The sequence below is a fragment of the Salmo salar genome, chromosome 07 (assembly GCF_965601325.2).
Source record: "Salmo salar chromosome 07, fSalSal1, whole genome shotgun sequence".
Taxonomy (NCBI): Eukaryota; Metazoa; Chordata; class Actinopteri; order Salmoniformes; family Salmonidae; genus Salmo; species Salmo salar.
Genome location: NC_138297.1, coordinates 23285946 through 23357578, shown reverse-complemented (window position 1 = coordinate 23357578; position 71633 = coordinate 23285946). Strand labels below are relative to the sequence as shown.

General features: G+C 42.3%; 4 protein-coding genes across 5 annotated transcripts; 3 read left to right on the top strand and 1 right to left on the bottom strand.

Annotated features, from left to right (window-relative positions):
* Positions 1-16461: 16461 nt before the first annotated feature.
* Positions 16462-21968, top strand: LOC106608796 (uncharacterized). Its single transcript, XM_014206944.3, has 19 exons — positions 16462-16600; positions 16686-16741; positions 16863-16952; positions 17206-17333; positions 17548-17691; positions 17792-17863; positions 17960-18136; positions 18369-18465; positions 18669-18892; positions 19072-19225; positions 19310-19521; positions 19711-19828; positions 20002-20207; positions 20300-20417; positions 20524-20693; positions 21218-21315; positions 21425-21540; positions 21623-21767; positions 21874-21968. Exons 1-19 carry the CDS (start codon positions 16578-16580, stop codon positions 21878-21880), a joined length of 2355 nt encoding a protein of 784 aa, XP_014062419.1. The 5' UTR covers positions 16462-16577; the 3' UTR covers positions 21881-21968.
* A 5867-nt stretch (positions 21969-27835) lies between these two features.
* On the top strand, positions 27836-33270 carry LOC106608698 (uncharacterized). Its single transcript, XM_082977470.1, has 19 exons — positions 27836-27981; positions 28069-28124; positions 28244-28333; positions 28574-28701; positions 28912-29052; positions 29153-29224; positions 29321-29497; positions 29726-29822; positions 30023-30246; positions 30424-30577; positions 30663-30874; positions 31064-31181; positions 31303-31508; positions 31607-31724; positions 31831-32000; positions 32512-32609; positions 32719-32834; positions 32917-33122; positions 33195-33270. The coding sequence occupies exons 1-18, from the start codon at positions 27956-27958 to the stop codon at positions 33090-33092; spliced, it is 2379 nt and encodes a 792-aa protein (XP_082833596.1). The 5' UTR covers positions 27836-27955; the 3' UTR covers positions 33093-33122; positions 33195-33270.
* A 9787-nt stretch (positions 33271-43057) lies between these two features.
* si:dkey-19b23.7 (uncharacterized) lies at positions 43058-48607 on the top strand. Its single transcript, XM_014206878.3, has 8 exons — positions 43058-43367; positions 43728-43799; positions 43918-43989; positions 46388-46602; positions 46736-46796; positions 46879-47044; positions 47170-47367; positions 47717-48607. Exons 1-8 carry the CDS (start codon positions 43353-43355, stop codon positions 47839-47841), a joined length of 924 nt encoding a protein of 307 aa, XP_014062353.1. The 5' UTR covers positions 43058-43352; the 3' UTR covers positions 47842-48607.
* A 324-nt stretch (positions 48608-48931) lies between these two features.
* On the bottom strand, positions 48932-55520 carry LOC106608758 (uncharacterized). Of its 2 annotated transcripts, none has more exons than XM_014206881.3 (3): positions 55137-55520; positions 52317-53063; positions 48932-52061 (listed from the first exon to the last, which is right to left on the bottom strand). In XM_014206881.3, exons 1-3 carry the CDS (start codon positions 55150-55152, stop codon positions 51976-51978), a joined length of 849 nt encoding a protein of 282 aa, XP_014062356.1. In that variant the 5' UTR covers positions 55153-55520; the 3' UTR covers positions 48932-51975. The 2 variants fall into 2 exon arrangements, with proteins under 2 accessions (XP_014062356.1, XP_014062355.1); XM_014206880.3 differs by lacking the exon at positions 55137-55520 and adding an exon at positions 53598-53800.
* Between the last annotated feature and the right edge of the window lie 16113 nt (positions 55521-71633).

The following is a 71633-nucleotide window of genomic DNA, read 5'->3' as shown; positions in this document are numbered from 1 at the left end:
TGACAATATTACATTTTAAAAATGTTTTCGAATAGTAATTTAGTAAATTGTAGCGCTGTTTCACCGGACGCTTATGAGGGAAAATAGTTAGTCAACGTCACGCGCCGATGTAAAATGCTGTTTTTATATATAAATATGAACTTTATCGAACAAAAGAATGCATGTATTGTGTAACATGATGTCCTAGGAGTGTCATCTGATGAAGATTGTCAAAGGTTAGTGCTGCATTTAGCTGTTTTTTGGTTATTTGTGATGCATGTGGTTGGTCGGAAAATGGCTATGTGGCTACTTTTACGATATACTTCTCTAACATAATCTAATGTTTTGCTTTTGCTGTAAAGCCTTTTTGAAATCGGACAACGTGGTTCGATTCAGGAGAGGTGTATCTATTAAACGATATAAAATAGTCCTATATTTGAAAAAATATATATATATTTTGTTATGCAAATGGCGATAGGATTTTTCGCTGGATGTCCGTCCCCCGTCCAGAGGTTAACCAAAGCCGTATGTCCAAGATTTTGTGTCCAACAGGTGAATTACAGGAGAAGGTGATTCACTCAATCCAACCAGGAGACTGGGTCTGGGTCCAATCACTAAAGAAAATGGACTGGAAGCACCCACGGTGGGAGGGACCATACCAAGTACTCCTGGTGACAGCCTTCGCCGTAAGAATAGCTGAAAGAGCTACCTGGGTTCATATCACACATTGCAGGAGGGTAAGACACACTGACACTGTCGAACAATCACAGAGTTAGGAGAAGAACCGAATACCAATAAGGTTTGGGGGTTACCTCTCTAACGAAGATTCCCTAACCCGCCCGATCCTCACTGTGTGCATTCATAGAAGTGAAAGTATGGGTTGACCTCTAGCCAATGATATGTTCTCCGGGAAGGGGTGGGGCTTTACAGGGGTACTGATCAGTCTGAGCTGTCTGATTGTGGGAGCCATATTCCTAATACACCATGAACCACTCGAAGCCAGAAGGTGTTAACTTGACCCATAAGGTAGAAGATGATGATTTTGTATTACTAAAGTACAAAAGGTCACTTAACCTCTATGGGACCGGCGGGACGAATTCGTCCCACCTACGTAACAGCCACTGCCAGCCTGTGGCGCGATTTTCAAAACCTTAAAAATCCTATTACTTCAATTTCTCAAACATATGACTATTTTACAGCCATTTAAAGATAAGACTCTCGTTAATCTAACCACACTGTCCGATTTCAAAAAGGCTTTACAACGAAAGCAAAACATTAGATTATGTCAGCAGAGTACCAAGCCAGAAATAATCAGACACCCATTTTTCAAGCCAGCATATAATGTCACCAAAACCCAGAAGACAGCTAAATGCAGCACTCACCTTTGATGATCTTCATCAGATGACAACCCTAGGACATTATGTTATACAATACATGCATGTTTTGTTCAATCAAGTTCATATTTATATCAAAAACCAGCTTTTTACATTAGCATGTGACGTTCAGAACTAGCATACCCCCAGCAAACTTCCGGGGAATTCGCTAACATTTTACTAAATTACTCACGATAAACGTTCACAAAAAGCATAACAATTATTTTAAGAATTATAGATACAGACCTCCTCTATGCACTCGATATGTCCGATTTTAAAATAGCTTTTTGGTGAAAGCACATTTTGCAATATTCTAAGTACATAGCCCAGGCATCACGGGCTCGCTATTTAGACACCCGGCAAGTTTAGCACTCACCATAATCATATTTACTATTATAAAAATGTCATTACCTTTTGTTGTCTTCGTCAGAATACACACCCAGGACAGCTACTTCAATAACAAATGTTGGTTTGGTCCAAAATAATCCATCGTTATATCCGAATAGCGGCGTTTTGTTCGTGCGTTCCAGACACTATCCGAAATAGTAAAGAAGTGTCGCGCGCTTGGCGCAATTCCTGACAATAAAATTCAAAGTATTCCATTACCGTACGTCGAAGCATGTCAACCGCTGTTTAAAATCAATTTTTACGTCATTTTTCTCGTAGAAAAGCGATAATATTCCGACAGGGAATCTCCTTTTCGGCAAACAGAGGAAAAAATCCCAAAGGCGGGGGCGGTCGGGGTCACGCGCATAAGCTAGTGTCTCTTGATGGGCCACTTGAGAAAGGCGATAATGTGTTTCAGCCTGGGGCTGGAATGACGACATTCTGTTTTTTCCCGGGCTCTGAGAGCCTATGGAAGACGTGGGAAGTGTCACGTTAGAGCAGAGATCCTTAGTAAATGATAGAGATGGAAAACAAGTTCAACAAATGGTCAGACAGGCCACTTCCTGTAAAGGAATCTCTCAGGTTTTGACCTGCCATTTGAGTTCTGTTATACTCACAGACACCATTCAAACAGTTTTAGAAAATTTAGGGTGTTTTCTATCCATATGTAATAAGTATATGCATATTCTAGTTACTGAGTAGGAGTGGTAACCAGATTAAATCGGGTATGTTTTTTATCCAGCCGTGTCAATGCTGCCCCCTAGCCCTAACAGGTTAATCTGGATAAAAAGGAAGTGAGAGTAGAGTTAGGAAAGGATGTGTCGGTTGAGTTCTATGTGGACCGAATAGGGTCCCTAACCTCATGGCAATCTAGGATTCTGACTTCATGGGGAAGATATCTATGTAGATCCCCATGTAACTCATGGAAGCAGGTCATAGCTCACACAGAGAGAGAGAGGGCTATGTCAATCCACACACTCAATATAGAAGCAGAGGGAGCATAGTAAAAATCAGGGTCTTTGACTGTAATCCGGAGCAAGGGAAGTATTGTTTAACCTCTATGGGCTAGATTTCAAAAAGGCTTTACAACGAAAGCAAAACATTAGATTATGTCAGCAGAGTACCAAGCCAGAAATAATCAGACACCCATTTTTCAAGCCAGCATATAATGTCACCAAAACCCAGAAGACAGCTAAATGCAGCACTCACCTTTGATGATCTTCATCAGATGACAACCCTAGGACATTATGTTATACAATACATGCATGTTTTGTTCAATCAAGTTCATATTTATATCAAAAACCAGCTTTTTACATTAGCATGTGACGTTCAGAACTAGCATACCCCCCGCAAACTTCCGGGGAATTCGCTAAAATTTTACTAAATTACTCACGATAAACGTTCACAAAAAGCATAACAATTATTTTAAGAATTATAGATACAGACCTCCTCTATGCACTCGATATGTCCGATTTTAAAATTGCTTTTTGGTGAAAGCACATTTTGCAATATTCTAAGTACATAGCCCAGGCATCACGGGCTCGCTATTTAGACACCCGGCAAGTTTAGCACTCACCATAATCATATTTACTATTATAAAAGTTTGATTACCTTTTGTTGTCTTCGTCAGAATACACACCCAGGACTGCTACTTCAATAACAAATGTTGGTTTGGTCCAAAATAATCCATCGTTATATCCGAATAGCGGCGTTTTGTTCGTGCGTTCCAGACACTATCCGAAATAGTAAAGAAGTGTCGCGCGCATGGCGCAATTCGTGACAATAAAATTCTAAGTATTCCATTACCGTACTTCGAAGCATGTCAACCGCTGTTTAACCTGTTAGGGCTAGGGGGCAGTATTGACACGGCTGGATAAAAAAACATACCCGATTTAATCTGGTTACCACTCCTACCCAGTAACTAGAATATGCATATACTTATTACATATGGATAGAAAACACCCTAAATTTTCTAAAACTGTTTGAATGGTGTCTGTGAATATAACAGAACTCATTTGGCAGGCAAAACCCTGAGACATTTTCTGACAGGAAGTGGATACCTGATGTGTTGTATTACCTTTAAACCTATCCCATTGAAAAACACGGGGGCTGAGGAATATTTTGGCACTTCCTATTGCTTCCACTAGATGTCACCAGCCTTTACAAAGTGTTTTGAGTCTTCTGGAGGGAGATCTGACCGAACAAGAGCCATGGAACGATGATGGCCCATTAGACACCTGGCGCGCGAGTTCATGTTGGGTACCCTCGTTCCAATACGTTATAAAAGAGTATGCATTCGTCCACCTTGAATATTATTCATGTTCTGGTTAAAAAAGGCCCTAATGATTTATGCTATACAACGTTTGACATGTTTGAACGAACGTAAATATATTTTTCGCCTCGTTCATGACGAGAAGTCCGGCTGGCTTAGATCATGTGCTAACAAGACGGAGATTTTTGGACATAAATGATGAGCTTTTTTGAACAAAACTACATTCGTTATGGACCTGTGATACCTGGAAGTGACATCTGATGAAGAGAATCAAAGGTAATGGATTATTTACATAGTATTTTCGATTTTAGATCTCCCCAACATGACGTCTAGTCTGTATCGCAACGCGTATTTTTCTGGGCGCAGTGCTCAGATTATTGCAAAGTGTGATTTCCCAGTAAGGTTATTTTTAAATCTGGCAAGTTGATTGCGTTCAAGAGATGTAAATCTGTAATTCTTTAAATGACAATATAATATTTTACCAATGTTTTCTAATTTTAATTATTTAATTTGTGACGCTGACTTGACTGCCGGTTATTGGAGGGAAACGATTTCCTCAACATCAATGCCATAGTAAAACGCTGTTTTTGGATATAAATATGAACTTGATAGAACTAAAAATGCATGCATTGTCTAACATAATGTCCTAGGAGTGTCATCTGATGGAGATTGTAAAAGGTTAGTGCATCATTTTAGCTGGTTTTATGGTTTTGGTGACCCTGTCTTTGAATTGACAAAACATTACACACAACTCTTGTAAATGTACTGTCCTAACATACTCTAAATTTATGCTTTCGCCGTAAAACCTTTTTGAAATCGTAAAACGTGGTTAGATTAACCTCTTGGGGCTAGGTGGGACGCTAGCGTGCCACCTGTGGTGCACTCCATCAACAGCAGGTGCATTTCAAGAGCGGCAAATTTGAATCCAAATAAATGTCAAAATTCAAATTTTTCAAAAATACAACTATGTTACACCATTTGAAAGATAAACATCTCCTTAATCTAACCACGTTTTACGATTTCAAAAAGGTTTTACGGCGAAAGCATAAATTTAGAGTATGTTAGGACAGTACATTTACAAGAGTTGTGTGTAATGTTTTGTCAAGTCAAAGACAGGGTCACCAAAACCATAAAACCAGCTAAAATGATACACTAACCTTTTACAATCTCCATCAGATGACACTCCTAGGACATTATGTTAGACAATGCATGCATTTTTAGTTCTATCAAGTTCATATTTATATACAAAAACAGCGTTTTACTATGGCATTGATGTTGAGGAAATCGTTTCCCTCCAATAACCGGCAGTCAAGTCAGCGTCACAAATTAAATAATTAAAATTAGAAAACATTGGTAAAATATTATATTGTCATTTAAAGAATTATAGATTTACATCTTTTGAACGCAATCAACTTGCCAGATTTAAAAATAACCTTACTGGGAAATCACACTTTGCAATAATCTGAGCACTGTGCCCAGAAAAATACGCGTTGCGATACAGACTAGACGTCATGTTGGGGAGATCTAAAATCGAAAATACTATGTAAATAATCCATTACCTTTGATTCTCTTCATCAGATGTCACTTCCAGGTATCACAGGTCCATAACGAATGTAGTTTTGTTCAAAAAAGCTCATCATTTATGTCCAAAAATCTCCGTCTCGTTAGCACATGATGTAAGCCAGCCGGACTTCTCGTCATGAACGAGGGGAAAAAATATATTTCCGTTCGTTCAAACATGTCAAACGTTGTATAGCATAAATCATTAGGGCCTTTTTTAACCAGAACATGAATAATATTCAAGGTGGACGAATGCATAGCCTTTTATAACGTATTGGAACGAGGGTACCCAACATGAAGTAGCGCGCCAGGTGTCTAATGGGACATCACCGTTCCATGGCTCTTGTTCGGTCAGATCTCCCTCCAGAAGACTCAAAACACTTTGTAAAGGCTGGTGACATCTAGTGGAAGCAATAGGAAGTGCCAAAATATTCCTAAACCCCTGTGTTTTTCAATGGGATAGGTTTAAAGTCAATACAACACATCAGGTATCCACTTCCTGTCAGAAAATGTCTCAGGGTTTTGCCTGCCAAATGAGTTCTGTTATACTCACAGACACCATTCAAACAGTTTTGGAAACTTTAGAGTGTTTTCTATCCATATATAATAAGTATATGCATATTCTAGTTACTGGGTAGGATTAGTAACCAGATTAAATCGGGTACATTTTTTTTATCCAGACGTGCAAATGCTGCCCCCTAGACCCAACAGGTTAAGGAGATGTTTATCTTTCAAAGGGTGTAAAATAGTTGTATGTTTGAAAAATTTGAATTTTGACATTTATTCGGATTCAAATTTGCCGCTCTTGAAATGCACCTGCTTTTGATGGAGTGCACCACGGGTGGCACGCTAGCGTCCCACCTAGCCCATAGAGGTTAAAAACCATTTTTACGACATTTTTCTCGTAGAAAAGCGATAATATTCCGACAGGGAATCTCCTTTTCGGCAAACAGAGGAAAAAATCCCAAAGGCGGGGGCGGTCGGGGTCACGCGCATAAGCCAGTGTCCCTTGATCGGCCACTTGAGAAAGGCGATAATGTGTTTCAGCCTGGGGCTGGAATGACGACATTCTGTTTTTTCCCGGGCTCTGAGCGCCTATGGACGACGTGGGAAGTGTCACGTTAGAGCAGAGATCCTTAGTAAATGATAGAGATGGAAAAGAAGTTCAACAAATGGTCAGACAGGCCACTTCCTGTAAAGGAATCTCTCAGGTTTTGACCTGCCATTTGAGTTCTGTTATACTCACAGACACCATTCAAACAGTTTTAGAAAATTTAGGGTGTTTTCTATCCATATGTAATAAGTATATGCATATTCTAGTTACTGGGTAGGAGTGGTAACCAGATTAAATCGGGTATGTTTTTTATCCAGCCGTGTCAATACTGCCCCCTAGCCCTAACAGGTTAGACAAGACTCTCGTTAATCTAACCACACTGTCCGATTTCAAAAAGGCTTTACAACGAAAGCAAAACATTAGATTATGTCAGCAGAGTACCAAGCCAGAAATAATCAGACACCCATTTTTCAAGCCAGCATATAATGTCACCAAAACCCAGAAGACAGCTAAATGCAGCACTCACCTTTGATGATCTTCATCAGATGACAACCCTAGGACATTATGTTATACAATGCATGTTTTGTTCAATCAAGTTCATATTTATATCAAAAACCAGCTTTTTACATTAGCATGTGACGTTCAGAACTAGCATACCCCCCGCAAACTTCTGGGGAATTCGCTAAAATTTTACTAAATTACTCACGATAAACGTTCACAAAAAGCATAACAATTATTTTAAGAATTATAGATACAGACCTCCTCTATGCACTCGATATGTCCGATTTTAAAATAGCTTTTTGGTGAAAGCACATTTTGCAATATTCTAAGTACATAGCCCAGGCATCACGGGCTCGCTATTTAGACACCCGGCAAGTTTAGCACTCACCATAATCATATTTACTATTATAAAAGTTTGATTACCTTTTGTTGTCTTCGTCAGAATGCACACCCAGGACTGCTACTTCAATAACAAATGTTGGTTTGGTCCAAAATAATCCATCGTTATATCCGAATAGCGCCGTTTTGTTCGTGCGTTCCAGACACTCTCCGAAATAGTAAAGAAGTGTCGCGCGCATGGCGCAATTCGTGACAATAAAATTCTAAATATTCCATTACCGTACTTCGAAGCATGTCAACCGCTGTTTAAAATCAATTTTTACGCCATTTTTCTCGTAGAAAAGCGATAATATTCCGACAGGGAATCTCCTTTTCGGCAAACAGAGGAAAAAATCCCAAAGGCGGGGGCGGTCGGGTCAGGCGCATAAGCCCAGTGTCCCTTGATCGGCCACTTGAGAAAGGCGATAATGTGTTTCAGCCTGGGGCTGGAATGACGACATTCTGTTTTTTCCCGGGCTCTGAGCGCCTATGGACGACGTGGGAAGTGTCACGTTAGAGCAGAGATCCTTAGTAAATGATAGAGATGGAAAAGAAGTTCAAGAAATGGTCAGACAGGCCACTTCCTGTAAAGGAATCTCTCAGGTTTTGACCTGCCATTTGAGTTCTGTTATACTCACAGACACCATTCAAACAGTTTTAGAAAATTTAGGGTGTTTTCTATCCATATGTAATAAGTATATGCATATTCTAGTTACTGGGTAGGAGTGGTAACCAGATTAAATCGGGTATGTTTTTTATCCAGCCGTGTCAATACTGCCCCCTAGCCCTAACAGGTTAAAGGTACGAATTACCATTAAAGGCGTAAAGCAAGAGGATTTTGGGTTATGGTATGTGGGATTTGACCAGCCCTTGGATGACACTATGGTACCATTCAGGGTAGCAGAGGTCAAAATAGGAGATGGTTCTACGACTAGCCAGGATACAAGCAATACCCCTGATAAAATGGACATCCCACGGGGAGTCATTCAGAGTCAAGGACCGGTGAGGATAGTTCAAACTACAGATCTTAACGAAGTTATAGAGGTAGAAACAGGGTTCGCGGATATAAATGTATGGATGGAGTGGATCCAATATACAGCAAGGTCTATGGCTAAGGAAGAAGGTTATGCCTGTGGAACAGCCAAACCCCAATTAACGACTACACCATTCCCACTTGAGGGAACTAATTCACCTAGAGGGGTAACGTGTATGGAAAAGCTTTTCCTGAAAGCAGGAAAGCCTGACAATGATAGGGATACAGATAATGTAGATCAGTACAGCTATGTGCCTATAAGATCTAGGCTTCCCCCCTTCGTAGTGGCAGGAGGAGACTATTACTCTTTGGCCGGTACAATAATCATGGGAGAGACGTGGGGGAGGTGGCAAGATGTAACAGGACTGAAAATGTTACTACTGATGAGACTGAGGGATCTGACAGGATGGTTGAGATCCGAGGACTTCAGTAAGATTGAGAAGCCAATCTTGTGTGGGGGAGTGAAACTGTGGCCGAATTTACCTGTGAATTGGACAGGTATTGGTGCATTAGTACAGTTAGGCATGCCTTTCACCCTTATTCAACACAAAGACCTAGAGCAAGGTAGAAGAGAGAGGAGTGCTCCGTCAGGGTCCTTCGACGATAGAGTATACATTGATATTATTGGGGTTCCACGAGGGGTGCCAGGTGAATTTAAAGCAAGAAACCAAATATTAGCAGGGTTAGAATCAAGTGTTTTCTGGTGGTCCACCTTAAATAAGAATGTGGATTGGATAAATGATATCTATTATAATCAACAGCGCTTCATCAACTATACTAGAGATGCGATAAAAGGATTAGCAGAACAGATGGAGGTCACTAGTTTGATGGCTTGGCAGAATAGAATAGCATTGGATATGTTACTGGCTGAGAAGGGAGGTGTGTGTGTGTGTGTTGTCGTGGACGAATCAGAATTAGTTGGGTAACATAGATAATTAAGATGTTTTATTAGTATAATATGCTTATTTGAGGTACTTGTCATTAGAAAGTGTCCATTGGACTCTGGTGTCTTTTCAGTTGCATGTCTACCTTAGCCGGGGCTCAGACACTTGGGGCCCAGAGAGGGGAGAGGTCAGATTTGTCGTCATGGGAATGTGTCTTTACTTATTCTTAAACCATGTGAAGGGATGGCGTGATTAATGGGGAACCAATGACTTGTCTCCACAATGTCTGTGAGCAAGTCACTCCCTCCTTTTCTTTATTGTGGGGAGGATTATGGCAGTGTCTGGACCCTTGTATGTCCTCTGTTAGATCTCGCACTTATCCTGGGATATTATATGGCCTAGAGGCTCACTCCCTCCAGTGAGCCTGTCCAGGAGTAGGGTCAAGAGGGGGTTTGCTTGAGATGGGAGTATCTAGATTTGACAATTGATATATGCCATTGGATGAAATAGTTCTGTTCAATACAGTACCAGGGAGGTACGGTTCTAAGGAGACCAGATACTGGGCTATACCATTAATCCTGTTGACATAGCAGTTACTGTCTGTTGTGTTTTATGGATATCTGTCATACAAAACCTAACCTTTGTGAACTGTTACTAAGTATCTGTGGTTTGTCAATGTACGTTGAAGGGGGTGTATCGTTGCTATAAAAGATCCCTGTAGCCATTGTGTAATCACCTTGTTCAATGGTTTATTCGAGAGAGTGCATTATTGAAGGTCAAGTACGTTTGCAAAAGTATCTTAACCTGTTAGGGCTAGGTGGGACGCTAGCGTGCCACCCGTGGTGCACTCCATCAACAGCAGGTGCATTTCAAGAGCGGCAAATTTGAATCCGAATAAATGTCAAAATTCTAATTTTTCAAACATACAACTATTTTACACCCTTTGAAAGATAAACATCTCCTTAATCTAACCACGTTTTACGATTTCAAAAAGGTTTTACGGCGAAAGCATAAATTTAGAGTATGTTAGGACAGTACATTTACAAGAGTTGTGTGTAATGTTTTGTCAATTCAAAGACAGGGTCACCAAAACCATAAAACCAGCTAAAATGATGCACTAACCTTTTACAATCTCCATCAGATGACACTCCTAGGACATTATGTTAGACAATGCATGCATTTTTAGTTCTATCAAGTTCATATTTATATCCAAAAACAGCGTTTTACTATGGCATTGATGTTGAGGAAATCGTTTCCCTCCAATAACCGGCAGTCAAGTCAGCGTCACAAATTAAATAATTAAAATTAGAAAACATTGGTAAAATATTATATTGTCATTTAAAGAATTATAGATTTACATCTCTTGAACGCAATCAACTTGCCAGATTTAAAAATAACCTTACTGGGAAATCACACTTTGCAATAATCTGAGCACTGCGCCCAGAAAAATACGCGTTGCGATACAGACTAGACGTCATGTTGGGGAGATCTAAAATCGAAAATACTATGTAAATAATCCATTACCTTTGATTCTCTTCATCAGATGTCACTTCCAGGTATCACAGGTCCATAACGAATGTAGTTTTGTTCAAAAAAGCTCATCATTTATGTCCAAAAATCTCTGTCTTGTTAGCACATGATCTAAGCCAGCCGGACTTCTCGTCATGAACGAGGGGAAAAAATATATTTCCGTTCGTTCAAACATGTCAAACGTTGTATAGCATAAATCATTAGGGCCTTTTTTAACCAGAACATGAATAATATTCAAGGTGGACGAATGCATACTCTTTTATAACGTATTGGAACGAGGGTACCCAACATGAACTCGCGCGCCAGGTGTCTAATGGGCCATCATCGTTCCATGGCTCTTGTTCGGTCAGATCTCCCTCCAGAAGACTCAAAACACTTTGTAAAGGCTGGTGACATCTAGTGGAAGCAATAGGAAGTGCCAAAATATTCCTCAGCCCCTGTGTTTTTCAATGGGATAGGTTTAAAGGTAATACAACACATCAGGTATCCACTTCCTGTCAGAAAATGTCTCAGGGTTTTGCCTGCCAAATGAGTTCTGTTATACTCACAGACACCATTCAAACAGTTTTAGAAAATGTAGCGTGTTTTCTATCCATATGTAATAAGTATATGCATATTCTAGTTACTGGGTAGGAGTGGTAACCAGATTAAATCGGGTATGTTTTTTTATCCAGCCGTGTCAATACTGCCCCCTAGCCCTAACAGGTTAACTTCTTGGGGCTATGTGGGACGCTAGCGTGCCACCCGTGGTGCACTCCATCAACAGCAGGTGCATTTCAAGAGCGGCAAATTTGAATCCAAATAAATGTCAAAATTCTAATTTTTCAAACATACAACTATCTTACACCCTTTGAAAGATAAACATCTCCTTAATCTAACCACGTTGTCCGATTTCAAAAAGGTTTTACGGCGAAAGCATAAAGTTAGATTATGTTGGGAGAGTACATTGACAATAGCTGTGTGTAATGTTTTGTCAATTCAAAGACAGGGTCACCAAAACCATAAAACCAGCTAAAATGATGCACTAACCTTTTACAATCTCCATCAGATGACACTCCTAGGACATTATGTTAGACAATGCATGCATTTTTAGTTCTATCAAGTTCATATTTATATCCAAAAACAGCGTTTTACTATGGCATTGATGTTGAGGAAATCGTTTCCCTCCAATAACCGGCAGTCAAGTCAGCACCACAAATTAAATAATTAAAATTAGAAAACATTGGTAAAATATTATATTGTCATTTAAAGAATTATAGATTTACATCTCTTGAACGCAATCAACTTGCCAGATTTAAAAATAACCTTACTGGGAAATCACACTTTGCAATAATCTGAGCACTGCGCCCAGAAAAATATGCTTTGCTATACAGACAAACGGCCATGTTGGAGAGATCTAAAATCGAAAATACTATGTAAATAATCCATTACCTTTGATTCTCTTCATCAGATGTCACTTCCCGAAATCCCAGGTCCATAACGAATGTAGTTTTGTTCAAAAAAGCTCATCATTTATATCCAAAAAGATCCGTGTTGTTAGCACATGATCTAAGCCAGCCGGACTTCTCGTCATGAACGAGGGGAAAAAATATATTTACGTTCGTTCAAACATGTCAAACGTTGTATAGCATAAATCATTAGTGCCTTTTTTAACCAGAACATGAATAATATTCAAGGTGGACGAATGCATTCTCTTTTATAACGTATTGGAACGAGGGTACCCAACATGAACTCGCGCGCCAGAGTCTAATCGGCCATCACCGTTCCATGGCTCTTGTTCGGTCAGATCTCACAGTAAAAGACTCAAAACACTTTGTAAAGGCTGGTGACATCTAGTGGAAGCAATAGGAAGTGCCAAAACATTAATCAACCCCTGTGTGTTTCAATGGCATAGGCTTAAAGGTAATTCAACACATCAGGTATCCACTTCCTGTCAGAAAATGTCTCAGGGTTCTGCCTGCCAAATGAGTTCTGTTATACTCACAGACACCATTCAAACAGTTTTAGAAACTTTAGGGTGTTTTCTATCCATATATAATAAGTATATGCATATTCTAGTTACTGGGTAGGATTAGTAACCAGATTAAATCGGGTACGTTTTTTTATCCAGCCGTGAAAATACTGCCCCCTAGCCCCAACAGGTTAAGTATTAAAGATGTAGTTAACTCGGACTGGTGTGTTTAACTATCCTCATTTGGTAATGCAGAAATTAGCTACCACAGTGTGTGTGTGTGTGTGTGTGATATTCGGGTCAATGTGCTGTACTTTCATCCCAAAAAACAAAGCTCCAGATGGATCAGTGACCAAGGCCCTGGCTGGTTTAACCACATTGGCAAATAAGTTAGCAGAGAACTCTGGGGTGGAGACTTCCCTGACAGGGTGGTTCGATAGTATGTTTGGGAAATGGAGAAATGTTGGAATCACTGTGTTATGGGCTGTTTTCACCTGTATGAGTGTTATTGGTGAGTGGTTGTTTTCTGATTCCCTGTGTGAGTGGTTCGATTAATAGGACTCTGGAGAGATCAATGACGCAACAGATGGTGCGATACGGACCGATCCCAAGGTCAGACCAGTGGGACGACAAATGCATGCAGCCGACCCTGGTGGAGGATTCATTCAATTACGAGGAGCCAATCTTCAATGTTTAGATTGATTGTTCCTTTCATGACAATTATGATAAAAATCCTAACCGGAAGAGTTAGAATTGGATGTAGGCCTGGGACAATCATTGATGTGTATCGAATGTAAATACATGTATTGGTTTTGTTTAGTCTTATGTAACATTTGTTTCCATATAGAGGTCGATGTATCAGAGTGTATTATTTAGTCATTAGGGGTGGATTGTAAAGGGATTTATGTTTGAATGTAATGATTAAATAATTCTACCCTGAGACTTAACTATTAGGGATATGGTCTATGTAGCATGTAGAATGAGTAACTAAAGGGTTAAGCCTAACGAGGTTGGACTAGGATAAGAGAAGAATGTGTCTGTGTGTTTAGTAAACACTAAGAACTGTTAAACTGTGGTTGACCTGCCCTAGCTTGAACTCTGAGGGTTTAAGATATGAGAGGGAGTCCCCCTCAAGGTTTCCCTAATCTCAGAGGAATGAAACTGTCGGCTGGGTAATGATCTACAGTGTTAAGAGATCTGGGCCTTAATGTTTGAGTGTATGTGTGTGCGTAAATACGGAGCCTGGTATATAATGATGTCTCTGTACCATGGACTTCAGAGCGCCCTCGTGAATAAACACTTCTGATTCTTGTAAGCTGGGCCTCCGTCTGTGTTATTCAACCAGAATCTTACACATTCTGGGTGGCAGACTGAGTATTTTACTTGAAGTTAACATTGAGAACATAATTCTCATAACATGTGGTAAACACCTTGATGCTATTGGATGAATCCCAGAACATATTCCAGTCTGTACTAGAAAAACAGTCTTGTAGCCTTGTGTCTGCTTCAACGGACAACTTCTGTATTGAGCTTTGCTCTGAGTGAAGTGGTACTTCCTGGTACTGGTACTTCCTGTTTTTGAGATTTTGTTTGTTAACAGGATGCAGGTAGATAGTCATGGTCTGATTTGCCAAAGGGAGGGTGAGGGAGGGCCTCATCCACACTATCCCTACAGGTAACACACATGCATGCACGCACACACACTATTTACACACTAACATTAAAATGTTCAGTTCTCTTAACAATTGTGTTTTGTTTCAGGCTGACCATTCAGTGTCCCTACCCTGCCAATGACACCGTCACTGTCTCTATTGAGCACCCTGTCAACTCAACCTTTGCCCTCTAACCTCTGCTGCCTATTTAATACACTAGTCTCCAACATAGGTCAGGGCAGTGGGCAGTATGTGGGTGTGGCGATAGTTGGGATGGGAGCTTTGATTTCTGCTACAGGGAAGATGCTCTGTTGAATGCCCAATAAAATATGTTTGCAAATTTGTGAAGTTGGTTAAAATCCCAACTGAATGTATTTCATAAAATGAGCCCATTGCCAAGTGAAAATATAACTTGGGTCACTAAACTTACCAAAAAGGCTGCGTTTACACAGGCAGCCCAATTTTGATATTTTTGAGACAAATCAGATCAGCTCTGAAGAAGATCTGATGTGAAAATATCTGTGATCGGTCAAAAGACCAATTAGTGGAAAAAAGATCAGAATTGGGCTGCCTGTGTAAACGCAGCCATAGTGAAGGATTAATCTGTACCGTGAATATGAAATGACACGTATAAATATATCATAGACTATGTATACTGAACAAAAATATAAATGCAACAAAGATTTTACTGAGTTACAGGAAATCAGTCAATTAAAATAAATCAATTATGACCTAATCTATGGGTTTCACATGACTGGGAATACAGATATGGATCAGTTGGTCACAGATACCTTAAAAAAGTAGGGGGTGGATCAGAAAACCAGTCAGTATCTTGTGTGACCACCATTTGCCTGATGCAGCGCAACACAATTCCTTCACATAGAGTTGATCAGGCTGTTGTCCCACCCCTCTTCAATGGCTGTGCGAAGCTGCTGGATATTGGCGGGAACTGGAACACAGAGCATCCCACACATGCTCAATGGGTGACATGTCTGGTGAGTATGCAGGCCATGGAAGAACTGGGACATTTTCAGCTTCAAGGAATTGTGCACAGATCCTTGCGACATGGGGCTGTGCATTATTATGTTGAAACAGGAGGTGACGGCGGTGGATAAATGGCACTACAACGGATCTCGTCACGGTGTCTCTGTGCATTCAAATTGCCATCGATAAAATGCAATTGTGTTTGTTGTCTGTAGCTTATGCCGCCAATACCATAACCCCACCGCCACCATGGGCACTCAGTTCACAACGTTAACATCAGCAAACCAATTGCCCACACAACGTCGTACACGTGGTCTGTGGTTGTGAGGCCGGATGGATGTGGCTTATGGTAGAGAAATGAACATTCAATTCTCTGGCAACAGCTCTGGTGGACATTCTTGCAGTCAGCATGCCAATTGCACTCCTTCAAAACTTGAGATATCTGTGGCATTGTGTTTTGTGACACATTTTAGAGTGGCCTTTTATTGCCCCCAGCACAAGGTGCACCTGTGTAATAATCATACTGTTTAATCAGCTTCTTGATATGCCACAGCTGTCAAGTGGATGGATTATCTTGGCAAAGGAGAAATGCTCACTAACAGGGATGTAAACAAATTTGTACACAAAGTTTGATAGAAATAAGCCTTTTGTGCGAATGGAAAATGTCTGGGATCTTTTATTTCTCATGAAACATGGAACCAACACTTTACATGATCTGTTTATATTGTTGTTCAGTGGAGATGGAAAACACATCCTAAGAAAGGGGGAAGGAGAGAAGATGAGGAGAGGAATCCAGTTCAGACTATTTTGCTGCGAGCCCTAGGCTCTGGCAAGCTGGCCAACCATGTGACCCAATTAGCTAATTATTTACCTCAATCACAGCACCACCCCCATATAAAAGTGCCAGAGAGAAAACATGCTACTCATCAACTGTTGTTTTGTCTAGGATACTGTCAGCACGTGGTAGTTGATGTTGTGTTAACTAGCAGGTGTAGTTTACTAGCTGTTCCTGGCTAGGGTTAGACACTTCTACGGAGCAATGGCTTTTGGGTTTTGGTTGGGGTAAGTTTGGTGGTGGGCTTAAATGTTTTGATTAAGTGTTTTGATGCTGGCACACTATGTTGACCTGTGCTTATGCTTTTCTTAGAGTATTTATACTCCTGTCTGTATGGCCTAGTGTAAGATGTTCTGACCTTCCAAAAGGTAAGAAACTTAAATTGGGTCAGATTAGCCTTTTATACAAGTTATAGAACACTGGTATTACTCGTTGGCCAGAATCAAATAGCTTCCACCCTTCAGATTCTCACCTTGTGTGTCTATATAGGGGCCATTGAGACTGCATGTCGGGATCGATACCTGTTAGTGACAACGCAACTCTCATTTGCTGGGAACGAACCTCGCTTTGAAGCGGTTGGTAAGTAGCCTTTTAACCTTATCTGATGCCAAATGGGCCTGAAATCAGGTTTGGTCAGCTCATGAACTTGGCATCTCAACATGTCTTGGCCAGTGTTTGGTAGCTGGTGCTGACAGGAAGTCTCTCCCTGCAGTATATTTCAGTCTCTTGCTGTGCCTGTCTGACCACTTAAGAAGAAATTGATATTTATTTAGATTTCTACTTGAGCATATTCAAATCATTTGATTTGACCCAGTCCTTTACCCCCAACTAGATGCTGATGGTGTTCACCCCATCACTAAGCAGTATGGGTCAGAGTGTGGCTACATGTTCAGTATCCTCCCTCTGCCTGGCCATGCTGAGCTCAGAGCCTCCTACTTCTCCTGCCACACTGACAACCAGGTCCATATATTTTCTGTGCATTGTAGTCTTGTCAAAGCCTCAACCCATGGGCTCACTGGATAAATCAACATTTCCATTTCAATGAAATGACAATGAACCAATGTGGAGTAGACATTGAATTGCTATCTGTGCCCATGGGAAGGGCTTTTGAAAGATATTTTCTAGTTAAATTGCTACCAGGTATCTGTTGAAGGTCTTGCTTTTTGTGTCTTAGGATGATGAGCTGTTCACTTTACGCTTTAACTTGATCATAACTGCTGCGAGTGGAGTGGAAACGACCTACACTGTGAATGCAACCTGCTCCCTCCCTCTACCCTGGTCACCCAGAGAAGTCAGCTGTGAGGAGAACTATATGGAGGTACTGATACATGGATCTAGAATGTGTATCCAGGGCTCTTTAAGGTTGAGGTGGGCTTGTGTATTCTTATAGGAGAGTGATCTGTTATGTTACCCTGTAGGTGTCAATGAGGAGTGATGTGTCCTGTCTATATGGTACAACAACGGATGCCTGGACTGCTGCCCTTGCTACAGTAAGCTTAAGGCTATTTGGCAAATTCTCAATTAGATGAGCTGCACCAGTTTGTCCCCATACCACCATGCCTGCTCTGTCTCTTGTTCCCCATCAGGCCCACAGCTCTGCCACGTCTACCTGGCAGGTGATGTTCCAGCAGGAGGGGCAGGAGCTGATTCCCATGTCCTTCTCAGAGGCTCGGGAGCTGGGCTACGTGTTCCACCTCACCCAGGGCAGGCTGGTGTTCCGCTCACCCTACACACCACGGTCTGTCATGGGGTCTGTCTCCATGGTGAGGATTTAAATGTCCTGTTCAATGGCTTCCTTTGTCTTGGGTGTGTCTTCAGGCTTGCTTAATTTGACATTAACTACCTAGAGTGGCGGCTCTATTCCGAGAGGGTCTTATATTGCTTAACGTTTCAAACCTGGTTATGCAGGATGGGAAGGAAGCCACTTATTTGGGCTACTGAAATGCCCCCTTTCGTACTGTTGGCAAGGACACTTCATCCATTCTTTAATTCCAGGTGAATGGCTCATTGGTGGAGGTGGTCCATCCCATACTGTTCTCCAGGCAGAGATGGGTGGTAATGATGGTGGACTGGATTGTTGCGTGCAGCACTAGTAAGTTCCAGGGAAATATCATCCCCCACATAATCAAGGCTCAGATCTGAAGGGACTGGATAGTCTTAAGCAATAGTGATGGCTCAATTCAGCAAATACTACTTTCACCTATGAAGTTATTTCAGATCAGTGAGATGTTTTGATCACACAGTTGGTAAGGAAGAGTTGCTCATTGGGTCCTAACACTTGTAATCTCTATCCAGATGAAGGGATGTATGATGGGGTGCAGCTGGTCTGGCAGACCCCCACTCTGCTGTCCCCGCTGGTCTCTGGCCTCTCTGGGTTGGAGAGCAGCAAGATCACAATGGGGGTGGATGGGCAGCTCCTGGATGAGCCCATCACAGCAGAGCGAGGCTACAGCCTGGACATCAGTGACACCACCGTCCAGATCAGCATCCCCTTCAACGCTGCCGGAGGATACAGAAAAGTCATTAGCATACTAGGCCCACATCTGACCATTAACATGCAGAAGTTTACCTTGTATTCTGATGTAGGGAAGCTGCAAATGGCTTCAGTTACTCATGTCCTCTGTACACATTTTCAATATTCTTCTTTGTAGCATATAACCTAATGGCAGATGCTTCATAACGGTTTCAACTCTTCCAGAGCTTTGTGATGGACAACATGTACCATGAGTTCTATGTGGTCCGTCTCTACTATGAACAAATCTTTCTTGATGACTGTGGTGTGGAGACCAGACTCCGCCTCCACAGGCCCATGAACACCCCCCTTCTGATCCAGAACCTCTCCATCATTAACCGTAAGAGTTCTACTAGCCAATCCAAAGTGGCTCTTCAGCTCCATGGTCATGGTTGCTAAAGACCCTGTCCTTCGCCCACCACAGAAACAGTCCTTGAGGATCGTGTGTTTACTGTGTACCTGGGGAACCTCTCCTACGATGTTGACCTGGTGGCTGTGAAGCTCAATGGTCAGAACTTCACCATACTAGAGGCGAAAAAAAGTGGCCTCGTCATAACCATGGTCCCCCAGCCTGACAGTACCCTACATGCCTACATTCTCAGGGTGCCATTTGAGGATGCTGTTGTTCACAAGCTGGTAAAGAACAATTTATATTTACTCTTTAATGAACTACTGTGGTTTCTCAGCATTTCCTCATGACTTCTCATTGGAGGAGATCCACGGTTCCTCCCCTCAAACTTTGTGCAATGGGTTTTGGGGACCTGAGATTCACTCCTAGTATGTTGATGTAAGAATTTGTTTCTCAATGAGTGTTCATATCCATAGTACTCTACCGAGGGGCTTCTTCAGTTCTCATTGGACATCAACTACACTTTGGTCATCCTGCCTCAAGAGGAGCCCTACTACTACTTGGCCTCAGTTGTGGCTCAGTTCAATGATGTCTGTAAGTTGAATTGAACTTTATTAAGAGACCTGGGCTGGAAGTGACATTCCTCACGATGGTCTTCCTAGCCTTCTGGTTCTGACCACTGCCTAATGTGGATGCAGCCCAGGGATCTACCACTGTTTACCCCTGATGTTATCTTGGCACTATTGGGCCGTTCTTCTCTTCACCAGTTCCTCCCTTCTTCAATGGTGTCTGCAATGAGGAAAGCATCACTTTCCTTATGGGCCATAAGCCATTTGATTACCTGTGGGAGGTGGGTGTTGGCCCTTACCTTCTGACCCCAAATCTGGCAGCCAAGCGGGGCTACATCATGCAGAATGACAGCAAGAGTCTGACCCTGGAAGTGCCCCTCTTCTCTGTTGGCTACACTTATAAGGTGAGATGCTCATTGGGCAAGTGCTTAAACTGACTTGTCGTTGGGTAAAGTAGGCGTTATATTGATTTAAAATGTACCTTTTTTTTCTCCAGGACATCAATTTGAAGCAGTTCTACGGCTCTTTTGAAATTCACTCAAGACTTCCCAAGACCTTGGAGGTGACGAGTTCCTTGGCCAAGGCTTGTCTCTTCCAGACTACTGAGGTCATAGGTAACTACTAGTGCCTCAACTTTGCCTGCAGCTTAATTTATTGCCTGACTGTTTATGGTGTTGCTCATTCCCTTTGTTCTAGCCCAGCTCTAACAACTTTCTCTAGTGTGTTCCACTGAAGGGGTGCTGACAGTGGTTACTGATGTGGCTCTGGCCATCCCTGGAGCTGAACCCAACGCAACCTTCCTCCTGGACTCTACCTGCAGGCCTCAAGAGACAGATGACACCAGGGTTCTCTTTAGCTTTGGACTCCATACCTGTGGTACCAGGGTCCAGGTATAACTGTCTAACCCATAACATTTTAATCATTAAAAGGATCAAGTGACTGGCCCTACCAGTGACTACTTCAAATAAAAGTTCCAGTCAGCATCTTATCTGGTAACCCAGAACTGAACTTGCTTTCTGGGTACATACGTCTTAGACATTGCCACTTCTAGTGTGACGTCTCAGCTAAAGTCCCCCTAATTTCACATGTTTACCATCAATCGTTCAAGCACCGCTTTCGCCCCTATCCTGATGCGGCCAAACAATCTGCAAGAAAAACAAACACCGGAACTACTGCTGTTATCAATGCATTCCATCCCGTCATTGGTTCATGCGCAGAATCGGTCCATGAGATTAGCAAGCCTCCATCTCAATCCGTCAGCATAAAGGCTGAATTTTTAAATATTCAGACTTTCACCGATGTCTGTTTCTCATGAGGCCTGACAAGGGAACAACATTAGTTTTTAGACATGGCTTGCAACAGTTTAATTGTCATTGAATTACATTCAGGCTTGTGACGTCCTGTTGTCTTCCAGGTTGACCATCAGCACGTCACCTACGAAAATGAGATCAACGTTGAGCACACGATCCAATCTGCGACAGAACCAGTCAAAACCAGGGATACTGCCTCTGTGTACGTGACTTCACTAATCTATTGCCTCATTGGTTGACATAAATATTCACCTTAGTTATTAACTCTCACTACAGGCACTTGCGGCTTTAATGTTCAGTTCTCTTTTTAGGGTGACAGTGCGGTGTGTCTATCCACTGAGTGACCTATACAAGCTGTTTGCATATTGGCGGTTTGACGCAGACTCTCCAGGAGTTGGCACCATCTTGACTAGAGTTCCTGTAAAAAGTAAGTGCTCTATTGTCGTGCAGCTAAAGAGGGTGGTAAAACTGCTACAGCTTTTTACACCTGACTCTCTGTCCAATCAAAGTATTTCAGCCCACCTTTCCACCCACTACCTTAACCACCACCAGAAGACCATTGACGTCCACAGCTACTTCCAACACAGGCCTGAGTCCTGGGAGGGAAATGCCTGGCATCCACCCTAGGGCTAAATATGTCAAAGTCTTCAACCGGTAAATTAACCACTTAGGCCCAGACCCCAGTCACCTTCCATACAATGGTATGATATGGAGAAGTCTGTTCTAGATGAGGCCTAACTTTATTTTATTCTCTCCACAGGAACTAATGAAACCACTGACTGAATTGGGAGGGATTGCGGTGTTATTTTTGAATATAAATAAGTCTGGTATTTAATAAATATTTTCTTACAATCATTACCTTGTCCTGATTGGTATGGGATGTGGCTCCATCCAGTTTCAGGTATTGTATCACAAGTGAGGACTTTATTTGCATACACTAAGTTGGCTAGGTAAATGCTGTGTGTGACATGTTTGAATAACTAATCTCAATCTCTTTCAATGCATGTTGGCCTTTAAGGGGTGATGAGCAGTTCTAACCATGTCCACCCTGCCACTTTTAGTCAACTGCTACAGGATGGGGCTTGACTAATTTAAGCACTCGGATTCATAGACTGCATTTTGGCAGCAAGGCATGACCGTGAGATCAAAATAATTAACCATGTTGAGGCTAGTGTTACTAGAAATTCAGTAAAGAAAGCTCAAGGCATTAAGTTATATTCTAAAAATGAATGGCTCAACTACAGATTCCCCCTTAATCATTCTATAACGTATAAAGCCTCTGTAGACATTATTTTTTTTCTAGTATTTAACTTGAAATGGCACATGGCCTGCATAGCTGAGCATATTTGCTATAGAGAACCATGAAAGGCTATTGCTGCTTCTCTTCATGTTATTTCAATGTCTTCAGTGAGAATTCATAAGGTGGTTGCTAGAATGTGTAGAATTTCACTTGTCATGAGTGTCTAACCAATTGGTTATGCCTAGAATTTATGGCTCATACACTGTCAAGTTATATACATTGTACCTGGATGCTATAAGGCTGTTAATAACAGGTACCCCAATTCTGACCTTATACAATGCATTAGCCAGTGTGAAGTTGCATGTGACTGAAATGCTAAATTGTAACTGGTCCCATCAGACAGTGGCATAGGTCTACATTGCACTACTACAGGTGGCACAAGTCATATCCTGGTAGAAGTGCATCAGCCAATTTAAAATCTTTGAAGTTGGCGTTGTTCCAGCTTGTTCATTGATGGAATTGTCATCAACAGGCTACTTGAGTCACGGCATAGTTGCTTTGATAATCAGAATATCACATTTGACTGGTCAAATTGCTCCAGACAGCTAGACACCAATACTCATCCAACAATGGTAGGCCTGTAGTTTACTTTTGGTTAAAAGCATTTGATTTTGCAATGTCATAGGCATACATTATTTTTGGATTTGTGCACATGAGAACTCTTCTCAAAGTGAGACAAATGTGACCGTAGGCATTTTCAGAGATCCAGGAATTGTAAGTTCAATTTTCTAATGCAATCAAATGCTTAATTACATAATGTAAGGAAAGGTAGTGTTCGGTCGCATAATCGGGGACGAGTCCAGGCATTCAACTCCTTACTTATGGACAGCTCATGAACTAGGGTGTCAACGTTTTGATTGAACTCATATTATATTGAATGTAGGCTACCTGTTTGGCATGTGTTTGTGTAAAATTGCCTCTGCTGAGAGGGCAGGCAGTTTACCCACTTTTTCAGACATTGTGGGTATAGGGACTGTAACTGAACAATAAAAATAACATGTGAAGTGTTGGTTTCATGAGCTGAAATAAAAGATCTCTGAAACTTTCCATGCACATAAAGCTTATTTCTCTGGTTTTGTGCACATGTGTTTACATGTTAGTGAGCATTTCTCCTTTGAGAGAATCCATCCACCGGACAGCTGTGGTATGTCTAAGCTGATTAAACCCCTGGGGATAATAAAAGGCCACTCTAAAATGTGTAGTTTTGTCACAACACAATGCCACAGATGTCTCAAGTTATGAGGGAGTGTGCAACTTGCATGGTGACTGCAGGAATGTCTACCAGAGCTGTTGCCAGAACGTTCTCATTTCTCTACCACAAGCCGCGTCCAACGTTGTTTTACAGAATTTGGCAGTTCGTCCAACCGGCCTCACAACCGCAGACCACGTGTAAACACGCCAGCCCAGGACCTCCGGCTTCTTCACCTGCGGGATCATCTGAGACCAGCTACCCAGACGACTGATGGAACTGTGGGTTTAGACAACTGAAGAATTTCTGCACAAACTGTCAGTCTCAGGGAAGTTCATCTGTATGCTTGTAGTCCTCACCAGGGTCTTGACCTGGCTGCAGTTTGGCGTTGTAACCGACTGCAATTGCTCACCTTCAACGGTCACTGGCATGCTGGAGATGTGTGCTTCACACGGATTAATCCAGGTTTCAAATGAACTGGGCAGATGGTAGACATCTTGTGAGTGGTTTGTTGATGTCAACGTTGTGAACAGAGTGGCTGTGGGGTTATGGTATGGGCAGGCATAAGTTACGGACAACAAACAAATGTATTATATGAATGGTAATTTGAATGCGCAGATACTGTGACGAGCTCCTGAGGCCCATTGTCATGCTATTCATCAGCCGCCATCACCTCATGTTTCAGCATGGTAATGCACGGCCCAATGTCGCAAGGATCTGTGGACAATTCATGGAAGCTGAAAATGTCCCATTTCTTCCTTGGCCTGCATACTCACCAGATATGTCACCCGTTGAGCATGTTTGGGATGCTCTGGATTGACGTGTACGACAGCGCGTTTCAGTTCCCTCCAATATCCAGAAACTTCGCACAGCTATTGTAGAGGAGTGGGACAACATTCCACAGGCCACAATCAACATCCAGATCAACTCTATGAGATGTGTCACACTGCATGAGGCATATGGTGGTCACACCAGATACTGATGGGTTTGCTGATTCACGCTCCTACTTTTTTAAAAGGTATCTGTGAACAACAGATGCATATCTGCATTCCCATTCATGTGAAATCAATAGATTAGGGCTTAATGAATTTATTTCAATGGACTGATTTCCGTATATGAACTAACTCAGTAAAATCTTTGAAATTGTATGTTGCGTTTATATTTTGGTCCAGTATGATCAGTACCTCCGTGATGCGCTCATAGCTAACTTCTCTGGAGACTAGGGCAGAGGAGAGCAGGTTTTAGATATGGTGTAGCTTGTCTCCACTGTCATTAGTCATGAACAAGTTGAAGTTAAAGGTGAACACCTTCTCCTAAGAGGGTAGAAAAGCAGTGAGCCAACTTGCACCAAAGAAAATAAACAAAGATTTAAAAAATATATATAGTTAAAAAAATGGTGTGGTTGGAAACCCATGGGCTTATAGAAAACCACACCACAAAAAAAACTACACAATATATACACTACCATTCAAAAGTTTGGGGTCACATAAATGTCCTTGTTTTTGAAAGAAAAGCCAATTTTTTTTGTCCATTAAAATAACATCAAATTGATCAGAAATACAGTGTAGACGTTTTAAATGACTATTGTAGCTGGAAATGGCTGATTTTTAATGGAATATCTACATAGGCGTACAGAGGCCCATTATCAGCAACCAGCACTCCTGTGTTCCAATGGCATGTTGTGTTAGCTAATCCAGGTTTATCATTTTAAAAGGCTAATTGATCATTAGAAAACCCTTTTGCAATTATGGTAGCACAGCTGAAAACTGTTCTGATTAAAGAAGCAATAAAACTGGACTTCTTTAGACTAGTTGAGTATCTGGAGCATCAGCATTTTTGGGTTCGATTACAGGCTCAAAATGGTCACAAACAAAGAACTTTCTTCTGAAACTCGTCAGTCTATTCTTGTTCTGAGAAATGAAGGCTATTCCATGTGAGAAATTGCCAAGAAACTGAAGATCTGGTGCAATGTGTGGGAGTTGATGTAAAGAAGCTAGACGCAGCTGCTATGCTGAAGAAACATAATTGAATAGCAGGAAATAGCAAGGACAATGAGTACATTGTCGGGATAGAGAGCTAGGGGGCTACTAGGGGCAGCTGATATGCTGAGCCACTAATGTAAACAATGAGTACATTGGCCGGATAGAGAGGTGGGGACATGCAATACAATTGCCATCTCTGAGTAGGATGTCATGCCAAAGATTGCATTAGCTGAGAACATAGATACATTTGTGCCTTCTGACGTACCAATGTGAAAACGGATTTTTATATCTTAATGATAATAATCAACAATCAATAAGCCTTGACTAATCCCCAAGGTTTGTAAGACAATGGGTTAAATAATTAGGCAAGGACTCAGCTTTCTGCAAAAGGTTCATTCGGCTTTATTCATGAGAACGTTCTGCCCAACATACACAAAACATCTATTATATACCATTTACAGACACACATTACACACTAAGGAGAGTTCATTGTTCTTCCTCAGAACTCTCAACACCGTAAATTCTTACCCAGCTGACAGTTTTTAGTACTCTGAGATTAGGGAAACCTGGAGGGTTCAAGCTAGGTCAGGTCAACCACAGTTTAACAGTTCTTTATGTTTACTTAAACACACAGACCTCCATTTCTCTCTTATCCTCGTCAATCTCATGAGACTTATACTTAACACTTTAGTTACTCTTGCTACAGGCTATATATATCCATGCTACATAACTTCTAATTAATAATGGATTATTAATTCATTGACCTTTTATTAGATAATTCTCTTATCACAATGTCAGGAGGAAGCAGGAGGAAGGATGGTGGCAAATTGACCAACATGTGAAGCATATGCAATAAATGTATTATTTGTTGTATGTGATAGGGGGTTCTGCCACCATTGTAATCCAAACCGGAACAGATGTGTGCGTCATCAGGCGTAAACAAGCAAGAATCTCGGGTTGGAAGACAATGGTAGCGGAAGGGTTAAGGGAATGTACCCATATGCTGTATGTGCATAAAAGCAGAGCCGATGCTCAGGGAAGTTAGATGTTCTGCGGAACACCTCGGCTTTTGCTACTTTGTATTACAGCCTATATTGAATTCATAAATTCTTGTAAGAGTATTATATTCTTAAGACAATTTTCCACGACAAACGCTGTGCACTACTCCCTTCACACAACAGCGCAAACTGGCTCTAACCAGAATAGAAAGAGGAGTGGGAGGCCCCGGTGCACAACTGAGCAAGAGGACAAGTACATTAGAGTGTCTAGCTTGAGAAACAGACGCCTCACAAGTCCTCAACTGGCAGCTTCATTAAATAGTACCCGCAAAACACCAGTCTCAACGTCAACAGTGAAGAGGCAACTCCGGGATGCTGGCTTTCTAGACAAAGTTCCTCTGTCCAGTGTCTGTGTTCTTTTGCCCATCTTAATCTTTTATTTTTATTGGCTAGTCTGAGATATGGCTTTTCCTTTGAAACTCTGCCTAGAAGGCCAGCTTCCTGGAGTGGGGTCAATTGCATTGATAAAATGCAATTGTGTTTGTTGTCCGTAGCTTATGCCGCCCATACCATAACCCCACCGCCACCATGGGCACTCGGTTCACAACATTAACATCAGCAAATTACACGACACCTTACACGTGGTCTGTGGTTGTGAGGCTGGATGGATGCGGCTTATGGTAGAGAAATGGACATTCAATTATCTGGCAACAGCTCTGGTGGACATTCTTGCAGTCAGCATGCCAATTGCACACTCCTTCAAAACTTGAGATATCTGTGGCATTGTGTTGTGTGACACATTTTAGAGTGGCCTTTTATTACCCCCAGCACAAGGTGCACCTGTGTAATGATCATGCTGTTTAATCAGCTTCTTGATATGCCACAGCTGTCAAGAGGATGGATTATCTTGGCAAAGGAGAAATGCTCAATAACAGGGATCTAAACAAATTTGTGTACAAAGTTTGATAGAAATAAGCTTTTTTTGCATATGGAAAATGACTGGGATCTTTTATTTCTGCTCATGAAACATGAAGCCAACACTTTCCATGATCTGTTTATATTGTTGTTCAGTGGAGATGGAAAACACATCCTAAGAAAGGGGGAAGGAGAGGAGATGAGGAGAGGAATCCACTTCAGACTATTTAGCTGCGCCTGAGGCTCTGGCAAGCTGGCCAACCATGTGACCCAATTAGCCAATTAATTACCTCAATCACAGCACCACCCCCATATAAAAGTGCCAGAAAGAGAACATGCTTCTCATCAACTGGTGTTTTGTCTAGGATACTGTCAGCACGTGGTAGTTGATGTTGTGTTAACTAGCAGGGGTAGTTTACTAGCTGTTCCTGGTTAGGGTTAGACACTTCTACTGCTCAATGGCTTTTTTTTTTTTTTCTTTGGGGTGAGTTTGGTGGTGGGCTTAAATGTTTTGATTAAGTGTTTTGATGCTGGCACACTATGTTGACCTGTGCTTATGTTTTACTTACAGGGTATTTGTACTCCTGTCTATATGGCCTCGTGTAAGATGTTCTGACTATCCAAAAGGTAAGAAACTTAAATTGGGTCAGATTAGCCTTTTATACAAGCTATAGAACACTGGTATTACTTGTTGGTCAGAATCAAATAGCTTCCACCCTTCAGATTCTCACCTTGTGTCTATATAGGGGCCATTGAGACTGCATGTCGGGATCGATACCTGTTGGTAACAACCCAACTCTCATTCGCTGGGAACGAACCTCGCTTTGAAGCGGTTGGTAAGTAGCCTTTTAACCTTATCTGATGCCAAATGGGCCTGAAATCAGGTTTGGTCAGCTCATGAACATGGCATCTTAACATGTGTTTGGTAGCTGGTGCTGACAGGAAGTCTCTCCATGCAGTATATTTCAGTCTCTCACTGTGCCTGTTGGATGACTTGAGCAGAAATTGATATTTATTTAGAATTGTACTTGAGCATAGTCATCATTTGATTTGACCCAGTCCTTTACCCCAACTAGATGCTGATGGTGTTCACCCCATCACTAAGCAGTATGGGTCAGAGTGTGGCTACATGTTCAGTATCCTCCCTCTGTCTGGCCATGCTGAGCTCAGAGCTTCCTACTTCTCCTGCCACACTGACAACCAGGTTCATATATTTTCTGTGCATTGTAGTCTTGTCAAAGCCTCACCCCATGGGCTCACTGGATAAATCAACATTTCAATTAAGTGACATAGAACCAGTGTGGTGTAGACATTGAATTGATATCTGTGCCCATGGGAAGGGTTTTTAAATTATATTTTCTAGGTTAATTGCTACCAGGTATCTCGGTTGATGGTCTTGCGTTTTGTGCCTTAGGACGATGAGGTGTTCACTTTTATCTTTAACTTGATCACTGCTGCGAGTGGAGTGGAAACCACCTACACTGTGACTGCAACCTGCTCCCTCCCTCTACCCTGGTCACCCAGAGAAGTCAGCTGTGAGGAGAACTATATGGAGGTACTGATACATGGATCTAGAATGTGTATCCAGGGCTCTTTAAGGTTGAGGTGGGCTTGTGTATTCTTATAGGAGAGTGATCTGTTATGTTACCCTGTAGGTGTCAATGAGGAGTGACGTGTCCTGTCTATATGGTACAACAACGGATGCCTGGACTGCTGCCCTTGCTACAGTAAGCTTAAGGCTATTTGGCAAATTCTCAATTAGATGAGCTCCACCAGTTTGTCCCCATACCACCATGCCTGCCCTGTCTCTTGTTCCCCATCAGGCCCACAGCTCTGCCACGTCTACCTGGCAGGTGATGTTCCAGCAGGAGGGGCAGCAGCTGATTCCCATGTCCTTCTCAGAGGCTCGGGAGCTGGGCTACGTGTTCCACCTCACCCAGGGCAGGCTGGTGTTCCGCTCACCCTACACACCACGGTCTGTCATGGGGTCTGTCTCCATGGTGAGGATTTAAATGTCCTGTTCAATGGCTTCCTTTATCTTGAGTGTCTTCAGGCTTGCTCAATTTGACATTAAATACCTAGACTGGTGGCTGTATTCCGCGGGTCTTATATTGCGTCAAGTTTCAAACAGGGTTATGCTGGATGGGAAGCAAGCCACTTATTTAGACTACTGAAATGCCCCCTCTCATACTGTTGGCAAGGATACTTCATCCATTCTTCAATTCCAGGTGAATGGTTCATTGGTGGAGGTGGTCCATCCCATACTGTTCTCCAGGCAGAGATGGGTGGTTATGATGGTGGACTGGATTGTTGCGTGCAGCACTAGTAAGTTCCAGGAAATATCATCCCCCACATAATCAAGGCTCAGACCTGAAGGGACTGGATAGTCTTAAGCAATAGTGATTGCTCAATTAAGCAAATACTACTTTCACCTATGAAGTTACTTCAGATCAGTGATGTTTTGATCACTCAGTTGGAGTGGCAGAGTTGCTCATTGGGTCCGAACAATTGTAATCTCTATCCAGATGAAGGGTTGTATGATGGGGTGCAGCTGGTCTGGCAGACTCCCACTCTTCTGTCCCCACTGGTCTCTGGCCTCTCTGGGATGGAGAGCAGCAAGATCACAATGGGGGTGGATGGTCAGCTCCTCGATGACTCCATTACAGAAGAGCGAGGCTACAGCCTGGACATCAGTGACACCACCGTCCAGATCAGCATCCCCTTCAACGCTGCCGGAGGATACAGAAAAGTCAGTAGCATACTAGGCCCGCATCTGACCAGTAACATGCAGAAGTTTACGTTGTATTCTGATGCAGGGAAGCTGCAAATGGCTTAAGTCACTCATGTCCTCTGTACACCTTGAATATTCTACATTGTACCATATAACCTAATGGCAGATGCTTCATAACGGTTTCAATTCTTCCAGAGCTTTGTGATGGACAACATGTACCATGAGTTCTATGTGGTCCGTCTCTACTATGAACAAATCTTTCTTGATGACTGTGGTGTGGAGACCAGACTCTGCCTCCACAGGCCCATGAACACATCACTTCTGATCCAGCACCTCTCCATCATTAACCGTAAGGAGTTCTACTAGCCAATCCGAAGTGGCTCTTCAGCTCCATGGGCATGGTTGCTAAACACCCTGTCCTTCTCCCACCACAGAAACAGTCCTTGAGGATCGTGTGTTTACGGTGTACCTGGGAAACCTCTCCTATGATGTTGACCTGGTGGCTGTGAAGCTCAATGGCCACAACTTCACCATACTAGAGGCGAATAAAAGTGGCCTCGTCATAACCATGGTCCCCCAGCCTGATAATACCCTACATGCCTACATTCTCAGGGTGCCATTTGAGGATGCTGTTGTTCACAAGCTGGTAAAGAACAATTTATATTTACTCTTTAATGAACTACTGTGGTTTCTCAGCATTTCCTCATGACTTCTCATTGGAGGAGATCCAAGGTTCCTCCCCTCAAACTTTGTCTAATGGGTTTTGGGGACCTGAGATTCACTCCTAGTATGTTGATGTAAGAATTTGTTTCTCAATGAGTGTTCATATCCATAGTACTCTACCGAGGGGCTTCTTCAGTTCTCATTGGACATCAACTACACTTTGGTCATCCTGCCTCAAGAGGAGCCCTACTACTACCTGGCCTCAGTTGTGGCTCAGTTCAATGACGTCTGTAAGTTGAATTGAACTTTATTAAGAGACCTGGGCTGGAAGTGACATTCCTCACGATGGTATTCCTAGCCTTCTGGGTAGTGTTTACCCTCGATGTCATCTTGGGCTGTTCTCTTCACCAGTTCCTCCGGTCTTCAATGGTGTCTGCAATGAGAAAAGCATCAGTTTCCAGATGGACCATAAGCCATTTGATTACCTGTGGGAGGTGGGTGTTGGCCGTTACCTTCTGACCCCAAATCTGGCAGCCAAGTGGGGCTACATCATGCAGAATGACAGCAAGAGTCTGACCCTGGAAGTGCCCCTCTTCTCTGTTGGCTACACTTATAAGGTGAGATGCTCATTGGTCAATTGCTTAAACTGACTGGTCATTGGGTAAAGTAGGAATTAAAATTATTTAAAATGTACCTGCTCTTTTTTTCCCCCCAGGACATCAATTTGAAGCAGTTCTACGGCTCTTTTGAAATTCACTCAAGACTTCCCAAGACCTTTGAGGTGACGAGTTCCTTGGCCAAAGCTTGTCTCTTCCAGACTACTGAGGTCATAGGTAACTGCTAGTGCCTCAATTAAGCTGCAGGCGAAGTTTATTGCCTCACTGTTCATGGTGTCGATCATTTACTTTGTTCTAGCCCAGCTCTAACAACTTTTTCTAGTGTGTTCCACTGAAGGGGTGGTGACAGTGGTTACTGATGTGGCTCTGGCCATCCCTGGAGCTGAACCCAACAGAACCTTCCTCCTGGACTCCACCTGCAGGCCTCAAGAGACAGATGACACCAGGGTTCTCTTTAGCTTTGGACTCCACACCTGTGGTACCAGGGTCCAGGTATAACTGTCTAACCATAACATTTTAATCATTAAAAGGATCAAGTGACTGGCCCTACCAGTGACTACTTCAAATAAAAGCTCCAGTCAGCGTCTTATCTCGTAACCAGAACTAAACTTGCTTCATTTGGTCAGCTGCTTAACTTAGTTCTGGGTACATATGTCTTAGAAATTGCCACTTCTAGTGTGATGTCTCAGCTAAAGTCCCCTTAATTTCACATGTTTACCATCAATCGTTCAAGCACCGCCTTCGCCCCAATCCTGATGCGGCCAAACAATCAGCAAGAAAAACAAACACGGGAACTACTGCTGTTATCAATGCATTCCATCCCGTCATTGGTTCATGCGCAGAATCGGTCGATGAGATTAGCAAGCCTCCATCTCAATCCGTCAGCATAAAGGCTGAATTTTTAAATATTCAGACTTTCACCGATGTCTATTTCTCGTGAGGCCTGACAAGGGAACAACCATTAGTTTTTAGACATGGCTTGTGACGTCCTCTTGTCTTCCAGGTTGACCATCAGCATGTTACCTACGAAAATGAGATCAATGTTGAGCACACGATCCAATCTGCGACAGAACCATTCAAAACCAGGGATACTGCCTCTGTGTACGTGACTTCACTAATCTACTGCCTCAATGGTTGAAATAAATATTCACCTTAGTTATTAACTCTCACTACAGACACTTGCGGCTTTAATGTTCAGTTCTCTTTTTAGGGTGACAGTGCGGTGTGTCTATCCACTGAGTGACTTATACAAGCTGTTTGCATATTGGAGGTTTGACGCAGACTCTCCAGGAGTTGGCACCATCTTGACTAGAGTTCCTGTAAAAAGTAAGTGCTCTATTGTCGTGCAGCTAAAGAGGGTGGTAAAACTCCTACAGCTTTTTACACCTGACTCTCTTTCCAATCAAAGTATTTCAGCCCACCTTTCCACCCACTACCCTAACCACCACCAGAAGACCATTGACGTCCACAACTACTTCCAACACAGGCCTGAGTCCTGGGAGGGAAATGCCTGGCATCCACCCTAGGGCTAAATATGTCAAAGTCTTCAGCTGGCAAATGAACCAACCTAAAGGAACCACTTAGGCCCAGACCCCAGTCACCTTCCATACAATGGTATGAGATGGAGAAGTCTGTTCTGTGTCATATTTCTAGATGAGGTCTAACTTTATTTTATTCTCTCCACAGGAACTAATGAAACCACTGACTGGATTGCGGTGTTGAACATAAATCTGGTTCTTAATAAATACATTCTCACAATCTGTACCTTGTCCTGATTGGGTTTATATCACAAGTGAGGACTTTCTTTGGTAACAGTAAGTGGGCTAGTATAATTTGTTTGATGTGTTGGAATAACTTTCATCTCAAAGATCCTAACTTGACTCATGTTGGTAACTTATGAGGCATGTTGTCCTTTAAGGGGTGATCAGCAGTTCTAACCGTAGCCACCCTGCCACTTTTAGTCAAATGCTGCAGGATGGGGCTCGACTATGTTTTGGCAGCAAGGTGTGACCGTGAGATCAAAATAATTACCCATGTTGAGGCAAGTGTTACAAATGACTGAGTAAAGCAAGCTTCAGGTATTAAGTTATTTCATAACATTCATTTTTGGATTTATTTTTCAAATACAGATTCCCCCTTAATCATTCTGTAACTTACTAAGCCTTTGTAGGCATGACTTTCTAGTATTTAACTTGAAATGGCACATGGCCTGCATAGCTGAGCATATTTGCTATAGAGAACCATGAAAGGCTATTGCTGCTTCTCTTCAGTGAGAATTCATAAGGTTGTTGCTAGAATGTGTCAAAGTTTACTTGTCATGATTCTGACCAGAATTTATGGCTCATACACTGTCAAGTTATATACATTGTACCTGGATGCTATAAGGCTGTTAATAACAGGTACCCCAATTCTGACCTTATACAATGCATTAGCCAGTGTGAAGTTGCATGTGACTGAAATGCTAAATTGTAACTGGTCCCATCAGATGGTGGCATAGGTCTAGATTGCACTGCAACAGGTGGCACAAATCATATCCTGGTTGAAGTGCATCAGCCAATTTAAAATCTTTGAAGTTGGCAGTGTTCCAACACTTGTTCATTGATGGACGTGTCATAAGGCTACTTGAGTCACAGCGTAGTTGCTTTGATAATCAGAATATCACATTTGACTGGTCAAATTGCTCCAGACAGCTAGACACTAATACTCATCCAACTATGGTAGGCCTGTAGTTTACTTTTGGTTAGAAGCATTTGATTTTGCTATGTCATAGGCATACATTATTTTTGGATTTGTGTGCACATGAGAACTCGTCTCAAAGTGAGACAAATGTGACCGTAGGCATTTTCAGAGATCCAGGAATTGTAAGTTCAATTTTCGAATGCAATCAAATGCTTAATTACATAATGGAAGGAAAGGTAGTGTTCGGTCGCATAATCGGGGACGAGTCCAAGCATTCAGCTCATGAACTAGGGTGTCAACGTTTTGATTGAACTCATATATTTAATGTAGGCTACCTGTTTGGCATGTGTTTGTGTAAAATTGCCTCTGCTGAGAGGGTAGGCAGTTTACCCACTTTTTCAGACATTGTGGGTATAGGGACTGTAACTGAACAATAAAAATAACATGTAAAGTGTTGGTTTCATGAGCTGAAATAAAAGATCTCTGAAACTTTCCATGCACATAGCTTATTTCTCTGGTTTTGTGCACATGTGTTTACATGTTAGTGAGCATTTCTCCTTTGAGAGAATCCATCCACCTGACAGGTGTGGTATGTCTAAGCTGATTAAACCCCTGGGGATAATAAAAGGACACTCTAAAATGTGTAGTTTTGTCACAACACAATGCCACAGATGTCTCAAGTTATGAGGGAGTGTGCAACTTGCATGGCGACTGCAGGAATGTCTACCAGAGCTGTTGCCAGATAACGTTCTCATTTCTCTACCATAAGCTGCGTCCAACGTTGTTTACAGAATTTGGCTGTTCGTCCAAGCGGCCTACAACCGCAGACCACGTGTAAACACGCCAGCCCAGGACCTCCAGCTTCTTCACCTGCGGGATCATCTGAGACCAGCTACCCGGACGGCTGATGGAACTGTGGGTTTAGACAACTGAAGAATTTCTGCACAAACTGTCAGTCTCAGGGAAGTTCATCTGTATGCTTGTAGTCCTCACCAGGGTCTTGACCTGGCTGCAGTTTGGCGTTGTAACCGACTGCAATTGCTCACCTTCAACGGTCACTGGCATGCTGGAGATGTGTGCTTCACACGGATTAATCCAGGTTTCAAATGAACCGGGCAGATGGTAGACATCTTGTGAGTGGTTTGTTGATGTCAACGTTGTGAACAGAGTGTCTGTGGGGTTATGGTATGGGCAGGCATAAGTTACGGACAACAAACAAATGTATTATATCAATGGTAATTTGAATGCGCAGAGATACTGTGACGAGCTCCTGAGGCCCATTGTCAAGGTAAGCTTTTGGTATTACTAATTTATTGCCATCGGGGCCCACCGGTGTAACTGCTTACTGACTGTACACTAACGTTACTCCATGATTGTAGCGGGTTTACTAACTCGTTAGTTCTATTAGCTATGCTGACTATGACGTTACTTTAGCTAATATGATGACAATGATGTAGGCTGTGTGTAGCGGTTTGGTTTGGAAAGGCTTTTTTGCCTGGTCACATACAGCTGATGTGTTGTGCATTGAAGTCAACAAGGGAAGGGACAAATTGAGAGGAGAGCGCATGGAAGGAATTCAACGTGGCTGCTATGAAAGTGAAATGTGTTTACACGTGATCAGGGGTGTATTCATTCTACCGATTCTGTTGAAAACGTTTCCCGGAAGCAAACGGAACAAAACAGGGATAAACATACCTAAATTTGTCTAATAGAAACTCTTGTTTGCAACTGTTGGACTAATGATTACACCCTAGATCAGCTAGATGCAGGCAAGAGTGTGCAAGGTGGTATTGAATGTCACTGTCTGTCCAAGTGTCACTGTCTGCCGCCTCAAATTTGTCTCTCGACCTGTGTGCACTTTCGTTGTAAACTTTAATTCATAGGCTAGGTTGTAGCAACCTCATGATGGGTATAGGGAAAATTTGAGTATCATGTTTAACTTCAACGCTCCTGGTTGTTGCTGAAATTGACCCATCTATAATTGACCCATCTCACTGAGTCTACCTTTAAACCTAACCTTTGACCTGTCCCATCACCTTATGCATTAGCGCCCCACAGTGGAAAGAAGTGACATCCCAAAAAACACAACTGTCTCCTAGCCTCCTACGCATACGCTTCTTTCCGTACCTAACACTGAAACTGAATAATATAAAAATGAATTTTAAATGTTTTATAAAACTTAAACTAAATAAAAACGAGTAAAGCGGATCTGAAAGCTAACTGAACTAAATCGAATGTAAAAAATAATCTTAAAACGACTATAAATAAAAACGAATATAAAAACACACAACTATAATAACCTTATAGCGCACACTCAGGTTGCTGTGGTACCACAGTAATCCAGGGAGAAGTTGAATAGGGCCCTGACGCTGGCCATCTCTTCGGGGACACAGCTGAGGTCAAATATGGTGGTGCAGTTTGGTTGGGTGGGCGGGATCGTACCTGTCAGTCATTATCACCATCCTGGTAAGCACACTGGAAGTCAAGAGTTCAAGGATCGGTTTTAACAGTGTTTGAATGAGGTCACTTCGGTCATTATTTTCAGTAGTATACCACACGTGTGTGTGTGTGTGTGTGTGTGTGTGTGTGTGTGTACGCAGTAGCTCCCTGACAGGGAAGGTGCAGAGCTGGATAAAGCTGTCCTCCACTCTGAGTGTGTAAGTTCACCACACTAACCTCCACCTTGCATACTCAGTTCCTACAAGGGGATGCAGCGAGAGAGAAAGGGGAGGTTTTCATAATGAAAGCATCCCCTGCATTGACTTAGATGTAAAGAAAAATCATATACATGTTTTAAATATATTTATCAAATAACTTTTCCCTAATGGTATGTTTAAGCTCTCATAATACTCAACAAATGCTTATATACTCTCTGATTCACAAATTAATTCTTAATTCATCCAACAGAGTGTACCAAGATCTCTGGGGCTTTAATGAGATTGAGATTAGGAATCACTTGAATTAATTACAGATTAAAAGACCCACAATAAGGCTGGTTAAGACAAGTTTCCAAAGCCTACATATCGCATGCAATCCAACAGTTGGATGCCCCCTCAAACGCGTAGTGAGGGTATTGTAGGTGAGTTTCATAGCTACAGCCAATAGGTGGCGCCACATCACCATTTTCCTTGCTTTCATATTAACATTTGACAAAATATGAAACTCACAAAGTGTGTGTGTGCACGCACGCGTGCACCTTAACGTGTGTTCCTTCGGCTCCAAACGGAACGCTGACCTCAATCATCATGCCCCCTCTCATTGATCACACACTCACTCAGGGCAAGCATCTCCACCCCTATCCTCATGCCCATGTCCCTGAACCGCCCATGGACCAGGGGGTAGAGGACATGGGGGACAGGCCAGAGCAGGTGGGACCCATCCACTGTCGCCTCATCTGGTGGAGTTGAGAGAGGGCGGGATAGATGGAGGAGGAGGAGAGGAGGAAAGAGAGGTAGGGATAAGGAGATTTTCAAAAGAAGGCATGGAAGATAGGAACCCAGTCAAAACTAGCACTTAGACAGAAAACATGGACTGACTAATAGAACAGGCCATTGAGGCATCAATGGCAAGGACCTTCCCTTGATGTGGGTACAAGAATGTGGCATTGACCACCTCCAGCTCCACCCCTTTGTCCTGTTTGTGCATAGATCCTGCCAAGAGGCAAAAAAACAGAGTTACTCCATCTCTAACCGTATACATTAAAGCACACACAAAGTGAGCACCATAAACCCCCTGCCTACATAGAAATAACCTCTGACCTTGATGGTGTAGGAGAGGGATGAGGAGTAGGGGCAGCGGAGGATGATCCTGGAGCCTGAATCAGAGATGTGGTAACCCAGGGCACTGGCCTCCGTCATGTGCCTGGGTCTATACTCCTCCTGCGGTTGGCCTGGCCTGTGAACATCATGTTCCTATCTCCCACCTCCTCCTTCGTCAGCTCAGATTCTAACACAGCTGGGACTGGTCGCTTTATGGACACCTTGGAGACATATTAAAGGAGAGACATACGGTGTAGGTGAAATTAAAACATTGCTGATATGAAACATGAACGTTTGACATGGAAGTTTGGCGAAGTTCCATACTCAGATGGACAGTAAAGCTCTCGGGGCGGCAAGTAGCCTAGTGGTTAGAGCGTTGGACTTGTAATCGAAAGGTTACAAGAACAAATCCCTGAGATGACAAGATAAAAATGTGTCGTTCTGCCCCTGAACAAGGCAGTTAACCCACTGTTCCTAGGCTGTCATTGAAAATAAGAACATGTTCTTAACTGACTTGCCTAGTTAAATAAATGTAAATAAAAAATTATATTATATTATGGTCTGATGGTCCTGTAAGTCACCTCTGTGTAGTTCTCCTCAGACGAGCTCCCGGCTACCCTAGGGGCACTGGGGAGAGCAGTGGCACAGGACGGGGTACCGCTACGTCACTCCCATCTACCTGCCGGGTCATCAGCCACCACCTTGGACTGAAATCCGAGTCCCCCTGTGGTAACAGACGCACAAAGAGATATTATTAAATAAATCAAATGTTATTGGTCAAATACACATATTTGGCAGGTGCAGTGAAATGCTTATGCTCCCTGCTCCAACAGTGCAGTAATACCTAACAATACAAAACACTCAAACCCAAAGAATAAAAAGAAAGAAATTAAGAAATATCAGAACGAGCAATGTCAGAGTTCGGAATATGAATATATATGTATATGATGGTGTGTATAGACATTATGTATATGAATAGAAAAGGTGTGTACAGCAGTAGTTATACAGGATGAGCCTTGATTAGAATACAGTATATAAATATGAAGTGGGTAAAACAGTATGTAAACATTATTCAAGTGACCGGTGTTCAATGACTATGTACATAGGGCAGCAGTCTCTAGGGTGCATGGTTGAGTACCGGGTGGTAGCCGGCTAGTAACAGTGACTAAGTTTCAGGGCAGGGTACTGGGCGGAGGCCGGCTAGTGGTGACTATTTAACAGTCTAATAGCCTGGAGATAGAAGCTGATTTTCAGTCTGTTGATCCCAGCTTTGATGCAGGTGTACGGTCTCTGCCTTCTAGATGGTTGCAGGGTGAACAGCCCATGGCTCGGATGGTGAGGTCCTTTATGATCTTCCTGTGACACCGGGTGCTGTAGATGTCTTGGAGGGCAGGCAGTGTGCCCCTGGTGATGCGTTACGCTGACTAAACCACCCTCTGGAGGGCAGTGGCGGTTCTAGACCATTTCAACTGGGGGGGCCAAGCTGGGGCCAGTTATACTGTTAGAGGGGCCAGTTACATTAGACGTTATTGTTGTTCTTCACTGCATTAGCAGGCAAAAGACCATGTTCATAATCATCATCGTTGCCACTGTCTAATAACGGATGTAAAAAAGAACGATAGCAAAAATGTGTTATGTAAATATTATTTCATACTCCACATTTAGGGGGGCCACAAGGGGGTCCAAAATTGTTGTCACAGGGGCACTGGCCCCCCCTGCCCCCCCCCCCCCCCCAGAACTGCTAGTGCTGGAGAGCCCTGCGATTGCAGAAGTTGCAATTGCCGTACAAGGCAATTGGTGCATGGTGCATCTGTAGAAGCTTGTGAGGGTCTTAGGGCCAAGTCGAATTTCTGTAATTGACTGCCGAATACAGTCAATTACACACACAAAAATTTACCAAAATAAATATATTTAGTGGATTCATTGTTGAGTGCAACATCAGTGGATGAGGTGAGTTTTCCACCCCAACCTAGTGTAAAGCAATTGGAAAAGGACTTTATCAATCCAAAGCGATTTTATTATCACAAATAAGGAAATTCCAATATGGGTCAATCAAGTCAACCTGGTCGCCGACGTGGCAGGTTGACCAGACAGGAAGTGGACTCCATGGTGGTCTGATGACATCAGAGGTTTACAGGAAGTGAGCGTCAATATTCACAGTGCACCTAGCTTACTCTAAGGGGACAAAAAAAGTGTTATTTAATTGAATGATGTCTGAACTCATCACTATTTTCAACCAATAACATTACACTTTCACCTTCAACGTCGAATCGGATCATTGGGCAGAGGGAGCCAGACACTCAGACTGGAATGTTCCTTTAACACAGGACAGATGGAATCATTACCATAAACTCATTGACACAGAACATGTTGTATTTGGTATGAGTCAGTAATAAAAGCAAGGAGGCTGATCAACAGTGGCATGTGTTCCACAGATTATGTTTGTTTATGGTGTTTCCATCCGTCTAACCATATGCAACCACAATAAGAACAACATGGTGAATGAATAACAATACGAGATTCTGTACAGTTTCATCATGTTGCCTATCTGACAGGATTATTTTCCAATCCTGTTGGATATACAGTACCAGTCAAAAGTTTGGACACACATACTCATTCAAGGGTTTTCTTTATTTTTACTATTTTCTACATTGTAGAATAATGGTGAAGTCATCAAAACTATGAAATAACTCATATGGAATCATGTAGTAACCAAAAAAGTGTTAAACAAATCAAAATATATTTTAGATTCTTCAAAGTAGCCACCCTTTGCCTTGATGACAGCTTTGCACACTCTTGGCATTCTCTCAACCAGCTTCATGAGGTAGTCACATGGAATGCATTTCAATTAACAGGTGTGCCTTGTTAAAAGTTAATTTGTGGAATTTCTTTCCTTCTTAATGCGTTTGAGCCAATCAGCTGTGTTGTGACAAGGTAGGGTTGGTATACAGAAGATAGCCCTATTTGGTAAAAGACCAAGTTCATATTATGGCAAGAACAGCTCAAATAATCAAAGACAAACGACAGTCCATCATTATTTTAAGACATGAAGGTTAGTCGATGCAGAAAACGTCAAGAACTTCAAGTGCAGTCGGAAAAACTATCAAGCGCTACGATGAAACTGGCTCTCATGAGGACTGCCACAGGAAAGGAAGACCCAGAGTTACCTCTGTTGCAGAGGATACGTTCATTAGAGTTACCAGACTCAGAAATTGCAGCCCAAATAAATGCTTCACAGAGTTCAAGTAACAGACACATCTCAACATCAACTGTTCAGAGACTATGTGACTCAGGCCTTCATGGTCGAATTGCTGCAAAGAAAGCACTACTAAAGGACACAAATAATAATAAGACTTTCTTGACCCAAGAAACACGAGCAATGGACATTAGACCGGTGAAAATCTGTCCTTTGGTCTGATGAGTCCAAATTTTAGATTTTTGGTTCCAACCGCCATGTCTTTGTGAGACGCAGAGTAGCTGAACGGATGATCTCCGTATGTGTGGTTCCCACCGTGAAGCATGGAAGAGAAGGTGTGATGTGTGGGGGTGCTTTGCTGGTGACACCATCTATGATTTATTTAGAATTCAAGACACACTTAACCAGCATGGCTACCACAGCATTCTGTAGCAGTACACCATCACATCTGGTTTGCGGTTAGTGGGACTATCATTTGTTTTTCGGCAGGACAATGACCCAACACACCTCCAGGCTGTGTAAGTGCTATTTGACATAGGAGAGTGATCGAGTGCTGCATCAGATGACCTGGCCTTCACAATCACCCCACCTCAACCCAACTGAGAAGATTTGGGATGAGTTGGACCGAAGAGTGAAGGAAAAGCAGCCAACAAGTGCTCATCATATGTGGGAACTCCTTCAAGACTGTTGGAAAAGCATTCCAGGTGAAGCTGGTTGAGAGAATGCCAAGAGTGTGCAAAGATGTCATCATGGCAAGGGTGGCTACTTTGAAGAATCTAAAATCTAAAATATATTTTGATTTGTAGAACACTTTATTGGTTACTACATGATTTCATGTTATTTCATAGTTTTGATGTCTTCGCTATTATTCTACAATGTAGAAAATAGTTTTTTTTTTAAATCAAGAAAAACCCTTGAGTGAGTAGCTGTCCAAACTTTTGACTGGTACTATACATGCATAATTTAAGTGCATCTAAGATTCACTTTTATCGTGAATCTTCTATTGGATGATGTCCTAATAAAATATCTCTTGTTTTTGCATTAGAGCGTCAGTTTTGGTTTTGTCCACATTTTCGACAGTGTGCGGGTCTCCATCTCTCCTACAAATCTAGAGACAAAGCACTTGACTGAAGTCTCCTCCATTGATACTAAGAAAGGTTATGCTGTAGATGGCCACCAGGGGTCGACACTATCATATGACAGTTTTAGTAAGAGAAGCAGTCCGGTCGTTCATGTATAAACTCGTTAAATCCGGTGGGTGAGAGCAGCACTGTAAATGTAATCAAATTTAGCAACTGGTACATGAGTATGGGTACTGTTGAGTGTAGCACAGAGTAATAGTATTCTAGGAAAAAGTGAGGAATTAAAATGTATATATTTATATGGAATAACTATTCTATTACTGTGACCAAATAATAGTAGCTTCACAGTCACTACCTTCCACTCTTAAAACTCACCCCAGCATGTCTTTGGGAGACAAAACTTTTACTTTACAATGTATGGTCATGTCTGGTATAGTGTGAAGGTGAAGTGAAAAATAATAGAATTTCCATTTCCATATGTTTTTCTATTTTCTTGTGCAATTAGTCAAACTTACAATTGTATTGCTGTCCATAACTGGCGCCATTTTGACTATTTGTTGACACCTGTTCGCACCTAATTGGTAGAAAGCTGTTTGCTGTCATAGGATCTACCAATTAATAAGGCACATTGAAGAACCGCTATTTAGCTGCCTGGCCCATGATTGAAATATACAATTTACAAGGAAATATTCAAACCCCATGCATTAATTGGCCTTCATATTTCTGAAATCACTTTAGGCTTAAATGTATGTACGCCTACCCAACAGGTCCACATATTATGCCTAAACACGCATTTATCCTACGTTTCTCTGTAACACGGGAAGATACAGATGATCCCTTGCGTGTGAGACAACACCCGAGAGATGAGATCGAAGAACAAGGGATCTTCCGAAATAATATCTATAATGTAGATTTCTGTTTTTAAAGAAAATGCATTTGGCAGATAATTGTATCGCAGAAAGACGCATAAGATTCTGATGCAGAATACATTAAGTTAAGATTAATGAAAAGAGGGAAGGAATGATGCGTTTGCAATTTAATCGTTTTATGTATAGGTGTGACAGCGCACATTAACGCAGTGCAAACGTGCTAAAATACACAGTTCTGGGTTTAGATTTTTACAGACAAGATGAGCAGCGGCAGTGTAAGTAACCAGCCTAAGGAATCTATTTCTGTTTCGGAAATGAATCATTTGACAATTAAATGTTTCTTGTAGCCTATGTATTCAATCACCCATAGTTGAAATATGATCAATGATGTAGTTTTAAAATGCAGTTGTTGATATTATTTGATTTATATTTCCTTTGCATTCATAACCATTCATCTAAATGTCAGTGGATGTATTGTTTGTGCACCATATAGTGGGATACTTGTCAAGGATGCTGAGGTGTTGCTAGGAGATAAGGGGTATTTTATTTTCCATGCACCATACTGAGGTCCTTGCTTTCAGATAAACAACATTTGCTAAAATATGAAATTCACAAAGTGTGTGTGTGTGTGGCAGAAGCGAGAGAGAGAACAGAGGAAAAAACTGCAGCACTTTCTGACAGACCTGGCCTTATTGGGATCATTGCAGGTTAGTCCTTATAGTTCTAGAACCAGATACATGATAGTTACAGAACACCTAAATAATAATCATTTTAAAGGTCAGAAAACATATTATCATCAGGATAATCTTGTGTCTCTCCATGTAGGGTTTCCGGTACTTTCAGCCTTGGCTGAGGGGGAGAGAGGAGCTACTCCTGACAGTAGTCAATGAAGACCTGGTTAGTGTTGAACTAACTTCATTAATTAACTGCACCTATCTTGTTTTCTCAAACATCCAGAAATCCATGATGAGCCATTCCTTTAAGTCTATATGAGTGGTTCCCAAACTTTCTATAGTCCCGTACCCCTTCAAAACATTCAACCTCCAGCTGCGTACCCCCTCTAGCACCAGGGTCAGCGCACTCTCAAATGTCGTTTTTTTTTGCCATCATTGTAAGCCTGCCACACACACACATACTATACGATACATTAATTAAACATAAGAATGAGTGTGAGTTTTTATCACAAACCGGCTCGTGGGAAGTGACAAAGAGCTCTTATAGGACCAGGTCACAAATAATAATATAATAATAATCAATAAATTTGCTCTTTATTTAGCCATCTTACATATAGAACCTTATTTGTTCATCAAAAATTGTGAATAACACACCACAGGTTAATGAGAAGGGTGTGCTTGAAAGGATGCACATAACTCTGCAATGTTGGGTTGTATTGGAGAGTCTTAAATTATTTTCCACACACAGTCTTTGCCTGTATTTAGTTTTCATGCTAGTGAGGGCCGAGTATCCACTCTCACATACGTACGTGGTTGCAAAGGGCATCAGTGTCTTAACAGCGCGATTTGCCAAGGCAAGAAACTCTGAGCACAGCCCTATCCAGAAATCTGGCAGTGGCTTCTGATTAAATTCAATTTTCACAGAACCGCTTTGTTGCAATTTTGATGAGCCTCTCTTGTTCACATATCGGTAAGTGGACTAGAGACAGGGCACGAAAAGGACAGTTGATTGTGTCGTCCGTATCAGGAAAGTACCTGCGTAATTGCCCACCCAGTTCAATCAGGTGCTTCGCTATATCACATTTTACATTGTCCGTAAGCTTGAGTTCATTTGCACACACAAAATCATACAATGATGGAAAGACCTGTGTGTTGGCCTTGTTAATGCAGACAGAGAAGAGCTCCAACTTCTTAATCATCACCTCAATTTTGTCCCGCACATTGAATATAGTTGCGGAGAGTCCCTGTAATCCTAGATTCAGATCATTCAGGTGAGAAAAAACATCACCCAGATAGGCCAGTCGTGTGAGAAACTCGTCATCATGCAAGCGGTCAGACAAGTGAAAATTACGGTCAGTAAAGAAAATGTTAAGCTCGTCTCTCAATTTAAAAAAAACGTATCAATATTTTGCCCCTTGATAACCAGCGCACTTCTGTATGTTGTAAAAGCGTTACATGGTCGCTGCCCATATCATTGCATAATTCAGAAAACACACGAGAGTTCAGGGGCCTTGCTTTAACAAAGTTAACAATTTTCACTGTAGTGTCCAAAACATCTTTCAAGCTGTCAGGCATTCCCTTGGCAGCAAGAGCCTCTCGGTGGATGCTGCAGTCCATTTGATGTCACAAAGCTGTCCATTGCTTTAAAAATATCCTCTCATGTTGTCCTGGTTTCCAGTGGTTTGCAGAAGAGAATGTCTTCCTTAATTGACCCCCCCCCCCCCCCATAAACGTAACGGATATCAGGAGCTGTGCCCGGCCCGCCACGTCTGTTGACTCATCCAGCTATAATTCATTGACTTGTATGCGAAGCAGTAGTTGTTTCAAAACATCTCCTGCCATGTCACTGATGCGTTGTGAAACAGTGTTGTTTGATGAAGTCATTGTCTGTATAGTTTTTTGGGCCTTTTCCCCCAGCATTGTCACAGCCATATCCGCGGCAGCAGGAAGAATTAAGTCCTCCACAATAGTATGGGGCTTGCCTGTCCTAGCCACTCGGTAGCTCACCATATAAGACGCTTCTAGCCACTTGTTATAAATGGTATCTGTTGCTTTTATACATGTCTTACTACTCGAAAGTTGTCTTAATTCTCGCTCCAAAAACTCCTGTGGCTTATTTTTCAAATGGTCATGTTTCGTTTCTAAATGTCTGCGCAAGAGTGAAGGTTTCCTGCGAGAGACTAATGGTTAATGTGTTTGGATGTTAATTGTTTGACATTGTGTTGTTATTTCGACTGAACAATAGATGGATTAATTTTATTTTTGGCAGTGAAACGAGGCTACTCAGGCGAGAAAAAAACCTCACCCAAATGTATAGCCCCGTTGGAAAATATAAATGTACTATGAAGAATTATTATTATTAATAATGTTTTTTTATGTGAATCGCATTTTTATTTGGCGTACCCCCAACGGCATTGCGCGTATCCCCAGTTTGGGAATACCTGGTCTATAATACGGTTAATCTTTTATTCCAGGACAGTAGGGAGAAAACATTTAAAAGAGAGTGAAACACGGAAATTTTACTTTAACTTGACCAATTAGAACACTGATTTCCATTCCCTGTTCCAAAAACTTTTGCTACTGTGTGCTCTACTGAACACGACCCTGGTCTGCCCCCTCAGGGTTGGCGTTCCCCTGGGTTTATGGTGTCAGCAGCGTCCTCCTTCAGTAGCAGTTCCTCATCCAGCAGCACCAGTAGCACCTACAGCCTGGCTAGTGACGCCAGCTCACCCCTGCCCGGGGACCACCAGGGGCCTCATCAAGCCCCTCAAGGGCCACAAAGCATGCCAAGGAAGCAGCAGCACTCATCACAGGGGCCCCACCACCATGCCCACAAGTGAGGGGTTATGTTTTGCAAGTATTAAAGTACACACACAAATACGCACATGCAAATATGAAACACACACAACATGCATGGATTCATGCCCACATGCACACACACAGAATCATTTATCTATCTTTTTCCACAGGGGCAGCAGTGAGGCCCATCTCCTACCAGCCTCCCCCAGTGAGAGGGAGATAGCAGTGCCTGTGAGTATAGTCATCATTGTGTTCCATTCACTTTGAGTTGTAAATAAATCAGTTTTATTCTGACCCTCGCTCATCTCTTCAGGAAGTGAATTGCACTCTTTTCCTATTGGCTGGCTACGCCAAGTATGGTCGCCCATACGCCTGGATAAGGTCCAATCACGAGCGCCTGGTCAACATTGGAGGCACTAATTCGATGGTCAAGGACACGCCCATGAAACTCAAGGCCATCACGGACTGGGGATCACAAGGTTTAGAACGTTTATATTTATGTTTTTCTAGTTTGCACCCCACCACGACAATAACCCATCTGAAACACTGCATCACATACTTGGCTGATCAGCTATCCTCCTTTTCCCTGTTGCTCTTCCTATAGGAATACGGGTATGGGATGTAGTGAGTGAGCTGGTGTGTCTGTGCACCGTTCCATCTCCCTCCAACCCCTTTGCCCTGGACATGCGCTACCTGAAAAGCCTTCCTCTCCCAGAGCGCTTCCTGGTCTCTGGGGCTCTGCTTAACTTTCTGGAAACCTATGCTGTCTATGGCAACCGGGATGAGCTGCACTACGACAAAGGTAAGTCATAATTAAATAAAACTTCCTGGAAACGTATCTATTTCTGTACCCAGTATCAAATCGTCAAGACTAGAATAGGCCTATGGTGCTGGGGTTTAGTGAACATTTTCAACACAGAATCAAAACATCCAATTATGAATGTGTTGACCTGCAATGCCAAGTGTTTATAAATGGTTAAGATGCCTGGGCTACATTTGTATTTATTATCCAACCAATAATATTCATGAACATAATTATTATGATGAGTGTTGCTCTAGTCTATAGTTGCTAGGTGGCACTGTTGGGCTGTATATGTATGGCAAATGGACTTCCTTTCTTAATCTCCTCACTCTCTCTTTCTCTCTCTCAGTCATAGAAGAGATGAAGTCTCTGAGGCGTCTCCATGTCCAGACTCTGTCTGAGGTCCAAAGAAGACCGGGCAGAAGCACCAGGCCAGCCACTCCCGTTTCAGGAGAGTCCTCAGAGGAAGAGTGACAAGGGTCATATTCTTTAGTGCACAGCACACCGTAGCAAAACGCTTTGCAACAAAAAAAAAACTAAAAAACGACAGTTTCTTATAGGGCAAGTCCAGCGGTGCTTTCAGTTCAATATAACATTTGCTATGTTGCGTTACGGTTTGTACTGAACGACATGTTTCCCCAAAACGTTCAACGTTCTTAAACAAGACTTTGAGGTACGTTTGCTCCGATTGGTAATGTATTTTAAGGGAAGCGGTGCATTTTGAACCCACAACCCAACCCCTCCCCATTATTCAACTGGTCGTTTCTGAACAGCACCGTTTCCTTTTAATTGAATGCTCCACTAATTTTTGCCCAACTGAATGCCGCCCAGGTAGTCCCCCCGTTTCAGGATGTTTTCTTCCTTTTGGTGCCCCTGAACACAACCCTGATGTGGTCAGAGTAGACATTGTAGGATGGAAGGAGACTGAGGGGGTACTAGTATATCCCTGTCTGTACATTTTTAATATAGGTAAACATGTAGCCATAATGAATGATTATTTCCCCAACAGAGGTGTGATCAATGTGCCAATAAGACAATACAAAGGGAACTATTATTTGTCCCCCCCCAAAAATGCTCTCATTCAAATGTACTAGGCCCATAAATAGGGCACATTTGAATGTATGGTACTCCATTTCAATGTGTTAATGTACTGTAATTTCACCTCTGGCAGAGTGATGTAGAGGTAAATGCCAGTTTAAGCAATTATGAAATGGGTCCGAATAAAGCAAGGTATCCTGAGAAATAAGCCTCATGACTTTCATCTTATCCCATGACCCATGGTGAACTTCTGCCTTCTAGCTCCAGCCCCATGATGGAATGTGTTCTTTCGAGTCCGAGATATAACGCCCCTTTAAAGAAAAAAAAGGGCAAATAGCTTTTTAAATAGATACGCCTCAGATTGTTTTGTCTCATTCATCAAACGCTTGGCACCAGGACTAAACATACAGTACACACTGTAGTGTGGTACAGGAGTCTTGTTTTGGCCTGAGGTTGGCTGTTTTGATGCTCTGCGTCTTCAGTTAAGGTAGAAAATACATTTTCAAATATACAAGCACATACAGTATCATTGTATAAAAGTTTATTATTCCATAGAATACATATATGTGCACAAAGATGTTTTAAACAAGTGCAACATAAAACCAGACCTTAAAGCATGCACTTACACTCCAAAGATGAGGTTGTGCCATTTGTAGTTTGAGATACATCAGAATACATAGTCATTTAAAATAAATGGTTAAACCAACATCCATTGACATCATTGGCATAACCTGTCAAGTCAAATAACATTTTAAAACAGAGGCACCTTTTACTGTAAAACATGCAGATAGCCTTTGCTAACCTTTTCTTGTTTATTTGTCATTAACATTGTAAGGTGTAATGTGTGGTGGAAGTTTAGGGGTTGGCCCCTGAGGATAGGTAGGGACTCAAATGTAGAATAGCCCTTATGCCACCCCATTCGTAGACAAGCAGTCTCCTGTGTAAACTCTATACAAAACACCAGTCAGCTGTCATGAAACTAAATTATACAATACTGCATACTGTAGTATCACGTCAAGGAATTAAGCTGGGATGTAATGTGACCTTTTCATAATGGTTGCCTGAGTATAGAGGTCTTTAATGTATGGAATGAGCGGATGTGGCATGAAGTGTGTGAGGTGCGAGAGAGAGCGTGTATAAGAGAAACAGGCATTTGAGCTTGGGGCCACAGTAACACTAATGCTATGAAACAATGCAAAGTCATGAGGTTACAGTAGGTTAGGCCAGACAGAGAGGAGAGGTTGGGGGCGGGGCCAAGGAGGATTTCTGAACTCTGATGTCCCCATCGGAATGCAGGAGCACGACAGAAGTTCCGAACAGTTCAAACCAACGTTCCTGCCCCACAGAGGAACAGAGGTAGCCTAGCGGTTAGAGCGTTGGGCCAGTAAGTGAAAGGTTGGTTTGAATACCTGAGCCGACAAGGTGAAAAATCTGTCGATGTGCCTTTGAGCTAGGCACTTACACTTAATTTGCTCCAGGGCCGCTGAACTAATATATCTGACCCGGGGAACACATTTCACTGCACCTATCCGGTATATGTGACAAAAACATTACTACTACTTTGCACACACAGGAATAGTGAGGAATGAGGAGGATCACAGATGTGATTTTTCCAAATAAAATGTTAATAATATACATCTAACTGGTTCATCGTTATAAAAAAAAAAAACAGTTCTAGCAACACTAACGCCTTTAAGGGAGGATTTAGTGCGAATAAGTAGGTTGATATCGCATCTATAGTATACATAGCCGTGAGGCTCATTCAAATTCAGAAGATTTGTGAAGACAGAGTCAGCATAGTCTTGGACTAAGATGCACTGTCAATGACCGGCCACATCATCATGACGGTGACACTTTGCTTCTTGAAAACTTGACTTCTAACATGGAAAATATTTCAGGACTATACCAAGTGGACTAATGAAAAAAAAAGAATAATAAACTTGTTTTTGATTAGAGTTTCCCTTTAACAGTTCCATTTGAATTCCACAGCCCAGCCAGGCAATTTATAAACTTCATCTCTCCTGTAAACTAGTGCCAAGACATTATTTCCCCACACTACTAGGCTAGCATTTGGTTTGCAACAGTTGGGGTTTGTCTAAACCTTACTGCTTGCCTCCGACATGTGCAACGATGTCGCAGGTTATATTTGCGATCTCCACCATGCCATTAGAGAGAATGAACGTTACAAGACTGACAGCTTCTCTTAGTCAGGAAAATTTATTTATAAGGGTCATAACAATGGATATATAAAAAGAAATGGCAATAGAAACAAAGGTAAAACAAACTAAAATGCACATAGTTTGTCATCATTTCAGCTGCTTGATGTGATAGTGTCAGCTTTAGTTAGCTAACTAGCAAAGGAAAAGTAGCTAGTCTGCATGGCAACCTTTTTTGGATGACCAGCTCATTTGGCTAGCTACTTCATCATTTCAGAACTAACAACTGGCTTTTGCTCAGACTAGATCGTCTGGTGGAAGGATTAAATAAAAACAAATTTACTCATTAAAATAACATTGAATGAAAACACATCTTTAAAATTTTTTTTGCTGGTAACCGTTTTATAAAAGCAATCAGGCCCCAGGAATTATCGTGAATAACATCCTCCTAAGGGCTGTTTCCCCGATCCTCCATGTTGGGCCTTAGTCGTGAGTTATTCACACGATCAACCCCGGGTTCTCATGCCTTATTGCTTAATTACAGTTCTGCCTATGAACACAGCCTACTGTGTACCTATGACAACCCAGCAGATGTTCTTCTATGGTCGGCTCAAATTAACCCTTTATGCCCCATGAATCCTCACACATACACACTTTGTAACGCCTCTCCCAAGACCAACACGGAGCTCACATTTCAGGTTCAGCTCAAACAAAGTTCCTCCCCCCTTTAAAAAAATGAAACAAGTGTACAGGCTGATGAGCCATAAGCTAACAACAAAAACCTAATTGAAATAAATAAATAAAATAAAAAAACAACCATCATTGCTGACTGTAACCAGTTTCAACCATTCCAGCCCATACCCAGAATTGTATTGAGAGAAGATTGTGGTTTGGGGATATCTTTGGTCATATCCTTACCTAGTTAAAAAGGCACACAAGACCATGTGCTCCTTTCTTCGAAGCATAACTGGCAGTTTAGAGTAGCAATGCCACTAGAAAACAAGTGACTTGGAGTGGCGATGGATATTAGCAGTTTAGCATTGAAGCGTTCCAACAGTGAAAGCAAGTCACAAGGGAACAGAGGTGTATGCTGGCAACAGTGTACAGTACCACGCCATCAACCCAATGCCTTGTTCCCAGGTCTTCCAAGGCAGCTAGTCATTAACTGTCCCGGTTTGTAGGCTAATGTTCATTCCAGTCATGAACTGTACTGTAGACTTACTAAGCCAATGTCCCATTTAAAAGAAAGTCCAGCACTAATCTCCCTCTCTCACCCTTCTCTTTCCTTCAATCCTGTTGAGTCCAGTAGTGGTGGGTTCTTTCAATCCCTCCTCTCTTCCCTTCCTCCCTCCGTGCTGTAACTAGTCTCTGTAGGTGTCATCAGTTTAGTGTCCCAGGCTGGGGATCTGTTGTCTCAGTGCCAGATGTCTGAGGTGGATCTCTTCCTGATCATGGCACTCAGTGGACTGCGAGACAGGGACCTCCTCTTCTTCCAACGGACTGCAAACCGACACAGGAGAGAGAGAGAGTTAAATGTGCTGGCTGGGCTTGGTTTTAATCACATACAACATTTTTTTAAAAGATGGTGAAATGTGCAAATACAGGTACATACACATTCATGCGTTGACTATCAATTGATCCCTTTGAAAGTTTCCCCTACTGATAGGCAATCCCCTTACCGCCTGCCTAAAAATGTTGGTTTCTATTGATTTCAATTGAATATTTCAGTGTGTCAAGTGCTCAGGCCATGTTCACCTCGTCTTAAGCTAGCTGTTAGCATGGAGTTTTTGGAGGTAGTAGGGGTGGTGGGCATATCCTCTCCCTCCTTCACCCCAACCTTTTCTGGGGTCAGTGTGCCGGTACTTCCGCCGTCCCCCTGCCAGTCGCTCAGTGCCCTCTGGAAGGAGTGTGCCAGACAGGCCGTCATGTCACGTGCCCGCTCTGCCCGGCTGCACCAGAACACCCGGCACTGCAGCTGTTGCCCACGCTGCTTACAGATGTACAGAAACACGTTGGGTCTGGTGGCGTCGGCCGCGCAGTAGGCTATGTCCTGGAGGTACGTCTTAGTGAGCTGGCGTCCTGTGCTGAGCTCTTTGACTTCGACATAGCGTGGACGAACAACCAACGCGTGGTCTTTGCTCAGCTTCTTTCCATTTGCGGCCCCTTCGAGCAGACGGGCTATGGCATCCTGGGCCTGCTCTCGATCGAGGGAGAAGATTTTCTCAGTGCCCAGGTAGTGGACCTTGAATAGCGGATCACCGTGGGAGAGGGACTCTGTGCGGTCGCGGCGGAAACGGCGGCGTAAAGCAGCCGGGGATTTCTTGAGGGTCTCCATCAGGTGGAAGGTATTGAGAGACATGGTGGATAGGAGGGTGGGTTTTGAAGGGGTCGAGGGGGGGTTAGTGGTAGATGTGGCACAGGTGTCTTGGTCCTCAGTCCTTTTCTTAGTTGTATTTCCCACTTTCTCTTTGAATCGGGTACAGTTGGAGTCAACGTTTTGATCTGGAATACAGAGAAAGACGAACAAATTGCGGCCTAGTTAAATACATTACCACACAAATCAGACATGAATTGCCAACACCATAACATAAGTTATAATGTGGAATATGGATTTTTTTTGAGAGGCGAACTATACTTTTTAGCGTATTATGCAGAGTGGACACATGTCAGTAGTTAAAGGGGACTGTTAGGACACAATGAACAGGGTTGTGGAAAAACAACCTAAAAGCCAGCCCAGGATCAGGCGCAGCAATAAAACAGTCTGAGGAAATATTTCCTCACTAGATTCAGTACAGAACCATCAAATATTTAACAGTTACTGTGCCTCGTCTTAATAAACCCAGCTCAACCTAGCTGCTGAGCTGGAAAAACAGCAAATCAAATGACAGTCCAGTGGAGGTGTATTCCCCCCCCCCCCATATTAACACCAAGACTGTCATAGGCTTACGCTTCACCTCTAGCGCATGATCTGTAGGCTTAGAAGACAAAAAAACATTTTTTACATTACAAATCTTAAGTGATTTGATGTGTACTTACTGCAAGTTCTAGAATTCATGGCATTGACTTGACCGGACTTGTGTTACAACTAGACACTACATAAGAGCCAATGTGACCCAAACAATGGACTGTCTAACGGAGGTTAAGCGACACCAGCTGGACGTAGCTCTCCCATTGTCTTAAGAATGTCCCGAAAACACCACTCTCCTCTTGGCACATTGTGTGAGCTGTACGGCCCCAGCCATTGTTAGGCACTTTCGCTCCCCCCCCCCCCCACCCCTTCTCTGCCATTCTCTCCATATCCTACAGCCTCCCTCAGATGTTGCTTTGACTGCGAACCGCCGACTGTTCCAAGATGACGGCCATTGTTAGGCGAGCCCACTTCTCAGGAAACAGCTTCGCTTTCTACCCCGCCACACATAATATTTATCCTCCTAAAAAAGTGGCATGTTTTGGTGAGATGTCAAGTGACCTAGACATCAGAAATACAGTGTTATCACACACAATAACAGACCTCTTCTCACCCCACCCCAGGCTACAAGTTAAGTAATCTTTCACAGTAAATATGTTCAGTTCTTTTGGCATGTCTACAAACTGGTAGATAGCAGATACAGGTGAACATGTACACATACAGTAACTCCGATCTTAACCATGTTCAGAATGTGGTCAGACTGCATTTTTCTGCACAGTGCTTTTTAATAGGACCAAGAATGTCCATGAGTGAATAGAGCAATGTGACAAATCCCAGAGGATATTAACTGATGTACTGTACTGTCCTAGCGGCAGACAGTAAGATCTGTGTGTCTGTGCAGACTGGGAAATATGGAGAGTGGGTGAAATGCCATTATGCACTGAGGACATAAGCGGGTTTCCCTTCAGTAGAGCGTCTTTAGTAGATGGCCCCGATTAAGAGCCATGGAAAAGTCAGCAGCACATTGACGTTCAAATGACTCCACAATTTCGTAAACCTACAATTTCTAACACATTCAATATGCGCCAAAGGATAAGGCAACTTGATGTATTTGCAAATGCATGTACTTTGGAAACGCCACAAAAATAGCCAACGTCGTCGAATGTCAAATAATTTTCATTCTGAAAAATAATAGTAATAGTCACATGAAATTGGTTTGTCAGTTTCCCTTCTCATGACTCCAATTACATTACAGTGGAGACTGTTACTGAATCTAGTCGATAGGTCATCGACGAGCTGGGCTGTTCCCCGGACTCCGCGTGTAGGGATTTGTACAATGCTTAAATAAGGCTATTGAACTCGACATTGGCGTCTTGTCTTTATTATTTTATCCAACATTACATACTGAAACAGAGACCACGTCCCATCATGTTGCCTTGAGTGAGTCTAAACCTAAATACGCCTCGCACGCTATATGGTTTTGGAAACATTTGACGTAACTTTCATATGAGCGAGATACACGATTATTTACGTTTCTAAACATTTAAACAGTGTCGGGATTGTAGATCACATGGAGCCAGCTGTGGTCCGTACCATCAACTGAAATCCCAAAACGGGCTGAAAACCCCCTTGAGTTCAGTAGAGTGAGAAAAAAAAACCCATCTTACCTGGCTTCAGTTTCATGCAAATGATGTCCTGCGGCGCTTTAAAAAAAAAAAAAAAGAGTGCCCGTCGTCACAACTGACTGGATGCAAATGAACGGTCTCTGCTTCTGCACGGTTGTTTTCTCAATTATTGGACTACTTATATAAGATCAACCAAAATGCGCGTATCGTTTAAAAACATCACAATTTTGACCTGAAGCTTCGTTTAGCATTGCCTGCTCAAGATTCACGATACATTTCAATAATGTATTTTATGGACTAAAACTAGAAAAGAACGTGGCACAATTTAGGATATTATGACTGTTCGGAACTAAAAACTCGCGCTTTCCTCGTCGGCGTGTGTGATACTCATCCGCTCAACTTTAATGTGGTGACGCCTTCTCGAGCTGCGCTTATGAACAGCGTGGGCGCGCCTCCGGCCTACTATGCAAGTGGACGAGCATTTGCGTCTGTGAGGGGGTTTTGAGTGTGTGAGTGAAAGGTGGGAGAAATGTGTGTGTGTGTGTGTGTGTGTGTGTGTGTGTGTGTGTGTGTGTGTGTGTGTGTGTGTGTGTGTGTGTGTGTGTGAGTGAGTGAGTGAAAGGTGGGAGAAATGTGTGTGTGTGTTTGTGACTGTTAGTGAAAGGCGCACAGGGGGATAAGGGGGAAACTATAGGGCTTTGAGCAGAGAAAGAGGAGAAAATACAAACTAAGACAAATAGTACCCGCAGGCAACGTTAGGGCTTACTATAGGGGAATGCTGGTATAGCCTGTATACATAAATGCACACAAAACTAAAGATGCATTGACTTGATAAAGAGGACAAGGAAGGATAACACCTCAGTCACTGTGTGTCATAAACAAATAGAAAGTAAATGACTGATAACATAATTATAGACACATTCACCGTAACATTATATAATTAGGCCATTAGCCTAGCTCTTTCAATTAAAACAAATACACATATTATTATTTTTTTTACAATACAGTGACTCAGACAATAAACTGCAGTAGCCTAGGTCTATAGCCATAGCAACATCTGAAAACCACTACTGCCCATCAGTACATTGCATCATTTATAGCCTCTTGCTAATGAGGGTTATTAACCCTAGTTTCTATGTTTTTTTTCATATTTTTATGTTGGGGGCATTCGAGCTGAGGTGATGGAAAACGCTATATGGTTCCGTGTGTGTGTGTGTGTGTGTGTGTGTGTGTGTGTGTGTGTGTGTGTGTGTGTGTGTGTGTGTTTCAGAGAGGAACAGTGCGCCCCTGTTTAATCTGGGTTTGGCCCAGCAGGAACTGTTAAAGTTTGGAAGTCACACCCACCAAAGTACCTTACAGTACACAGTGGAACTATTATTAGGCACCAATGACGCTATGAACCATCTACCGTACCCACCCACCCACTAAACTAACATGATTTCAGCTCTACCAATGAAATAGAGCAGAACTGGCTAGGATGTGAATTGTCACGCAACTTGGGTCAAGGTCTGTTTCTTGCTTTGCTCTTAGGAACAGGGCACCATTGAAAGTAGTGATTTCTGGGGTAGCGTTAAGTGTGGAGGTGGAGCAATTGAAGTTGAAAATCCATGGTGTTTGTGACGCCTGCCGTTTGGCGCGACGCAGGCCTGGTGGGGAGCGTGGTGAAACAGAGGAGTCACTGTCAGTCCTTTTGAGTTTTGAGTCAGTCTAGCCAGACAAAGTCATGTTAGGATATATCAGTTATCATGTTAGAGCTTTTGTGCCGAATCTACTGCAGTGTTTCAGGTGCAACATTTAAGGTCATGTCACAGCAGTGTGTAGGAGGGATATTCCAAGATGTGGGAAGTGTGCAGGAGGACATGGGACAGAGGATTGTGTAGTTTCCGTGTATAAAGTTGTGTGTGTCAACAGTAAGGGTGGTCATGTTGCTGGGGATCAGAAGTGTCAGGTGCGAGAGAGGCAGGTTGAGGTGGCCAGAGTCAGAGTAGTGCAGAAGGTGTCATATGCTAAGGCAGTGAAGAAAGTAGAGGAGGATGAGTCAAGGGTGAGGGTGAGGGAGCCTGAAAGGATCCCAGGGAGTAGTAGATTTGTGCCAGCACAGAGGAATAGGGCAACAATTAATTTATGCTTCAGTATGGTCGGCTTTTTAGTGTTTGATAGCAATGGTTATCAACTGTACCGCAGAAATGGATCGTAAATCACAGAAAATAGATGTTGTGGTGGCAGCTGCAGAGAAGTATTTGGGTATACGAGATTTGACTTCAGAAGAATTACAAGGTGTGTTGAGGGGTGGTGTCCCGTCCTCCCAGGCCGTTGGCTTGGTGTAGGATCAGTTAGGGTCAAAGTAATGGAATGGGGTGGTGATTTTATTTCTATGAAACAGGTGTAGGGTTAGTTGGTGGTGCAATTTTTTTCCTTTTCCCATTTCCTTTTGATTTTTGTATGATAAATGTTTGATGCAATCCGCCAACCCAATCCCAAAGAAGAAGAAGAGGAAGGCTGTGAATTGACAATCCGAAAACAGGGATTAAGGCAATGGGCGAAAGATGATCTTAGTGGTACGAAGCTTTCAGGAAACTCACACCAGAATATTTGCTGGTTGAAACTGGTTGCGATGGGTGGCTAAATCCGTCATGACACCGTGTCTACAGTCAGATCAAGGAGGTCAGTAACCTCTGTTTTTGTTTCCAGGTCTAAGCAGCCACTTCCTGCATTTCTGAAGCAAAAGATAATGAGATTGAAGCTTTCTTGAGAACCATACAGTGGCTCATTCTATTGGAACAATATGTTAACAAGACGTGTAGATAAAAGGAGTTGAGTTGACACCCACGGTAGCAGCAGTGAACCCAACAATCCAGTATTCTGTTGTCTCATGTTTCCATCAATACATTTTTGGACATCAGCGCTAAAAGAACACGCTGAGATTGTTGACAGAAGGGAACAAATGAGCGGTAAAAAAATACATTGTGAATGGGAGATTTTATCCCAAATCCATTTTCCATTTTTACATCCAATCACAGCATCTGCCACGCTTTTATTAATTCTACTTCCAGTTCTCAACAAGTAGAAGTTTGATCTGAGATCTTGGCTTTTGGGAAATAATAGGAAAAACCTCAATATATTGCAACTTTGCGAAACAAAATGGAATGTACATTTGACCAGAGCATAATGGCACTAGTTCAGGTGATTAAGAATGACTTAGATTAATTTGTGAAGTGTGAAGATACACACACTCATGAGATTATCAATGACATTCAAATGATCTCAAATTATTAATTGTACTTCCCTGCCCATCAACAGCCTGTTAAGACAAACAAACACTACTTTTTTGGAGAGTGGTTAGAGAACACTTTGAGGGTTAGAACTGTACAGTTGTCACAAGCTCATATTGATCAGCCAAGAAATATCTGCTGTTGCAAAAAAATGCTAGTCTAAAAGAAATGGGAGATCATGTCTAGATGCTTTTTACAGTGTAGTTCTAGCATATAAATTGCTGAGCTGATGAGATAGCGGATTTCGCAATCAGATGTAACAGAGTAAATACGCATTTCAACGTCATAGATTTTAGGCGGTGATAACTTGTGGATAGACACCGACTGGAATGCGGTTTTAACCAATCAGCATCCATGATTAGACCCACCTGTTGTTTAAAATATAGTAATACAGGTTTGCATGTTCGAATCCAGCAATAGAAACTTGTTTTTGATAGTTTTGTAATCAGCCTATCTCAAACTTTAACCCTTACCTTAACCATTCGGAGTTAATACCCAACCTTAAAATCTCGGAGTTAACCCTAACCTTAAAAATGTGTAGTTAAGTAACCTTAAACACATAGAAATTTGATGTTTGGAACAACTTAGAAATTTGACATTTGAGAAACTGTCACGTCCTGACCAGTGTGGGGGTTATTTTGTTATTGTAGTTTGGTCAGGACGTGGCAGGGGGTGTTTGTTTTATGTGGTTCAGGGTGTGTTTTGTGTATGTGTTTAGGTAGAGGGGGTATTTGATTTATTAGTCCGGGGTTTGTTAGTCATTGTTCTATGTTAGTATATTTCTATGTTCTATCTAGTCTTTTGTATTTCTATGTTTAGTTAATTGGGGTTGGACCTTCAATTGGAGGCAGCTGGTTATCGTTGCCTCTGATTGAGGGTCCTATAATTAGAAGTTTGTGTGTCATGGGGTTTTGTGGGAGATTGTTCTTGTTTAGCTGCGTGCGCCTGACAAGACTGTCAAGTTTGTGTGTGGTTTGTATACGTGTGTTTATTTTGGTTTTCCTTCTTTGTCCGTTAATAAAAGAAGATGAGTATACATTTTCCCGCTGCGTCTTGGTCCCAACCCTACGACAACCGTGACAGAAACATGGATGAATGTCTAATTCTGACATGAGACTGTGAGAGCTAGTTAGACCCAGGCTTCCACTGAATAATATGACGCATCTGACCACCAAGGTCTGTTGAGGATAACCGTGTAAGTTGGGTTACCAGTAAGCCATGCAGGATAACCTAGTAATTAGAACATTTTGCCAGTATTGAGAGAGAGTGTGGGTGTGGCGGCAGCATAGCCTAGTGGTTAGAGCGTTGGATTAGTAACCGAAAGGTTGTAAGTTCAAATCCCCGAGCTGACAAGGTACAAATCTGTCGTTCTCCCCCTGAACAAGGCCGTCATTGAAAATAAGAATTTGTTTGTAACTGACTTGCCTAGTTAAATAAAAGTCTGCGTGACCACTTAAGCTCCCTCAACCAGTTTCTATTGAATTTAGTGATAACAATGCCCAGTCCAAATAAAAGTTTGATTTTCTGAATCATTAAGAAAGCTTAGATATGTGTTTTTGGTTGTCAACTCAATTAGACCATACCCATTTCAAGCTTATCTTTCTTAAAAATAAAAAGTTATTTCATAATATTTAGCAATATAACAAATATTATGAAATAACTTTTTCTTTTTAAGAAAGATCAGCTTGAAATGGGTATGGTCTAACTTGCTAAATATTATGAAATAACTTTTTATTTTTAAGAAAGATAAGCTTGAAACGGGTATGGTCTAATTGAGTTGACAACCAAAAACACATATCTAAGCTTTCTTAATGATTCAGAAAATCAAGAGTTATTTCTGGTTGTTTGTCAAAGTTAGCTGGCTAACTCATTGATGCTGCTTTGTAGTATACCCCTGAGATGTCTTCAAAAAATGTAACAAAAGGTTCCCGCTCGCCCTACCAAACACTCCATTCAGTAGAATACTAAGCACAACAGGCCTGCGCTTGGCCGCTAGCCAATCCCAAAACATCCTTATCCCTTCCCAAAAGGAAATGTTGTTTTTGCATTCTGAGGAATGAGCGTAAAAGCGTATATTTAAATCGTTGTTTCACATCACTTATTGTCAGTGGTGTAAAGTACTTAAGTAAAAATACTTTAAAGTACAACTTAAGTAGTTTTTTGTGATATCTTTACTTTACTATTTATATTTTTGTCAACTTTTACTTTTACTTCACTACTTTTCTAAAGAAAATAATGTAATTTTGAAGCCATACATTTTCCCTGACACCCAAAATTACTTGTTACATTTTGAATGCTTATAGCAGGACAGGAAAATTGTCAAATTTACGCACTTATCAAGAGAACATCCATGGTCATCCCTACTGCTTCTGATCTGGCAGACTCACTAAAAACACATGCTTAGTTTGTGTTGGAGTGTGCCCCTGGCTAGCCATAATAAAACATTTAAAAAGTGGTGATTTTTATGTAAGGAATTTGAAATGATTTATACTTTTACTTTTGATACTTAAGTACTAGACTTTTACTCAAGTAGTATTTTACTGGGTGACTTTCACTTTTACTTGAGTCATTTTCTATTGAGGTATCTTAACTTTTACTCAAGTATGACAATTGGGTACTTTTCCCACCACTGCTTATTGTCATATTTTTACGTTAGTCCAATTGGTCAAAATTGATTGGAAACATTCAAAAGCACCCCCATAAACTCAACAACACATAATCTCACACGGTGTTATCTCATATTTAACAGTCAGAAGATATGTTTGTTATAGTTCCCAATATCGCTCGTACACACTCAAACCCCACTTAGTTGCACACCCGTCTCTGGCCTGCGTCCAGATGGCCGCAGTTGAAGGGTCGTTAGTGTAAGGTCTGTTATGGGAAACTACTTCCTCAGGATGTCGCTATGCTATTTGCACCCTGCCTGTGTGCACTGCATTATAGGCCTACTGTACGTGCCTATATCAGAGGCAGGCCCATTGAAATGTTTACTTATAGGAATAACAAGTGGCCAATGTAGAGTGATATATTGGACAGGAACTGGGTTGTATATTGTGGCTTACAGTAAATGCAGGTGTGAATGGCTGTTAAACATTTATTGAGCACATTGCAGATAAAACTGTAGCCCTAGGGCTATCTTCATAGTTCCTATATTGTTGAGAAGTACTTTTCATCAGTACGTATAATGTAGTTACGAAAGTTCAATCAGTAAGGCTGGTCTGAATGGATCATCACTTCATCTTGGAAACTCTATAATTCATATTGCTTCTATCTCTCTCATCAGCATAGCAGGTATTTATATAGTATAGTCTATAACATTACCTCATCTGTAAAGCTGCTATTTATAGGGTAATATTTTATAATGTTCCCTCATTAGCATAGCAGGTATTTATATGGTAGCTGTTATGTTACCGCATCAGCATAGCAGGTATTTACAGTGTATGGTAGCTGTTATGTTACCACATCAGCATAGCAGGTATTTACAGTGTATGGTAGCTGTTATGTTACCACATCAGCATAGCAGGTATTTACAGTGTATGGTAGCTGTTATGTTACCACATCAGCATAGCAGGTATTTACAGTGTATGGTAGCTGTTATGTTACCACATCAGCATAGCAGGTATTTATATGGTAGCTGTTATGTTACCACATCAGCATAGCAGGTATTTACAGTGTATGGTAGCTGTTATGGTACCACATCAGCATAGCAGGTATTTACAGTGTATGGTAGCTGTTATGTTACCACATCAGCATAGCAGGTATTTACAGTGTATGGTAGCTGTTATGTTACCACATCAGCATAGCAGGTATTTACAGTGTATGGTAGCTGTTATGTTACCACATCAGCATAGCAGGTATTTATATGGTAGCTGTTATGTTACCACATCAGCATAGCAGGTATTTATATGGTAGCTGTTATGTTACCACATCAGCATAGCAGATATTTACAGTGTATGGTAGCTGTTATGTTACCACATCAGCATAGCAGGTATTTATATGGTAGCTGTTATGTTACCACATCAGCATAGCAGGTATTTACAGTGTATGGTAGCTGTTATGTTACCACATCAGCATAGCAGGTATTTACAGTGTATGGTAGCTGTTATGTTACCACATCAGCATAGCAGGTATTTACAGTGTATGGTAGCTGTTATGTTACCACATCAGCATAGCAGGTATTTATATGGTAGCTGTTATGTTACCACATCAGCATAGCAGGTATTTACAGTGTATGGTAGCTGTTATGTTACCACATCAGCATAGCAGGTATTTATATGGTAATGATTATAACGTTACCTCATAAGCATAGCAGGTAACCACTGTAGTGTTTATAAAAGTTAGCTCATAAGCATAACAGGTATCCATTGTAGTGTTTATAAAAGGTACCTCAAGCATAGCAGGTATTGATATGGGAGTGTCCATGTTACCCCATCAGCAAAGCAGGTATTTTCATGGTAATGTTAATAATGTCACTTAATCAGGATAGTATCACGTCTCTTCTCCTCTTTACCATTAGCAAGTGTGCGGAATGTCATTCACGTATTAACTTCAGCCAATGAGCATGTCACACAAAGGCAAGTCCGCCATATATGCTGATGAACCTATGGGATCACTCGTGCAATAATCACTTCCCTTTCTGTCAACTAATGGGCATAAATCTAGGGAGTATTTATGTCAACTCACCCCTTGTCTGTCACTTGATGTTTTACAGCAACAGTCTTCCAATGACCTTCCACCTCCCCACCACCACCAGCATAATAACCTGAAAGCAACCTGTCATCAGCATCTGGCTCTGAGGAGCATTGCTCAGAGACGAGGCCAACCCCAAACTATTCAATAAAATGCCATATTGTATTCTGTCTCTGTTGTCATTCAGTTAAGCCTATACTCGATTGAACTGTATACACATTCATCAATATATGGGCCTATTTATTATTCGCATAAAAGCTGACAACACAATGTAGCCTAGATATGTAAAATAAACTATATAAGACAGGGGTGGGCAAGCTATGGTCTGCAGGATGTTTGGGGAAATTATTATTTTGGGTAAAAAAACACAATTTTTTTATTTCTAAAACCAAATAGAAAGTATGTAGAAATGATAATGTACCTACAGTGCCTTTGGAAAGTTTTCATACCCCTTGACTTTTTCCACATTTTGTTATGTTACAGCCTTATTCTAAAATGGAATTTAAAAAAAAGTCCTCAGCAATCTACACACAATAGCCAATAATGACAAAGCAAAAACAGGTTTTTAGAAACGTTTGCAAATGTATAAAAAATTTAAAACAAAAATACCTTATTTACATAAGTATTCAGACCCTTTGCTATGAGACTCAAAATTGAGCTCAGGTGCATCCTGTTTCCATTGATCATCCTTGAAATGTTTCTACAACTTGATGGGAGTCCACCTGTGATAAATTCAATTGATTGGATTTGGATAGGCACACACCTGTCTATATAAGTCCCACAGTTGACAGTGCATGTCAGAGCAAAAACCAAGCCATGAGGTCAAAGGAATTGTACATAGAGTTCCAAGACAGGATTGTGTCGAGGCACAGATCTGGGGAAGGGTACCAAAAACAATCTGCTGCATTGAAGGTCCCCAAGAACACAGTGGCCTCCATCATTCTTAAATGGAAGAAGTTTGGAACCACCAAGACTCTTCCTAGAGCTGGCCGCCCGGCCAAACTGAGCAAACGGGGGAGAATGGCCTTAGTCAGGGAAGTGACCAAGAACCCGATAGTCACTCTGACAGAGCTCCAGAGTTCCTCTGTGGAGATGGGAGAACCTTCCAGAAGGCCAACCATCTCTGCAGCACTTCACCAATCAGGCCTTTACGGTAGAGTGGCCAGACAGCAGCCCCTCCTCAGTAAAAGGCACGTGACAGCCCACTTGGAGTTTGGCAAAAGTCAACTAAAGGACTCTCAGACCATGAGAAACAAGATTCTCTTGTTTGATGAAACCAAGATTGAACTCTTTGGCCTGAATGCCAAGTGTCAGGAAACCTGGCACCATCCCTACGGTGAAGCATGGGGGTGGCAGCCCCATGCTGTGGGGAGGTTTTTCAGCGGCAGGGACTGGGAGATTTGTCAAAGATGAACGGAGGAAAGTACAGAGAGATCCTTGATGAAAACGTGCTGCAGAGTGCTCAGGACCTCAGACTGAGGCGAAGGTTCACCTTCCAACAGGACAACGACCCAAAGCACTCAGCCAAGACAACGCAGGAGTGGCTTCGTGACAAGTCTCTGAATGTCCTTGAGTGACCCAACCAGAGCCCGGACTTGAACCCGATCGAACATCTCTTGAGAGACCCGAAAATAGCTGTGCAGCAACGCTCCTCATCCAACCTGATAGAGTTTGAGAGGATATGCAGAGAAGAATGGGAGAAACTCACCAAATGCAGGTGTGCCAAGCTTGTAGCGTCATACCCAAGAAGACTTGAGGCTGTAATCACTGCCAAAAGTGCTTCAATAAAGTACTGAGTAAAGGTAGTCACCTGGAATGCATTTCAATTAACAGGTGTGCCTTGTTAAAAGTCAATTTGTGGAATGTCTTTCCTTCTTAATGCGTTTGAACCAATCAGCTGTGTTGTGACAATGTAGGTTTGGTATACAGAAGATAGCCCTATTTGGTAAAGACAAAGTCCATATTATGGCAAGAACAGCTCAAATAAGCAAAGAGAAACGACAGTCTATCATTATTTTAAGACATGAAGGTGTCACGTCCTGACCATAGTAAGTTGTTATTTTCTATGGTAGAGTGGTCAGGGTGTGACAGGGGGTGTTGATCTATTTTTGTATGTCTATGTTCAGGTTCTAGTTGTTGTATTTCAATGTGGGCTGTTGTTTGGCATGACCTCCAATTAGAGGCAGCTGGTAGTCGTTGTCTCTAATTGGAGGCCATACTTAAGTTGATGTTTGTTCCACCTGTCCTTGTGGGTGATTATATTTTGAGTAGTGTGTTTTTTCCCCTCTCTGCGTCACGGTTTGTTGTTTTCTGGTTAGTTTAAGTATTTATGTATTGCATCACGTTTCACTATTAAATAAAGATGTGGAACTACGAAAACGCTGCGCTTTGGTCCGCTCCTTATCACAGCCGTGACAGAAGGTCAGTCAATACGGAACATTTTAAGAACTTTGAAAGTTTCTTCAAGTGCAGTCACAAAAACCATCAAGCTCTATTATGAAACTGTCTCTTATGAGGACCGCCACAGGAAAGGAAGACCCAGAGTTACCTCTACTGCAGAGGATAAATTCATTAGAGTTACCAGACTCAGATTGCAGCCCAAATAAATGCTTCACAGAGTTCAAGTAACAGACACATCTCAACATCAATTGTTCAGAGGAGACTAAGTGAATCAGGCATTCATGGTTGAATTGCTGCAAAGAAACCATTACTAAAGGACACCAATAAGAAGAAGAGACTTGCTTGGGCCAAAAAATACGAGCAAAGGATATTAGAGTGGTGGAAATCTGTTCTTTGAGTCCAAATTTGAGATTTTTGGTTCCAACCAACATGTCTTTGTGATACGCAGAGTAGGTGAATGGATGACCTCAACCCAATTGAGATAGTTTGGGATGAGTTGGACCACAGAGTGAAGGAAAAGAAGCCAACAAGTGTCCAGCATAAGCATTCCAGGTGAAGCTGGTTGAGAGAATGCCAAGAGTGAATTTTGATATGTTGAACACTTTTTTTGGTTTCTTCATGATTCCATATGTGCTAATTCATAGTTGATGTCTTCACTATTTTCTACAAGGTAGAAAATAGTAAAAATAAAGAAAAACACTTGAATGACTATGTGTGTCCCAGCTTTTGATTGGTACTGTATGTAAATGTGATATTTCAGTTTTTTATTTTTAATAAATTAGCAAAAATTTGTAAAAACCTGTTTTAGCTTTGTCATTATGGGGGATTATGTGTAGATTGATGAGGAAATAAATCTATTTAATACATTTTAGACTAAGACTGTAACGTAACAAAATGTGGAAATTGTCAAGGGGTCTGAATACTTTCCGAATGCGCTGTATATATTTTCAAATAACTGCCCTTTTTCTGGCCCACAAATTGATTTTGACAAACAAATAGGTCCAAAAAATCTGTGCAGCCTTCCATTGAATTTTGAAATCCCGACGTGGCCCTTGAGCCAAAAGTTTTGCCCATCCCTGATGTAGGCCGACTTCAAACGTAAACTTTGTACCCAGGTCTATTGGGAAACACCTGAACCAGTGCACGTTTACAATAAAAAGTAGGCTACAACAATTTACAAAGTTGTGCCTCTTGTTTCAATGGCAACAAATGAATGTCCGTTATCTGTAAACACCTTTTACTTTGAGAGAGGCCTAGGGCAAGGCAATAGGGGCAACACAAGCTTTTGCTGAATAGGTAATTCTGGGAAGTAAGCCTGAAAATCTACGTCTATTTAATGCCTGTGGATAAATTATGTGATTTACCAGAACAGGTTGCACTGGGTTATTGTTTAATTTTCTCTCTAAATGTTCATTGCGTCAGACAGTGACTGACCTGACCTGACCTTCTTTAGTCACATGTCCAACAGTTATCAGTAGGCGTGAGCCGCGAAGGCGAGCTGAATAAACATTGTTCGTTGCCTCTCGCCCTATAGTGGGCTGCCTACTGGAGTGACACGACAACCATACATTTCCTAATATGGTTTACAGATGAGAGTTTAAAGTCTGTGGAGGAGAATGACTGAGTGAGATTGTGTCTCCTTTTTTTCTTCTCTGTTTTTCTTTCTCTTCTTCTTGCGGCAGGGTTAAGTCAGCGCACATGATGATCTAATTTCCTTATTTTTCCCGGATCACCAGACAAAGTAGTGACTGACTGTTTTAAGAGGAGGAATTCAGTTTGAAAAGAATAGAAAAGACTGTAGACTGTCATTTTTAGGAGGGGCTCAAGGGGAATTCCTTCACATGCTGTAGAAATCCCTTTATTTAAAAAAAAATGTTTACTTCATGGCCTAGCCTACTGTGCTGTTCTGATCTGCCCTGAACAAGTCATCATCTGTTAATTAACATACCAAATAAACTATTACATTTCCCATAAATCTTTGGTAGCCAAATTCTGGTCACAAATGTTACTGCAGCACAAGCACTGAGAGTTGTAGCAACCAGTGACAGATGCAGTGCATTCGGAAAGTATTCAGACCCGTTCACTTTGTTGCTAAACATTTTTTTCCCCAAAAATTTTTTGCTTTGTCATTATGGGGAATTGTGTGTAGATTGATGAAGGGGAAAAAACGATTTAATCAATTTTGGAATAAGGCTGCAATGTAACAACATTTGGAAAAAGAATGCACTGAGCCTACCAAACATCAGAAACACCTTCCTAATATTGACGCCAATATTGACTCCAGTGCTTCCCGCAGTTGTGTCAAGTTGGCTGGATGTTCTTTGGGTGGTGGACCATTTTTGATACACACAGGAAACTGTTGAGTGCCTGGCACCTACTACCATACCATGTTCAAAAGCACCTAAATCTTTTGTCTTGCCCTTTCACCCTCTGAATGGCACACATAAACAATCCATGTCTCAATTGTCTCAAGGCTTAAAAATCATTCTTTAACTTATTTCCTCCCGTTCATCTACACTGATTGAAGTGGATTTAACAAGTGACATCAACAAGGGATCATAGCTTTCACCTGTATTCACCTGGTCAGTCTACAGTGAGGGAAAAAAGTATTTGATCCCCTGCTGATTTTGTACGTTTGCCCACTGACAAAGAAATGATCAGTCTATAATTTTAATGGTAGGTTTATTTGAACAGTGAGAGACAGAATAACAACAAAAAAATCCAGAAAAACGCATGTCAAAAATGTTATAAATTGATTAGCATTTTAATGAGGGAAATAAGTATTTGACCCCTCTGCAAAACATGACATAGTACTTGGTGGCAAAACCCTTGTTGGCAATCACAGAGGTCAGACGTTTCTTGTAGTTGGCCACCAGGTTTGCACACATCTCAGGAGGGATTTTGTCCCACTCCTCTTTGCAGATCTTCTCCAAGTCATTAAGGTTTCGAGGCTGACATTTGGCAACTCGAACCTTCAGCTCCCTCCACAGATTTTAAGAGAGAGAGAGAGAGCTATTGAGAGAGAGCTATTGAGAGAGAGAGAGAAAGAGAGAGAGAGAGAGAGAGAGAGAGAGAGAGAGATCAGAGAGAGAGAGAGATCCTTGAAATGTAACAGCCTTGAACAGAAGGAATCATAATGCACTTTTAATGCATTCTCTTGTGGCCATTCATTCCTATGGGAAAAACTGCCAGCCTACGTAGATTAACACTAGAAGGCGTCAAGCCACTAGAATAGTTCCCTTATCACAATGGTCCTATATTCCCCACACTGGGCTGGGTTGTTGTTCTTTGTGCTCCAGGTCATGTTAACTATCCAGAAGTATGCTTATGCGACTTGTCTATACTAGGGCAGAGAGTTTCTCCTTGACCTGACCAACAAACAGTCTTAGCATAGAACTAGGGTTCAGAGTTTTTCCTGATGTTGCATCTATCAACCATACATTTTGACTAACTTATTACTGCCTTCTCTTTGGCCTTTGTTAGATATATGTTCTGGCAAGGTTTGGTGATGTTGGTGATGACAACTGCCATGGAAATACTCCTCAGCTTACAGACCAATCACAGGATAGACTTAACAGGAAAAGAAGGCAGCTTCCTGTACCGGCTGAAAAGAGATCCTAAATTATTTGGGAGCACATCAAGTCACAACACCAGACCATTCAAACGGACTAAGATAAATGCCTTGGAAATCAAGTGACCCATTACAAGACTGAACATCATACATTATTTATGCTCAGTGAGATCAAGAATGACTATGATTAATTTGACAGAGAAGTTTTGTTCCAGATATTATTGAAGGGTTCTGGGCCTGTATTCGCAAAGCGTCTAAGACTAGCGGTGGTAATAGGATCAGGTAATAGGATCACGCATTCAACCAGTTTGAATAGAGCAATGGACTCATTCTCCTGTTTTGTGTCACTGTGTGTACCGCGATGAGCATTGAGAAAAGAAAGAAAATCTGAGAATTATCTTAGGTGGTCAGACACAAGATTGTAGCCATACATGGACAATCTCAAGGCTACAAGTCCATCTCCAGATACCTTGATGTTCCTGTATCCACCGTACGTAATGTTATCAAGAAGTTTAAGGCCCATGCCACTGTAGCCAACATCCCTGGGTGTGGCCGCAAGAGAGAACTTAATGGAAGAGTGCAGCGAAGGATTGTTTGAATTGTGGAGAAATCACCTCGATCAACTACCACACAGATGCCGCACAGTTACAAATATATGGCAAATAGAATATATTTACCCCAAAAATATATGGGGGATTGGAAATTATGCAGACAATTACATTGATGGAAGCAACAATCTATCCGCAATATTAAAGCTGATCCACCCCCTAAATAAAAAGAAATTCAAGGAGTCACTAGAACGCAATGAGCCAAATAAAGCCCCTCCCCCGGTCAAACCCTCCCCTAACCCAGACAACGCTGGGCCAATTGTGCGCCGCTCTATGGGACTCCCAATCACGGCTGATTGTAATACAGCCCAGAATCAAACCCGGGTCTGTAGTGACGCCTCTAGCACCGTGATGCAGTGCCTTAGACTCCTGCGCCACTCGGGAGGCCCTTCTGTTTATTTTCTGATTTAAATGGATGTAATAAGTTCGGAAGGTTCTTAAAAAGGTTCTGTAATATTAACAGTAAAATTGTCACGTCCTGGCCAGTATAAGGGTTAATTGTTATTGTAGTTTGGTCAGGACGTGGCAGAGGGTATTCGTTTTATGTGGTTCGGGGTGGTGTGTTTGTTGAAGGGGCATTTGATTTAAGTATTCCGGGGGTTGTTGGGCACTGTTTGATATTCATGTATTCTATGTTTAGTCTAGTGAGTCTGTTTCTATGTTTGGTTAATTGGGGTTGGGACTCTCAGTTGAAGGCAGGTGTTGTCTATTTGCCTTTGATTGAGAGTCCCATATATTAGGGTGTGTTTGTGTTTGTCATTTGTGGGAGATTGTTCTGTGTTTAGCCTTGTGCCTTGCCAGACTGTTTTGTTGATTGTTCGTTCTTTTGTTATTTTGGTATTCATTTTGAATTTATTAAAGGTCAAGATGAGCATAAACATACCTGCTGCATTTTGGTCTCATCACTACGACAACCGTGACAGAATCTACCACCAAAGGACCAAGCAGCAGAGGAAGGAGCAAAGGGATTTCGAGTTGGACTGGCGGGAGAAATGGACCTGGGAGGAAGTTCTGGATGGGGCTGGACCTTGGCACCAGGCTGGGGAGTACCGTCGCCCACGGGAGGAAATTGAGGCAGCCAAGGCAGAGAGGCGGAGGTACGAGGCCTTGGATGCGCTGAGGGAGAAGCACGAGAGGCACCCCCAATAAATATTTTGGGGGGGGCACATGGGTAGTTTGGCTAGGCCAAGGAAGAGCCGGAAGCCAGCTACCCGTGGTTATATGGAGGAGCGTATGAGGTGGAGGGCGCCATGTTTCGCTGAAGAGCGCACAATCTCACCCATACGCACGCAGAGTCCGGTGCGCGTTATTCCAGCCCCTCGCAGGTGCCGTGCTAGAGTGGGCATCCAGCCTGGTAGGAGGATGCCTGCGCAGCGCATCTGGTCGCCGGTACGCCTCCTAGGACCAGGCTACCCAACTCCGCTCTACGCACGGCTACCATCAGGCCCCTGCACAGCCCAGTCCGCCCTGTACAAGCACCCCGCTCGTACAGGGCTACTAGTTCCATCCAGCCAGGACGGGTTGTGCAGGAGGTAAGATCAAGACCGCCTGTGCGCCTCCATAGCCCTGGGTTTCCAGTTCCTGTCTCTCGTGTGGACCCGGAAGTGCGTCAGCCCAGTCCGACTCATCCTGTTCCCGCTCCCCGCACTAGCCTGGAGGTGCGTGTTCCCAGTCTGGTACGTCCAGTACCAGCACCACGCACCAGGCTTCAAGTGCGTCATCCCAGTCAAGAGTCGCCCGAGCCGCCCGTCAGTCAAGAGTCGCCCGAGCCGCCCGTCAGTCGGGAGTCGCCCGAGCCGCCCGTCAGTCGGGAGTCGCCCGAGCCGCCCGTCAGTCGGGAGTCGCCCGAGCCGCCCGTCAGTCGGGAGTCGCCCGAGCCGCCCGTCAGTCGGGAGTCGCCCGAGCCGCCCGTCAGTCGGGAGTCGCCCGAGCGGCCCGGGAGTCGCCCGAGCCGCCCGTCAGTCGGGAGTCGCCCGAGCCGCCCGTCAGTCGGGAGTCG

Excerpts from the sequence above, each read along its gene's own strand:
- si:dkey-19b23.7 (XM_014206878.3), top strand. Across the intron at positions 43,990-46,387 it reads CAGTAGTCAATGAAGACCTG|GGTTGGCGTTCCCCTGGGTT; the intron begins GTTAGTGTTGAA and ends CTGCCCCCTCAG. Across the intron at positions 46,797-46,878 it reads AGAGGGAGATAGCAGTGCCT|GAAGTGAATTGCACTCTTTT; the intron begins GTGAGTATAGTC and ends TCATCTCTTCAG.
- LOC106608758 (XM_014206880.3), bottom strand. Across the intron at positions 52,062-52,316 it reads AACAGCTAGCTTAAGACGAG|TCCGTTGGAAGAAGAGGAGG; the intron begins GTGAACATGGCC and ends GTCGGTTTGCAG.
- LOC106608698 (XM_082977470.1), top strand. The coding sequence starts at position 27,956 with ATGGCTTTTTTTTTTTTTTCTTTGGG. Across the intron at positions 30,578-30,662 it reads GCACCTCTCCATCATTAACC|AAACAGTCCTTGAGGATCGT; the intron begins GTAAGGAGTTCT and ends CTCCCACCACAG. Across the intron at positions 31,725-31,830 it reads CCAGACTACTGAGGTCATAG|TGTGTTCCACTGAAGGGGTG; the intron begins GTAACTGCTAGT and ends AACTTTTTCTAG.
- LOC106608796 (XM_014206944.3), top strand. The coding sequence starts at position 16,578 with ATGGCTTTTGGGTTTTGGTTGGG. Across the intron at positions 17,334-17,547 it reads CCTGCCACACTGACAACCAG|GATGATGAGCTGTTCACTTT; the intron begins GTCCATATATTT and ends TTTGTGTCTTAG. Across the intron at positions 18,466-18,668 it reads GATTGTTGCGTGCAGCACTA|ATGAAGGGATGTATGATGGG; the intron begins GTAAGTTCCAGG and ends ATCTCTATCCAG.